Genomic DNA, 72,089 nt, shown 5'->3' on the forward strand with positions numbered 1-72,089 from the left:
TCAATGAATAATAATGACAATATAAAAATCGGACACATTGGAGTGAAGTTTAGTGGAATTTTTTCTTTACTTCTTTACTTGCTAGTATGAGTGCCTTGTCTTACAACAGACATCTGAGTTTCAAATTCATCTACATATGTAGATTTTACTATAGTAAAACAGTAAGCATGTCTCTGCGTGAGACAAACACCCTTGAGCTATTCTGGAACAAAATATGAAACAGATAAGCGTACACTAATAGCTAGAGGATTGAAATGGAAATTAGCTGAAACATTTGCCCATCTCTTATTTTTATGGATGAAATTCTTATCATACTCATGTTTGATTCCTGGATCTCAGTATCCTCAGTCCATCCATCTATCTCTATACCTAGCTATCAAAATGAATTGGCACCATCTGCCTGGAATATCATTGCAGCCCACATAGCTCTTGGGATGTGCTATGTAGCACACTCTGTATACACATTTAAGAGTATGAATATGAAGTTTTGTTTCAATCTCAAAGAAAGCTAGTTAATGACAAGGATGTTCTAATTTCCATGTAAATGGTAACATGGAGAGTTTGAAATAAAATAGTATTCATCTAAGGAAGGTTTAAAATGTTTCCAGTGGCAGATGGCTTAATTCCATGCAAAAAAAAATAAAAAAATGAGACTATCAATCTCTTGTTGGAAAAAACGATTTATAACTGCATATGCTGGAATCATGATTACTTCTAATTGTTTAACATATGGATATATTTCATCTACTGGTAAAATAATACATGAAGTTAAAGCGCACTATCTACTCCTCTCTGATGCTGGCTAAAATATTGGGATTAAAGTATCAATGCTATTTGTGCACATATATTAATAATAATGTATATTGGACCTATGATCTTGGGGAAGGTAGAAAGAATTGTGCCCTGAATTGTGTCTAATTAACCCTAACCCCACATTGTAATGCCTGTAGGTAGGGAAAGAGAAGGACAGTGAGCCCTAACCTAGAACCCAGCATGCTTTTCCTGCCTATTAGCAGTATAAGCCCTACTTTGCAGAACCGTAACTGGACGATGATCTCTCAAATAAATGCAGAGACGGACAAACACCAACAGACAACAAACAGTTGTGCAGAGATTAGGCAGAACCAGATGGGCTACACAGTACCAATTGAGAGACAGAGAGTGGACAGGAGATAAGCCGAGGTCAGAAGCAGATGGGCTGCATGGTACCAAACACATGAGACAGAGAGTGGTCAGAAGACAAGCTGGGGTCAGAAGCACAGAGGAATCAATGGGCAAAATGCAGGGAACAAGGAACCTAGCTAGTGAGCCAAACAAGACTATTACTGGTACTGGTGTATGGCCAGGAAGGGTTTTAAATAGAGCGCTGAGTTCCTGGATCAGAACTTGATAGGTCCATGACTCGGTGCTCCATCAGTCAGAAACACTAGCACACATAAATAAAGCAGCTGAGCAATCAGCCCCCGGCCAATCTGCCCCAGCAAACGCCTGCTGTGTGTAGAAACAGCGCATTGTATCCTGTTACTAAGGATGCGGTCGTGTCACCAGGGTGTGTGGCTCAACAGCGTGTCTCTCCCGAAGCAGCCGTGCAGAGGCTGAGGTTCAAGCCGCTGGGGCCCGGACAGGTAAGTTTATTATAAACATCCTTTATGTACTGTGGATGCCAGGTCTTAACTCTACAAGTTAACATAACCCTGCAGATAGATACAGTATATGGACCTATGTAAAACTATAGATTAAACATTGTTATTTTAACCTCTTCTTGTTATCCACCATACATGAATGACAGATGTCGGGTAGTAAAATCTATATAAATTTGGTTTCACTGTAATCATACTGACTTGCAGAATAACGTAACATGTCATTGTTACTTGCCAGTGAATTCCATAAATACGGAAACTGTAATACTATGGTGCGATTACATTCTTTTTACAGTTCAATCCATTAATATTTTTCCCTAGCTTCCCACTACATTGAATGGAATATTAAATGGTGCCATTAGGAAGCATAACTTGTTCCAAACTAACAAGCCCTCATACAGCAGGTTAAAGGCTATGGAAACCTTTGTGCATGCAAAATCAATAAACTCATATGTTACTAAAATGCAGCAGAAAGTAAAATTTAACTTGTTTGTTTTTTGGATTCAGCTTCTCTTCTTATGCACTCAGCAATGCTGGTACCTGGTTTTCCAGCACTTCTCTCTTCGCAGTTCAGGCTCTGTGCGCCTGCCCTGAGCACTGGTCACATGGCCTCTCCCCTGACTGTTTTGTTTTTCACATGCACCAGCACAGCTCTGCTCCCCTCTGTTTTCAATACCCTGCACCCCACACTGTGACACATCACAATCTCCATTCTCTCTGTGGGCATCCCCCTTCATACTGACTGCTGGAAGCTGCTGTCACAATAGATATGTAAGCGGGGAAATAAACAAACACAGGAAAACAAACAGAACAGACGACTAGGCCCAAAAGCTAATGAGAAAAGGGTCACCTCCTAGCGATCCCTAAAAGCTTTCCCTAGACTGCTGTGCCCATGTGCATACCCTTATGGTGGATATGCACATGCCCTCATGCCTAAACCTAAACAAACCCTAAGCAGCAGGAAAAAGGGAAGAGGCAACCTGCTTTTTCAAACCAGGAGGAAGCAAGCGTCTCCCTAGAGGCCTAGATAAATACACAAAGGGAAATAAAGGAGAGGACTTATCTTGAGCAGAGCTGGAGCAGACAATCCACCACAAAGCAAGAGCTCCCAGGAAAGAACTATAACCCGCACAGGCCACTGGGGAAGGGAGGGATAAATAGCCTCACTAACAATGAAACCCAGTGCACCTGAGGGAAGGTGCATCCAGCTCAAACCCAAAACAAAACAAACAGAGAAGTCAGACATGTGCAGCCAGTCTGACAGACCTCCTCCATGTTCTGTTAGTGGTTTTTACAGACACACTGACTTCAATGGGTCATTTGGTCTGTATCACATCACAGACCATAGTAGTACATGACTCCATTCTTTTATCAATTACAAATTCCCCATGAAGAAGCAAGGATGTGCGAATAAATATATTATCGTCACTAAGGGTGAATTCACACTACCATATATATTTTGTGGTCTGCAAAACAAGGATTCGCAAAAAATACAAATGATGTCTGTGTGATGTCCATGTTGAATCCGTTTTTTTTATTTTGCAGACTTATTGTAACAATGCCCATTCTTGTTTGCAAAACAGACAAGAATATGAAATGTTATATCTTTTGTCTGGTACTTTAGAACGGACATTCAGATGCGGACATCCCATGGTGAGCCGTCTGTATTTTTTGCGTCCCCCTTGAAATAAATGGGTCTGAATCCAATCCGTAAAAAATCCAAATCTGATTTGAACCATATGGTCGTGTGAATGGGGCCAAAGAATGTGTGCTGTCTGTGGACAACACCCAGATCACATGTCCAAGATTCACTGATATGTGAAAGAAGCTTCGAAGGAGTTGACTATACCGCACTCATAAATATCTACAAGCAGTGACTATACCGCACTTATAAATATCTACAAGCAGTGACTATATCAAACACATAACTATCTAACAGCAGTGACTATACTGTACAGATAAATATCTACCAGCAGTGACTATACCGCACACATAAATATCTACAAGCAGTGACTATACCGCACTTATAAATATCTACAAGCAGTGACTATATCAAACACATAACTATCTAACAGCAGTGACTATACTGTACAGATAAATATCTACAAGCAGTGACTATACCGCACACATAAATATCTACAAGCAGTGACTATATCAAACACATAAATATCTAACAGCAGTGACTATACTGTACACATAAATATCTACCAGCAGTGACTATACCGCACACATAAATATCTACAAGCAGTGACTATATCACACACATAAATATCTAACAGCAGTGACTATACTGTACACATAAATATCTACCAGCAGTGACTATACTGCACACATAAATATCTACAAGCAGTGACTATATCACACACATAAATATCTAACAGCAGTGACTATACTGTACACATAAATATCTACCAGCAGTGACTATACCGCACACATAAATATCTACAAGCAGTGACTATATCACACACATAAATATCTAACAGCAGTGACTATACTGTACACATAAATATCTACCAGCAGTGACTATACCGCACACATAAATATCTACAAGCAGTGACTATATCACACACATAAATATCTAACAGCAGTGACTATACTGTACACATAAATATCTACCAGCAGTGACTATACCGCACACATAAATATCTACAAGCAGTGACTATATCACACACATAAATATCTAACAGCAGTGACTATACCGCACACATAAATATCTAAAAGCAGTGACCAGTGTTCCCTGTAAGCTACGCGGGTGCGCGGCTGTGCAGCTTCATTTATGCCTCCGTTCAGGACCTCTGCAAGCCCGCTCACCGCCGCACACAAGCAAAAAAAATATAATAATAACATTATGTGGCATCAGGGAGTTATATTGTAGATTTTTAGGTTTCATTCAAGAGGATTAACAAAAATATTGCATTAAAGTGTCCCTGTAGTTTAAAACTGCTGACATGTCATAAAAACATATCAAGGCCTTTGATCTACTGGATTCTGAAAGCTGAGACTCCCATGGATTTCTAGAATGAGGAGAAAGAAGTGCTTACGCAGAGTGCTCTCTCTCCTCACTGCAGGAGAATGGCTGAATAGAAAGTCTATGGGCCAGATTTATCATTAGCTCAGGTCAGAATAATGGAGTGAAAAAGTCCCCAAAAAAGTCCCAAATGCTAAAACTGTGCACAAATTTGCGACTTTTTTCTGCTCTGCACTATGCTCGCCAGTTTTCTGAAATTTCACTCCAGTGTGGACCATGCTTATCTTATGAGACTTTTTAATAGAACATGCGACTTTTTCATAAAAACGTGCGACTTTTTCGTAAAGATGTGCGACTTTTGTAAAGCTGCTTACTGAGGGATAAACTGCTACAGTCAAACCACATTTATTACAGTCTTAAAGGGCCGATCATAAATCTGACTTGGCTAAAACTGGCTTTAGCCATATGTTAAAGTGGAGTCAGCTGTCAGAGTCATGATAAATCTGGTGAAGATTAATTAGATATACCACCTCTACAGGTTTGTGTTCGTGGTATGTAATTACACCCAAATATAGCAGAAAAATATTGTAAACTGGGATTTAATAAAACGTAACCTTTACTAGGTAATTTAAAATAATGTATCACACTGGGTGAGAGACGACATTGACAACACTAACAACAATAAACTCCTCCACTGTATCAATTCATATATTATTAATAGAAATGAAATGAAAAAAAGGGTGGATCTCACCCCGTCTGGGCGGGGTCCACGACCATGGAGGACGGTCCTGGCGGTGATGTTACCTTTGACCGCTGTGACCGGATGCTGATGTGGTAATTGGCACGGTATTAACTCCTGACACACCCTATTATGGCTTTCCTGCCTGTCTAGGGGTCAAGGGGCTGTTCTTGTAGCCTACCTACCACAATGGAGCACCCGCCCCGACAGGGGCGACCCCACACCGAACCTTTCCCTCAGTATGGGTCTAAAGTTCTATCAAGCCCTAACTACAACGCCCTACATGCCATGTTTCTGTCTTTTCCAGACATCATCAGGGGACTTCACATGTATATTCCAGGGCAACTACAAATAGAAATTATAAACAAACACTAAATATCGGTCACAGATATCTGAGCGCCGCATGTATAGTGGCTTATCAGCAGCCTCAGTTTACTTACTGGAGATCAAGGTGATTTTAGCCTCGTATCCTTGGACAAGATGATAGGTAACTCTTGTCCTCACTGTTACAGGGGAAGTGTCCCATGTCAGTCCATGTCTCACCACAAAAAACAGTGATTTGGGTGAGCATTGAATGGTTGTTAGCCGCCTCCTAATATACCCCTACTCCGAGTATGTGTACGCCCCCCATGATTATTGATCTCACCTGTCCGAATCTCTCAGGATGCTTGTTATCCCATGTGGGACGCACGCCGCTCGCGTGCGTTCCACCGGATCGGAAGTCAATGTCACGTGATGCAGGCTAAACCGGAAGTGAGGTCAGGGCCTGAGTCAGAGCATTACCAGTTGCATAGCAACCTCTAGGCTCATGACACTCGGCCCTGTTTCAAGGCAAATGATAGCTTGCCTGCTTTTTGAATATATGCACAATCGCATTGCGGATTTCAATTGACAGGACAGCCACACACAGACCATCTTACTCCGAATACCGATCAGTACTTGGGCCAGGGAGCCTGATCTATGTCAGCTGGAGTACATACTTTGGAATATTACAATTCAAGATAAGTCCACAACATCGGGTCCGAGGGGGACTAAATCAGGTGACCGCATTACATTAGCAAATTGCCCTTATGAGTTTTCCGACCATGTCTACCATCACATCCCATGCGCTCATGATATGGGCACATGCGATACAAGGGGGGAAACGGTCGGATCACATCCATCCTAATTCGCCTTTTATTGCGACTCAGATCACAAGAAGCAGCAATAATTCTGTTGTTCATTTAAACCGGATGGATGGACCGTTTTAAGATAGAAGATCCATTTGGCTTCACATTGCAGGATCCTCTTATCAAAATCACCCCGTCTTATTCCTGGCTTGATTTTTTCAATTCCAGAGAAGGAAAGACAGTCCAATCTGCCTTCGTGTTCGGTGTTCACATGTCGTGCCACCGATGTGTCTCTGTCATTCCTTATGTCGCTCAAATGCTCTCCTATTCTTCTCCTCAACTCCCTACCAGCCTTCCCGACATATTCCTTTCCACATTCACATGTGATTTTGTAAACCAAACCAATGCTTCTGCAGTTAATAAAGTCCGTAATTGTATAGACTTTATCTGTATTGTTGCTCCTAAATGACTTTGCTTTGGCCATAAAGGGGCACGCCACGCATCTTCCACATTTATAGTTGCCACTGAGGCCTCTCTCCAGCCAAGTCTTTTGCTGGGGCCCTGGTGTATAGTGGCTGTGCACCAACGTATCACGAATGCTTCTGCCATGTCTATATGTGATGCTGGGGTGCCCCTTTATGGCCTTGCAAACGTCAGGATCCATTAAAAGCACATGCCAGTGTTTAGATATAATATCTCTGATTCCAGAGGAACAGCCATTGTATGTGCTGATAAAACGGATTTCCCTGTTCTCACTGGGGCTACTGTGCATGGGGGCGTCTACTCGCCATGATAAATCTGGCCCTATGAGTTCATCTCCAGTCTGTCTCCAGTAGTGAGTGCTTCTTTCTCCTCGTCTTAGTGATTGGTGGGAGTCTCAGTGCTCAGACCCCACTGTACTATTTTATAAGTTGAGTTGTTCAGATATATCTATTTTTTTCAGTACAGGTACACTTTAACTCTCTATGAATTATAACCATTTCCTACAGAGTTCCTTCATTTTCACAAGCTTAAGCATAATTGGACAAAGTTTAAGGCAAAATACAAGGGGACATCTACTATGTCTACATGAAAGAAAGTTGTATCATCCATGCAGGAAAGATGTGAATTGACTGTAGTCAGTTTTTTACACTTATTATTTTGTTGTAAGAAATCATCTTTTTTTTGAAGACATTAAAAGTTAAGCTGACCATACATATTAGATTTATATTGGCCAACCTCACCAATTTCAGCAAGTTTGGCCAACCATCTAATGTGTATAGGGGTCACCAGCAAGGGCGTATTAAGTGCATGATAGTCTCGAGGGTGTCTATCCAACTCTGGCCCCTCCCTTCATTTTAGTTTAATTTGTTTTCTGTATAAAGAAGCTGCGGTGCTCTGTGAGCGCCACAGTCTCTTCCTAGGCCATATGACATCACTTTCATCGTTCACGTGGCCTAGCTGCAGCTCAGTCCCATCTGAGTGATTGGGGCTGAGCTGCAATACCAAGCACAGTGCTATCAAATGGACAGCGCTTTTCTGTGAGCTCTCTGGGACATTGCGGTCTCCTCAAATAGATGATTGGTGGGGATGCCAGGAGTCTGACCCCATCATCTCATAACCCTCTGAGTACGGATGTCATAGATGTTACCTGCAGTCCTAGGTAACACCCCACATGACAGTGAATTATGTGTTTTCTGTGGTGTTACATAGGACTGCAGGTAACATCTACATTATCTGCAAACAGAAAGTTATCACTGTTATCTAGGCTGTGACATAGGACTGCAGGTGACATCTACAAATTAGAATTTTTGTTGCCAAATCTAAAATACATATGATTATGATAAAAAAGACTTGGAGGAGAAGATGAGACGCAGGTCACAGTGAGCTCTACATATAGGGGAACACAGCACCATATACCTCTTACATCCAGAGACATCTCCTGTCATGGATATCTTTTCTTTCCTCTTCTCCTCCATTTGCCCCAGCCATGACAAATTCTTTCAGTCGCATCTCGTCTCTACAGAGTTTGTTACAAAGACACGTTAGATTTCTCTTAATTGGGGTAATTTATCAAACTGGTGTAAATTAGAACTGCATTACTTGCCCACAGCACCCAATCAGATTCCACCTTTCATTTTCCAAAGGAGCTGTAAAAAATGAAAGGTGGAATCTGATTGGTTGCTATGGGCAACTAAGCCAGTTTTACTTTACACCAGTTTGAAAAATTATCCCAAAGGTCCCTATAGTGTCTACAGCAATTATAATGCCCCATAGAGTGCCCCCAATAATAATAACACCCTATATTGTGCTCCAGGTAATAAACGCTGTGTAGTGTCCCCAAAAATAATGTTCCCTAATATGTCCCTATAATAGAAATGCCCCTACAGTGCCCCCCAATAGCCCCCATACTATGCCCAATAGTTATTTCCTCCACACTGCCCCATATAGTATTTTCCCCCACACCCGCTCTATATAGTATTTTCCCCCACACCACTCCATATAGTAATTTACCCCACACTGCTCCATATAGTAATTTCCCACACACTGTCCCTACATAGTAATCCCCCAAAGTAGTTTCCTCCACACTGCCCCATATATTAATTTTCCTCACACTGCCCCATGAAGTAATTTGCCCCACACTGCCCTCATTAAGTAGTTTGCCCCATGAAGTAGTTTGCCCCCACATTGCCCCCATGAGGTAATTTGCCCCTATGATTAATTTGCCCCCACACTGTCCCATGAAGTAATTTGCCCCCACACTCCCCACTACAAAATAATTTGCCCCCACATTGTCCCCATGAAGTAATTTGCCCCCACATTGTCCCCATGAAGTAATTTGCCCCCACTCTGCCCTATGAAGAAATTTGCCCTCACAATGCCATCATTAAGTAATTTGCCCCCACACTGCCCCATGAAGTAATTTGTCCCACACTGCCCCCATGAAGTAATTTCCCCATGTAATAATCTGCCCCCACACTGCCCTCCATGAAGTGATTTGGCCCATGTAATAATCTCCCCCCACACTGCCCCCATGAAGTGATTTGCCCCCACCCTGCCCCCATGTAAATAATTGTCCCCCACACTGCCCCATGAAGTAATTTGCCCCCACACTGCCCCATGAAGTAATTTGCCCCCACACTGCCCCCATGAAATAATTTTCCCCCACACTGCCCCATGAAGTAATTTGCCCCCACACTGCCCTATAAAGTAATTTAGCCCCACACTGCCCTATGAAGTAATTTAGCCCCACACTGCCCTTATGAAGTAATTTGCCCCCACACTGCCCCATGAAGTAATTTTCCCCACACTGCCCCTGAAGTAATTTCCCTCATTTAATAATCTGCCCCCACACCGCCCCCATGAAGTGATTTGCCCCATGTAATAATCTGCCCGCCACAGTAATATGTCCTCCTCTGCCCCCCAAAGTTGGCACACACAGAAAAACAAAACAAAACAAAAAAAAAATAAAAGATAATACTTACCTGTGTCCAGGAAGGTGAGGCAGGCGTGGATACTTCACTGTTCTGCGACCCGGCACAGGCGCGTGATGATGTCATCATGCATGCCTGCACCGAGATTTTACTACCACATAGGCCTCAGACCTACTAGGTCTGATGCCTATGGCGGTGGTTGGCTGCAGGGCAGGGAGCTATGCACTCCTGTGCCCCGCTGCTTTATGTGGGCGTTTGGGTCGGCGTTGGGCCCCCAGCGATGCCGGGCCTGGGGCTGCCAACCCGAACGCCCCTATTATAATCCGCCATTGGCCACCAGACTCTCCCTGACAGCAAGGGAGATAGCTCCTCTCTCCCCATTCACTGCATATGCATGCTCGGCTGAAGAAGGAAATCATGATTCCCAGGCTCCTTGTGTGTCACTGATGCTAACGGGAGACCTAGTGAGATGGAAGACATTTCCTAACCGGCAGGTGAGGCATGAGCTCTTGGTGACCCAGGATCCCGGGTGTCAGTAGTAACTGTGGAATCAGAACCTCTGGAGCAGGGGGATGGGGGACAGCCACAGCCATGTTGGGCCCATTCTTTATTAAAAAGAAGTCCAGCTTACCCTGTGCTTTCAGGGATTTCTTGCCACTGGTCATCACAAGGCTTTGAGGATGACCTCACAGGGGTAGAAAGAGATGTTGCTAGACCAAAACGTTGGTATAGTCGATGCTGTTGTGCAGGAGGTCCACTATCAAGTGTCCATATTCCTCCGTCGGCAAACCACGCCCCCACCCAGGCCACTCTGCATAATCATATTCATCCCACTTGGTGGCCCAATCTCAGTGTGAAGGCTTAGAACTTAAACTGCAGGGAGAGTGCAGAGAGGGTGTATAGCTGCTTGCATTACGTTCTAGTGCACCCACATTCATAGTAAATCTGTTCTGTAGGTACTTGTAACGGACCGTTTCAGCAGACAAGGGGTTAAGATCCGTTTAGGCGATATGCCCCTTTCTGAGAGACAGGCACAGCTACTGCAGAACACCAACCTCCCGAACTGGATACAAAATAGCACTCCAAACTGGAACCTCGCAAATAGCTGTCAGCAGACGAACAGGAAAAGCGTACAGTCAGCTTACACTCCTGGCAATCAGTCTCCAACAGCATACAGGGAATCCCCCCAATAACGAGACAAGACTCCGTCTTGAGGGTCAGCAGTGGTCTGATGTGCTGGCACACCCAGCCTGGTTTTTATTACAGTTTTGCAAATACAGAACAGATACAACACATCCCCACAATGCATCATGGTTTCCTCCTCTCTGTCCCAGAGACAACCGAAGGCAATCCAATTATCTCTCAGGACAAAGGGAGATCACCAATACACATGCGGAGACAACAGGACAGACATCACCATTTAAACACACAATGGCACACCCCCACAGCAAACACAGACATTTAACATATCCCCAGATAGCTCAAGTCTGAGTGCATATAATTAGGTGAATGGCACTCAGAATACACGAATACAATAATATTAGCTATCTGGGTGCCCTCACATAACATACAATTTAACCGAACGCATAATAACATAAAATACAATTCTACAGACAGATTTAAGCTGTGCGGCCGGTCTGTCTTCTCCTTTAAAGTTACTATGGGCCATAATCCTGAGGCAAGAGGCTTTTAAACAGCCCTCTCCAAAACCCAGTGGCGAGCTTGGTTTCGCCACACATCTCCCCCCCCCCAGGGAAGACTAACCAGATACCTGACCTCACGCCGGTCAGTACCTGAGTTAGTCTGGCAGCCCACCCACAACCCAATATTGGACCTGTTGAATCTTAGGGCCTGGCTCTGTTCTGTATGTCCCCAGCTGTTGAGTGGGCATCTGCTACTCCTTGCTTTGTGGTTCTCCAGCTTGGAGCTGTAGGTACTTGGTGGGCAGAGGCCGACTGCGCTCTGCCCAGATGCCAGCTCTTCCACTGGGGATGCCTGTGGGAAGTCAGTCTCTGGACAAGAGGATAGGGGAGGGCAGAGGCCAACTGCGCTCTGCCCTGATGCCAGCTCTTCTGCTGGCGTGAGGGGGGAAGAAGCCAGTCCTGTAACAAGGGGGTCCGTGGAGCAGAGGCTAGCGGCTCTCTGCCCTGATGCCAGCTCTTCCGCTGGGAAGGGATCAGTGGTTATTGCAGGCTCATCCACTGCCCCCAGAACTCGGTTGGGAAGTAGCTGGGAAGGGGAGGGCTCGCTTACCTCCTCCTCCTGGTATCCCTGCGGAGATGGCTGGAGATCTGGTTGTTGGAGGGGGAAACCGACTGTCTCCTCTTTGGCTAAACAGCCCTGTTGCTGGGGGACAGGACCGACTGTCCCTACCCCCTGTGCTGTGAGTGCAGAGACCACGGTCCCATCTGCACAGTTGTGGGGCTTACTGTCTCCCCCTGGTGCGTCAAGCTGCCGCTGGGGAATGGAGACTAGGCTCCCAGTTCCCAACAAATCCTGCTGCTGCTGGGGGACAGGACCGACTGTCTCTGCCCCTGTAACTCCGCCTGCCGCTGGGGAATGGAGACTCGGCTCCCAATTCCCTGTACATCACACGGCCGCTGGGGAATGGAGACTAGGCTCCCAATTCCCAAAAAATCATGCTGCTGCTGGGGGGCAGGAACAACTACCTCTGCCCCCTGTAACTCAGCCTGCCGCTGGGGAGGGAGGCCGCTGCTCTCCCCTCCCTGCACTTCAAACTGCCGCTGGGGAATGGAGACTGGGCTGACTCTGTCCCGCAACTGTAACTTCCGATGGAGGTCCACCCAACGTGGCAGCTGACCGTCACCTTCTGCCCGGTATAGTAGGGTCTTGAACACTAGACTCCTCACGAACTTCACGTATTTCTCAGCTTTCTGGATTGGGTCCGAAGAAGTTCAGCCGCAACCACATCATACGGTCAAATTCCTCAACAGAGTATCTGTACTCCACTGCTGGTTCCATCCTGGTGCTTTTAGGGTCGCTGTACTGAGACATGCGTTGCCCTTAAATTGTAGAATCCACAGGAATGGTGTCTCCTGTAGCTGTCCTTCTGGCTGTAGGAACGATCCCGCTGCTTGCCACCAATGTAACGGACCGTTTCAGCAGACAAGGGGTTAAAATCCGTTTAGGCAACATGCCCCTTTCTGGGAGACAGGCACAGCTACTGCAGAACACCAACCTCCCGAACTGGATACAAAATAGCACTCCAAGCTGGAACCTCGCAAATAGCTGCCGGCAGACGAACAGGAAAAGCGTACAGTCAGCTTACACTCCTGGCAATCAGTCTCCAACAGCATACAGGGAACCCCCCCAATAACGAGACAAGGCTCCGTCTTGAGGGTCAGCAGTGGTCTGATGTGCTGGCACACCCAGCCTGGTTTTTATTACAGCTTTGCAAATGCAGAACAGATACAACACATCCCCACAATGCATCATGGTTTCCTCCTCTCTGTCCCAGAGACAGCCGAAGGCAATCCAATTATCTCTCAGGACAAAGGGAGATCACCAATACACATGCGGAGACAACAGGACAGACATCACCATTTAAACACACAATGGCACATCCCCACAGCAAACACAGACATTTTACATATCCCCAGATAGCTCAAGTCTGGGTGCATATCATTAGGTGAATGGCACTCAGAATACACAAATACAATAACATTAGCTATCTGGGTGCCCTCACATAACATACAATTTAACCGAACGCATAATAACATAAAATACAATTCTACAGACAGATTTAAGCTGTGCGGCCGGTCTGTCTTCTCCTTTAAAGTTACTATGGGCCATAATCCTGAGGCAAGAGGCTTTTAAACAGCCCTCTCCAAAACCCAGTGGCGAGGTTGGTTTCGCCACAGTACTGTATATACAAACTAAAAAGACAGGGTGGTATTAGCAGGAGGTGCTCAAACCCACATGCATATATACAGGGGAGCAAATCCTGCACTTGTGGCCCGTTGCTAATGGCGATCCCCAGCAAAATGCATACGGTGGAGGATGCCCGCGGCGAACCACAAGTACCACAATAGACATCTCACACAAGGTAACAAGTGCGGATGTCATAATCAATATAACAATATAACAAAACAATAGCAAAGACAGGTGCACTCTGCAGTCTCACTAAACCCTCAAACTGATTTTAAAATTGAGAGATTAGTCAACATGTCCTACGGTGTAGAACATGTCTAAGCCCGGGCACCACGCCAAGGTTTCTCAAGTAGCCCGGGACCTAACACTCTCCTACCTGAGCCGTATGGGCAATACCAGGAGCCAGTGGGCAAATTACAGGAGCATGAGGCCGACTCACAAACAGCTCACCAGTTACCTCCAGCATGTAGCCATGCTTGCAATGGGAGGAGGGAGGAGTCTGCGAGTCCCACTCAAGACTGGCTGATATGGCCCAGGCCTCACAGGTGCACCTAAATGTGGCCTGTAGATGGAAAACAGGCACATTTAAATTGGAGTTTAGTCTGTAGGTACTGTGCCATCAATATTACGCAGAATTCAAACTTCAGTTATTTGGTCAGTTATTTCCGTCAGTTATTGTGAGCCAAAACTAGGTGGGGGTCAAAAACACAGAACAGGTGCAGATCTTTCCATTATACCTTTCCTGTAAATAGACTTCACTAAAGGTTTTGGCTCAAAATAACTGATTGAAAAATCTGATCAAATAACTGAAGTGTGAAGTCAGCCTTACATGTGCAATGTATCGCCATCTGCATCACTGTGCAGTGCACAGTGCAAGATTTATAGTTAATCCCTTCTGTTAAACAAAAGGAAAAGCATACAGCACCCTTCAGTAGCGCAAATAAAAAACTATGCGCACACCTCCAAGAGCTGTGTTCAAATGGCTCCTTAGTGGAACAAAATAAAGAAATGGAGGCAGCGCCACTAAAGTAGTGGAGAAAAAAAATGTTCTTTTAATGCCTGTTGTGGCAGTCCAAGCACATGATTTGTAATCACTTCTGTTAGCTATAAATATACTGTACGTCAGTATTACAGGTTGCTGTAACTGTCAGGTCTAATTTATCACGTGGACTTAAAGGGGTTATCCCATGACTAATGTAAAAAATGAAAATCAGACATCATCTAGGACATTGCAATCTCCTTCTAAAAATTTCAGAACCAGCCCTGTACCTCAAATGGATCCCGAAATCTCCCCGGTAATTGTTCTGCTAGAGTTATATCAAGCTGAAAGCGCAAGGGGAGTGTATTTTCTGTTGCAGCTAAGGGGGCATGTCTTAGCTCTCCCTATCACAACTCAGGAGGCAGTTGAAGGTTGAAACTGAGCATGTGCAGCCTTCTAAGTTATCAGGTCAAAGAAATAAGAAAAAAACAAACAGCAGGTGGTGCTATACAGATACATGGGATACAAATGGCTGGGGGCACCTCCAACAATAGAAAAAGAGTGCCGACTCACGGTATGAAATAGACGATGCAAAAGGGAAGAAAAAGAATACCGAAACGGGAGCCGCACATCTAAAATATTACAAATTTATTGAAAAAGACAGACACAACACAGAATGATTAAAAATGTCGTATACAACAAATCAAGGCTATGTAAACCATGTATCAGTACATGCCATCCTGGCTCACCACAGACATATGGGCAAACCCCCACATCAATTAATAGATAACAGTAAAGTGCATGTAATCCATCAACAGGAATGAAAAAATCAAAATACTTATCATAAAAAGTATATCATGATGGGGGGCCTGCGTGGCGGTCAGGAGAAGAGCCCAACGCGTATCGCCAGACTTGCTAGCTTCCTCAGGAGTGCCTAGTCTCAAATACTCCATGACTATACACATATATACAAAATAATCAATTACTAATGATTTTTACCTGTGTGCCAGGTCGCCATGTGGAGGAAGGGGGCCGCAACCTCCTCATTAACATGGAATGGGAGAGGGGGAGGAAAGGAGAAGGGGGGGCGGGCGGAGACGTGCAGAGCGCCAGCGTGCAGGCATTGTAGCCTATATAATGAGCCATATGTATACAGCGTTCGGCTGTGTCGACCGCGCATGCGCCCAAAACGGCAGGCGCAGGCCGCGTTCCAAACACCGGATACGATCGGCCGCGCATGCCCATTGGACACCCGCTGCGTGTCAACAGCCGGAAGCTGGGACTCAGACCTGAATACAGGGCCAGGGATGTAAGAGGAGCCGCGGACTGCGCTCCAGGCACCGGATGTGGACAGCCGCGCATGCCCAATGGACATCCACTGCGTGTCAGCGGCCGGAGATTACCTCACAGACCTGAGTAAAGTGTCAAAGGTGTATGAGAAGCCGCGGGCGAGCGCACAGCTGCGAAAAAAAGGGATACAAACTAACAAAAGATAAAATGTAGAAGAGTATAGATGTGTAATACTGAAAATATGGCTATTGCAGATAGCCTAATACAAAATCTGCTACATTCAAGGAAAAATATATGAATTAATGCATATCAAACAACCACATTAAAGCCCTCAATTGGACTTATATTATTGTCATCTAGTTAATTCATGTGCAGAATTAACCATCGGTCAGTAAAGACTTGACGCGTTAATTCTACAACATGACCGATACCCACAGCAATGTAAAAATTGCACTTAACCTACTAATACGACTTGTCACAACCTTTCTTTGTTTAATTTATTCAGGTTAATTTTATCAATGATCTTACCAATATTTAAATTCTCTCCCTTTTGAGGAAATTTTCTGGGACAAGAGATTATTTAGAATTTTTTGGATTTTATATTTTATTTTTTATATTTTATTTTTTATTTTTTATATTTTTTGTTTTTTATTTTTTATATTCTTTAAATTAATTATATTATTATTATTTGTTTTTTTATATTTTTTTATGAATTAGTATATTCTCCTTTTATATATAAATATTTTTTACTATATTTTCAATTCTTAATATTATATATATACCATCGTTCTGCATATAATTGATGATTATTCTTTACATATACAATAATCTTTTTATATTTTATAGTACATTTTATTATTTTGTATATTATTTTATATAAAAGATTTTTGTCAATATTTTTCAGATTATAATTTCAAAGTAGTTGTCAAAATTGACCATTTTTTATATACTCTTCAGAAAAAAAAAAAAAAAAAAGGGGATTCTTCGCTCTGTGCTATCGCCCACAGCGCCCCATACACGGGCCACATAAACAAGGAGACCTTCCACAGGATGTGGTGATCAATTAGGTGCTGCACCAAGATGTGGACAGAAACATGTGAAAAAATAAAAAAAAGAGAATGAAAATATAAATGATAACAATCTAGTGCATCAAATATATCAGATAGATCATCTAGTAAATGTCCAATCTAAGGATGATCGTAGGTGAGCCTCTTCCATAGTGATTTGGTGAGATTCTTTCAAATAAGTGACAAGGAGGTCCCCTCCATGCCAAAGCGCAGAGAAGAGAATAATCCGTTGGATCCAAAATGAAAAACGAAGAACCAAATAATCGCGTGAGAAACCATGTGTGTATCTAAAAGAAACAAACGAACAAAGAGAAAGTGAGAAATGCAGAACATTATCTAGCATAAAAACCTGTGAATAAAAGTTCCTCGTTAAGGCCCTGCGGGGACAAACAATCCAGATTGTAAATCCAACGGGATTCCGCTTTAAGCAGACACTGTGTCATCCGTGTACCCCTGATGCTATAATGTATTTTCTCCAAGCCCACTACCTGTAAACCATTGTACTTACCACCGTGATGGTCCAAGAAGTGTGCAGCCACAGAAGTAAGTATTTTCTCCTCATCGGCTTGATCCCGAGCGGCCAAATTGATATTGGACATATGCTGCTGCATCCGTTTGCGCAGTTCTTGTGAAGTTTGGCCCACATACAATTTCTTACACGGGCAAATGATCCCATAAACGACATTTCTAGTGCGGCAGTTTATATAATGGTGCAAACGTACACATTCCTTGCCATTCACAAAGTTATCTCTTCCCAACATGAATGGGCAGACGTTGCATTGGCCACAGGGATGTGTGCCCTTCAGTTTGGTGCCCCTGCTCAGTCCCCGTGTGGGACGCTGAAAATGGCTGCACACAAGTTGGTCCTTGAGGGAGGGCGCCTTGCGGGCAATAATCTTCGGCTTGTCATCCAAAAGGGGCGTCAATCTACGATCTGAAGTGAGCAGGAACCAATGGTTCTCCAAGATTTTATATAACGCGGACCACTGATTGTTATAGCGTGTGATTAAATGTATCCTGCCATCCCTGATTTTTGGTTTCGGGGTGAACAATTCCATTCGCTCTGTGCTCTTCGCTTCTTCAAAGGCATGGGAGATAAGCTTCCTGGGGTATCCCCTTTTCTGGAACCGTGATGTCAAATCTGCCGAGGCTGTCCTGAAGTCGGTTAGGTTGGTACAATTGCGTCGCAATCTAAGAAACTGCCCTTTTGGTATTCCTCTCTTCATATGGGCTGGATGAAAGCTTTGATAATGTAACAAATTATTAGTGGCCGTACTCTTTCGAAAAAGGGATGTAACAATCCGTTCATTTTCCTTACGCAGTCTCAGATCCAAAAATTCCACCGTATCATTCGAGATGTTATATGTCAGATGAATATTCAAGTCATTTTGGTTTAGTGTTTCGATGAATTGGATACAGGTCTCCCTGGAGCCCTGCCAGAAGAACAAGACATCGTCAATGTAGCGGAACCAGCCCACCACGCCCTCTCGGAAGGACGTCGACGGGTACACGCAGGCCTCCTCCCACCAACCCAAAAAGAGGTTTGCGTAGGAGGGCGCACAGCGTGCCCCCATCGCCGTTCCGGACTCCTGCCTATAAAATGTCCGATCAAAAACAAAATAATTGTGATGTAACACAAAATGCAGGAGACTCACCAGAAAGGCGCGGTGGGCTGGCTCCCCCGAGGTTGACTTCTCCAAGAAATAGGTAGTGGCGCTGATGCCATCCTTATGCGCAATATTCGTGTACAAAGATTCGACATCACAGGTCACGAGCAATACATTGGAGGTAATTGACAATTGTTCCAACATTTCAATCAGATGGAGAGAATCCCGCACATATGAGGGTAATCCTAAAACCATGGGTTGGAGAAAGAAATCCAAATAAGTGCAGGCCTGTTCACACAAACCCCCAATGCCGGCCACAATGGGTCGACCTGGGGGGTTGTGGAGGTCTTTATGCACTTTCGGGAGCATATAAAACGTGGGAATAATCGGTTGACTCACCTCGAGAAATTGATGCTCCTTTTTAGTGATGATAAACATTTAAATTGGAGTTTAGTCTGTAGGTACTGTGCCATCAATATTACGCAGAATTCAAACTTCAGTTATTTGGTCAGTTATTTCCGTCAGTTATTGTGAGCCAAAACTAGGTGGGGGTCAAAAACACAGAACAGGTGCAGATCTTTCCATTATACCTTTCCTGTAAATAGACTTCACTAAAGGTTTTGGCTCAAAATAACTGATTGAAAAATCTGATCAAATAACTGAAGTGTGAAGTCAGCCTTACATGTGCAATGTATCGCCATGTGCATCACTGTGCAGTGCACAGTGCAAGATTTATAGTTAATCCCTTCTGTTAAACAAAAGGAAAAGCATACAGCACCCTTCAGTAGCGCAAATAAAAAACTATGCGCACACCTCCAAGAGCTGTGTTCAAATGGCTCCTTAGTGGAACAAAATAAAGAAATGGAGGCAGCGCCACTAAAGTAGTGGAGAAAAAAAATGTTCTTTTAATGCCTGTTGTGGCAGTCCAAGCACATGATTTGTAATCACTTCTGTTAGCTATAAATATACTGTACGTCAGTATTACAGGTTGCTGTAACTGTCAGGTCTAATTTATCACGTGGACTTAAAGGGGTTATCCCATGACTAATGTAAAAAATGAAAATCAGACATCATCTAGGACATTGCAATCTCCTTCTAAAAATTTCAGAACCAGCCCTGTACCTCAAATGGATCCCGAAATCTCCCCGGTAATTGTTCTGCTAGAGTTATATCAAGCTGAAAGCGCAAGGGGAGTGTATTTTCTGTTGCAGCTAAGGGGGCATGTCTTAGCTCTCCCTATCACAACTCAGGAGGCAGTTGAAGGTTGAAACTGAGCATGTGCAGCCTTCTAAGTTATCAGGTCAAAGAAATAAGAAAAAAACAAACAGCAGGTGGTGCTATACAGATACATGTTATTTAATAACTCAGTGGTTATGGAAAACTTTTAATTACATGCAATTACAAAAGAATTTAGATCCAGGTGCTGGGACAACCCCTTTAACCATGCAATGCCCCAAGATTCAAGTAGTGGCCCCGTGACTGAGTGGGGAGGGTGGCAGCAGCAGCAGTGGCAGTAACAATGACAATAGTGGCTCCATAACAGAGTGTGGATGGGGGCAGCAGCAGTGGCAGTAAGGCTGTGTTCACATCCCTGCTTATTTTTTTGTTTTTCTGATCCATTAGAAGAACAGAAAACTAATTTAAAAAAATCAATCCTGTATTTTGAGCATCCATAAAACCTCTTTCAGATGGTCAGATGGTTTTGGCCATTTACGTCTGAAATCTGTTTTCATTTACATCTTGTTGTGCATGTCGTGCATGCAGGACATTAATGGTCTCTTTCCCACGGTCAGTATTTGGTCAGTATTTTGCATCACTATTTGATTAGTATTAGTAGTATAAAGTCTAGTGTTCTCGTCAAAATAAAAGTGACAGTTTGACACGTCCCTTTCCCCACCCATAACCCCACCCACTCCGCCCAAAACCCCTCCCACTCCGCCCAAAACCCCTCCCAAAGCACCGTCCATCACTCACCCCAAACCACACCTAAACACCGGCCATTCAACGCCCCTTATTCTGTTAGATCTGATATCACGTCAGTAACTGAATTAAGTTTTAATATCTTTAAAAATTAAATATTAAGCTTGTATTAAAGGGGTATTCCCATCATAGACAATGGGGACATATCACTAGCATATTCCCCCATTGCCTGATATATTGAGAACGGAGCGGGGAGCGCTGTGGCTGGAGGACCCAAGATTTCCAGATGTCCGTACACCACGATACGCTAATCGCTGCCTCTCCCATGGAAGTGAATGGGAGCGTACCGTGCATGCACGGCCCATACTCCCATTCATTTCTATGAGGCCGCGGAAATAGCCTAGCCAGAGCTCGGCTATTTTCGGCGGCCCCATTGAAATGAATGGAGGGTGGCTGCGCATGCGCAGTGCGCCCTCCTTCACTTTCTGGGCTCCGTTCTCAATATAGGTGCAGGTCCCAGCGATATAGGTGCGGGACCCGCACCTATCAGACAATGGGGGCATTTCCTATCGATATGCCACCATTGTCTGAGATGGGAAAACCCCTTTAACTTCTTACTGAGCCATCATAAATATTGACAATGGCTAATTGATCCGTCTATCTTCAGAAAGCTAAAGTAGCTTTGGTGATGTCACCACAGGTCCTGGAAGGGAACGGATGCAGTCCCTTTGTTAGATCCTGCAGGACCTGCAATGTTGTAAATTTGCTTTAATTATATACGATCGTGTTTAATAAAATCAAAGGCGTGCGTGATTTAAGCAAAATATTTGATCACCGTATCTAACACAGATATGTATCATTTATAAATATTAACATTAGCTAATTGCGGCACCCAACTTTCCCAGGTGGCGACTATCTAGCTTCTAGTAGGAGACATGTGCAATGGCCAGTATACGTGTTGTCAATGTTCTGTATTTGTCGTGACGCCAATTGCAGCGTGCGCAGGGTACTACCCCAGGGCCCTTTCAAGGTGTTATAACGCACGTCCCAGATTACGAATGCCAGAGTGGTGTAATGGCTTATAATGTCTCTATAGGTGGTGGTAATGGTGTCAACGGTGTCCCCTACCTGGGTACAGCTGGACTCCTGGCTCACTTGCAATAAAATTGAGTGTAGTGATAGTAGGAGTAATAGAGGAATTTTGCAGCAGAAATGATGTCCAGACCTTTAGATGAAGTTCAAATGTTTTTCTACTGAAGGTAACTTGTATCCAAGCAGTATACTGCTTTGGTCTCTGGTCCCAGCAGGTTTTAGCAATGATTGGCAGGAAATGAATACTTCTGCTCTATAAATGTGACCTTGCAGGATAAATTGTCTGCTTAGTAGCTCTGTAATTGTGGCAGAAACTAATCTTCTGCACTTTTCTGTAACTTTTGCTGTATGGGGACAGACTAGCTGAGGAGGAATGGCTTCTCCTTGGTCTCTGGACTTAACTCACAGACGGTTTCTCAGGGGATGTTTTCTTCCTAGAACTCTGGAGGTTGTCTGTAGTTTTCTGCTTCTTCATCCAGCTGAGGCTGAAGGAGCTCAGACTGGGAATATGACTAAGGGTCCATTCACACGTCCGTTGTTTCTTTCCTGATCTGTTCCGTTTTTTGCTGAACAGATCTGGACCAGATCTGGACCCATTCATTTTCAATGGGTCCTGAAAAAAAATCTGACATTGTGCTGTGTTTTTTTTCAGGACCCATTGAAAATGAATGGGTCCAGATCTGGTCCAGATCTGTTCAGCAAAAAACTGAACAGATCAGGAAACAAACAACAGACGTGTGAATGGACCCTAAGTCTCAGACCGAGACTTGGTCCTTGCTGTCTTCCCTATGCAGGGGGTAACTCAACTGTCTCTAACAGTTTTTTCCCTCCCTTGCTGCAGGAAGATAGACTCCTCCGCTTCTCTTCAGCAGGGGGGCAGAATAGAACAGGATGGTTCCACTCTGAAGTGCCATAACATTAAAACTATCTCTACACAAACATAGAAAAGGATACTTTACGGTAAGAGCAGTGAGACTATGGAACTCTCTGCCTGAGGAGGTGGTGAGTACAATAAAAGAATTCAAGAGGGGCCTGGATGTATTTCTGGAGTGTAATAATATTACAGGCTATAGCTACTAGAGAGGGGTCATTGATCCAGGGAGTTATTCTGATTGCCTGATTGGAGTCGGGAAGGAATTTTTATTCCCCTGATTGGAGTCGGGAAGGTTTTTTTTTGGCCTTCCTCTGGATCAATTTACAGGATAACAGGCCGAACTGGATGGACAAATGTCTTTTTTCGGCCTTATGTACTATGTTACTATGTTGCTATGTTACCGATGCTGGTATAACAGGAAAATTACTTGAACAATTGCATTTAACATAGGTTTATGTACATTTGTGGATGACATAAGCAAAATCACATCAGATGACAATACAAAGGCTCTTAGGAAATAGTAGCGGGATAGAGGCGTGTAGTAACACAACTCTGGGGTGTTACACATGTCCAGACATGTCCTAAGACGTTATTTAACAGTGCCAAAATCATTACGTTTTATTATCTTTAAAAATAAAATGCTATTAAATTCTGTATAAATCTATTTAAAGCTGTATGAATCTATTAAAAACTGTATGAATCTATTAAAAGCTGTATAATTCGATTAAAACTGTATGAATCTATTAAAAGCTTATCAAACTCTTAGACCCCTTTCACATGGGCGAGTTTTCCGCACGGATGCAACGCTGCAATGCGTGAGGTCAACGCATTGCACCCGCACTGAATCCGGACCCATTCACTTCTATTGGGCTGTGCACATGAGCGGTGATTTTCACGAATCACTTGTGCGTTGCGTGAAAATCGCAGCAAGCTCTATAGTGTGCATTTTTCACGCAACGCCGGCCCCATAGAAGTGAATGGGGCTGCGAGAAAATCACAAGCATCTGCAAGCAAGTGATTTTCACGCACGGTTGCTAGGAGACGATCGGGATGGGGACCAGATCTTTATTATTTTCCCTTATAACATGGTTATAAGGAGAAATAATAGCATTCTTAATACAGAATGCTTAGTAAAATAGTAAAGGAGGGGTTAAAAAAATAAAAAATGAAATTAAACTCACCTTAATCCACTTGTTCGTGCAGCCCGGCTTCTCTTCTGTCTTCTTTTTTGATGATCTGTGAGCAAAAGGACCTGTGGTGACGGCACTGCGCTCATCACATGGTCCATCACATGACCCATCACCACGGTGATGGATCATGGGATGGACCATGTGATGAGCACAGTGACATCACCACAGGTCCTTTTCCTCAAGGAAGAAGACAGAAGAGAAGCCGGGCAGCGCGAACAAGTGGATTAAGGTGAGTTAAATTATTTTTTATTTTTTTTAACCCCTCCATCCCTATTTTACTAAGCATTCTGTATTAAGAATGCTATTATTTTCCCTTATAACCATGTTATAAGGGAAAATAATAAAATCTAGAGAATACCTAACCCAAACCCGAGCTTCTGTGAAGAAGTCCGGGTTCGGGTCTGGGTACCAAACATGGTGATTTTTCTCACACGCGTGCAAAATGCATTAAAACGCTTTGCACTCACGGGGAAAAATCGAGCATGTTCCTGCAACGCAACCGCATCTTTTCCCGCAACACACCCGTAACGCCCATGTGATACCAGCCTTAGAGTATTTAATAATAAAATCATTAAAAACAGACTATGACAAAATTAAAAAGGCACCCAACTTTCCCTGGTGCTGATAACACGTTGAAGCCATATTCGTCCTTAGCATCTTCATACAGATTTGTCTTTTGTCCTATCATAGACACAGCAGCTGCAGCAGAAACAACAGAAGATGTCAGGGTATGTTCGGACATGATGAAGGCATGTTTGGACATGTCCTAAGACATTATTTAGTGGCAAAATCAGTGGCATAAGAGTGGCAAAATCATTTTTTGTCTCATTAGGAAATTTGATTCGTTATGAAATTATGTTTAATAAAAATCAAGGGCATACATGATTTAAGCAAAATGTCTTTATTTACAACGCATCACAGTACATTTTTCAATAACTCAGTAGGGTAGGCACGTTTGTGCGTAATTACAGCAACGTATAAATAATTGTTTCATGCTCTTTGTTACAAAGGTACAGTACGTACAACACGGTCATTTTTTATACATTTTCAAAAGACATTCCTTTAGTGATGCAATGTAAGATATAGATGCAGACTGAACTAACGGAGTCCTGTATTTGTCTGTTAAATTCTGAAATTTCATCTCCATTTGCCAATAACTCTTGTGGAACATCTAAAGGGTTAACAACGTTTGTAAAATCTGTTTTGAATAGCTTGAGGGATGTAGTTTCCAAAAAGGGGGGGGAATCAAGTGCATCAGGGGGGCTTCAAATGGGACATGGTGTAAATAAACCAGTCCAGCAAAATCTGCCTTCCAGAAACCGTATGGCATTCCTTTCCTTCTGCGCCCTGCCGTGTGCCTGTACAGTAGTTTACAACGACATATGGGGTGTTTCTATAAACTACAGAATCAGGGCAATAAATATTGAGTTTTGTTTAGCTGTTAACCCTTGCTTTGTTACTGGGAAAAAAAGGATACATATGGAACATTTGCCAATAAATTGAAATTCTGAAATTTTATCTCCATTTGCCAATAACTCTTGTGGAACATCTAAAGGGTTAACAAAGTTTGTAAAATCAGTTTTTAATACCTTGAGGGGTGTAGTTTCTTAGATGGGGGTCACTTGTATGGAGCGTCTACTCTAGGGGTGCATCAGGGGGGCTTCAAATGGGATATGGTGTCAAAAAACCAGTCCAGCAAAATCTGCCTTCCAAAAACCATATGGTGCTCCTTTCCTTGTGCGCCCTGCCGTTTGGCCATACAGCATTTTACGACCACATATGGGGTTTTTCTGTAAACTATAGATTTAGGGCAATAAATATAGAGTTTTGTTTGCCTCTTAACCCTTGCTTTGTTAACTGAAAAAATTTATTAAAATTGAAAATTTGGCAAAAAATAGCTGTTTGGCACAGTTTTTATTTAATTTTTTTCACTGTGTTCATTTGAGGGGTTAGGTCATGTGTTATTTTTATAGATCAGATTCTTACAGACGCGGCAATACCTACTTTTTAAATTTATTTAGGTTTTACACTATAATATCCTTTTTTAAACAAAAAAAAACATTTTAGTATCTCCATAGTCTGACAGTCAGTTTTTTTTTTTGTTTTTAGCCGATTGTCTTAGGTAGGAGCCCATCTTTTGTGGGATGAGAGGATGGTTTTATTGGCACTATTTTGGGGTGCATATGACTTTTTGATCGCTTGCTATTACACTTTTTGTGACCAAAAAAAAGCTTTTTTTACACTGTTTTTATTTAAAAAAAATTGACTGTGTTCATCTGAGGGGTTAAGTCATGTGGTATTTTTATAGTTCAGGTTCTTAAGGACTCGCGATACCTAATATGTATACTTTTTTTTATTTATTTTAGTTTTACAAAATAATATTTAAAAAATATATAATAATAATAATTGTTTTAGTGTCTCCAAAGTCTGAGAGCCATATTTTTGTCTGTGGCCAAATAGAATTAAAATTGGGGAAGGGGATTATAAATGTAGTACTCCATGGAAGTGTGGTACTCCCTGAAGCAACCGTCAATGCAGAGGCCCGGATGATTGGGGAATGTGTCACACTGAGTGGTGGTATCCTTCCGTATCCCCCTCCTGTGACACACTCTGCGCATTTTTTTGTGACCGTCCCTTCTTTCCAGTATGGGGGACCACACCTGGAAAGTGTTGGCCATGGACGATCCGGGAGCCTCCAGTTCCTGAGGTACTCAGGCCTGCTATTTCTCGGTCAGAAAAGATCAGGGCCTGAGGACTGCCGCTTAGAACTGCAGGAATTTCCCTGTGTTGCCAGCGCTCTGAGACAGCACAAAAGAGTTGTACAAGGCAACCTGCACCAAGTAGACCGCAACATTTTTGTACCATGCCCGGGTTTTGTGCATGGCGTTATATGGCTTAAGGACTTGATCAGAGAGCTCAACTCCTCCCATATACCGATTGTAGTCCACAATACAATTGTACTTGAGGACCGTTGCTGCGGTAGCTCACTCAGGGACAGGGGTGATGCCATTACCATGAATTGTGGACAGTACAAGGACTTCCCTATTGTCCTTATATCTGACCAGCAAAAGGTTTCTACTGGTAAGGGCATGGGTCTCACCCGTGGGTATAGGTACCTGGAGGAGGTGGGTAGGGAGGCTGCGTTGATTTTTCCGCAAGGTCCCACAAGCGGACGTGGGTCTGGTGGCGAGGGACTGGAACAAGGGGATACTAGTGTAAAAGTTATCCACGTACAGGTGGTAACCCTTATCTAGCAGTGAGTGCATAAGGTCCCACACAAGTTTCCCGCTAACACCCAGAGTGGGGGGACATTCTGGGGGTTCAATACGGAAATCTCTCCCCTCATACACACGAAACTTGTAAGTGTCCCTGAGGTGCTCTCACAAAGTTTGTACAGCTTCAATCCATACCTTGCCCGCTTAGAGGGAACATACTGGCGGAAAATGAGTCTCCCCTTGAAAGTAATGAGAGACTCATCAACAGCAACCTCCCTTCCAGGTACATAGGCCTCCAAAAATTTGCCCCTGAAGTGATCGATGACTGGCCTGATTTTGTACAGGCGGTCATAGGCAGAATCATCTCGGGGGGGACATGCTGCATTATCGAATGGCCTCAAAATGGGAATGTGTCATGGCCATACAGTAGGGTGGGGTCTGGTAGAGGACGTCCCCACTCCAGTACTGCCTGACACTGGGTTTTTTGACTAGGCCCATGTGCAACACGAGGCCCCAAAACGTCCTCATCTCAGCTGCACTGACCGGAGTCCAGCCACCGGACCTAGCCAAAAAGGAGCCTGGGTGTTGAGCAATGAACTGTTGCAAAGTTCATTTGCTCCACATCAGATTCACAAAGTGGTCACTGAAAAGTCATATTCAGTGAAGCCCACTGTGGGAATCTGGATGCCTGGTTGGCCAACAAAGTCAGGAACCATGGGCTGAAAATCCTCTGAGGTACACCATGCAAGTTCACCGGTAGGGGGCTCAGGTGGACTTATCTGGTGGGCTGGAAAACTAGTACGAGCCCAGGGATGCTCATACTAGTGTGAGCCACAGGGTCTCTGGCATGGGGGCCCCCTGGCTTCGCCTGGCGGCGTCTTTGCCGCCTTGGGGGCTCATCATCATCCCTAGATGATGAGGAGGACGCGGATGACAAGAGCAAAGTGGGGTCATCCTCGTCCTCACTGGGGCTCTCGGAGTCGGAGACAAGCAGGGCGTATCTCTCCTCGGCCGAGAACGTCCGGCGGGCCATAGAGGAGTGTGTGTGCGTGTGTGTAAAACCTTATTTAGTGTGCGTGTGTGTGGGGGGACGGGTGTTCACGTTCACTTATACCCTACCCTAACCCACCCTAAACCTAACAGAAAAAAAAAAAAAAATGAAATAAAAAAAATTAAAGCCCCAAAAATTTGAAAAAAACTAAAAACTATTCAAACTCGCTGATCAACGGTCCGAAGCTGATCAGCGGTGGGGTGGGCGATGCGCTAACAGTGGCCGGATGCTAAGAGTTGCGGCCACAGTCAGCTCACAGGGGTCTAAGCTGCAGCACCCCTGGGGGGTCTAGGGTCGCACAGCTGAGTGTGTGCTGTGGACCCCAGACACCCGATCAGGGTGAAGCACAAAAAAACAACATTTTTTCCCCCTAAACTATCCCTCAGTCTCCCTGCCTAATCTAACCTTTCCCTAAACCTGTCCCTAATAACTTTTGAGTGCCAGATGGCACATGGGGGTGCTGTGCTCAGACGGGCTCCTCTCTCCTGGCTCCACGGAAGCAGTGTGGAGGAGGAGAGAAGAGCTGGGGGAAGTTAACCCCCGCACGTCCAGCCAATAGGATGCGATCCTGAGAGGTGATGTCACCGCCACCTCTCAGGATCTAAGGATGGTGATTGGTGGTGTATTATCACACCACCGGTCACCATACTATTCCGGGTATCAGGTCACCGGAGACCCGAATGACCCGGAAATGCAGCAAACTGCAGGTCTGAATTGACCTGAGGTTTTCTGCGATTGCCGATATGGGGGGTTCACAGGACCCCCCTCGGCATTGTCACAGAGTGCCTGCTGAATGATTTCAGCAGGCACTCTTTTCCCATCACTACCCGCTCGGCGGTGATCGGAAATACACAGGCCGTACATGTACGCCCTGTGTCCTTAAGGACTTGGACATCAGGGCGTACCTGTACCCTCTGTGTCCGTAAGAGGTTAAAGGCAGATGTTATGGTAGACCTTACAAAGCTACAGGACCTGTCCGTTTGGTAGTATAAAGGACCTTTAATGATGTCATGATCACGTGTGTAGGAGGAGTTAGCACTGCACTTGGTCAGAAGAACTGTCTGTATAAACTGCTGCAGAGCAGTGTATGTAATGTGTATGGTGGTGCTGTGTGTGAATGTGTGTGCAGCAGAGCTGTATGTGTAATGTGTACATCAGAGCTGTGTGTGGGTAATGTATGGAGGCTGCAGCAGAGCTGTATATACACTGCCTATCCAAAAAAAAAGTCGCCACCTAGATTTAACTAAGCAAATAGATATGAGCCTCCTATTGGATAATTACTGCATGGGCGATTATCTTTCAGCTGGCAATAAGTTATTTATCCCCAGCTGGTGCAATGAGTTGCTACTCATTTCTTAAACAACCATGTCGAAAGACACATGTCGTGGAAAAGATGTTAGTCTGTTTGAGAAGGGTCAAATCATTGGCATGCATCAAGCAGAGAAAACATCTAAGGAGATTGCAGAAACTACTAAAATTGGGTAAGAACTGTCCAACGCATTATTAAAAACTGGAAGGATAGTGGCGACCCATCGTATTAGAGGAAGAAATGCGGCGGGAAAAAAATCCTGAATGATCGTGATCGGCGATCACTTAAACGTTTGGTGAAATCAAATCGAAGAAAAACAACAGTAGAACTCAGGGCTATGTTTTATAGTGAAAGTAAGAGCATTTCCACACGCACAATGCGAAGGGAACTCAAGGGATTGGGACTGAACAGCTGTGTAGCTGTAAGAAAACCACTAATTAGTGAGGCAAACCAGAAAAAAGGCTTCAATTTGCTAGTGAGCATAAAGATTGGACTCTGGAGCAATGGAAGAAGGTTGTGTGGTCTGATGAGTCCAGATTTACCCTGTTCCAGAGTGATGATCTTATCAGGGTAAGAAGAGAGGCAGATGAAGTGATGCACCCATCATGCCTAGTGCCTACTGTACAAGCCTGTGGGGGCAATGCTATGATCTGGGGTTGCTGCAGTTGGTCAGGTCTAGGTTCAGCAACAGTATGTGCTCCAAGAATGAGGTCAGCTGACTACCTGAACATACTAAATGACCAGGTTATTCCATCAATGGATTTTTTCTTCCATGATGGCACGGACATATTCCAAGATGACAATGCCAGGATTCATCGGGCTCAAATTGTGAAAGAGTGGTTCAGGGAGCATAAGACATCATTTTCACACATGGATTGGCCACCACAGAGTCCAGACCTTAACCCCATTGAGAATCTTTGGGATGTGCTGGAGAAGGCTTTGTGCAGCAGTCAGACTCTACCATCATCAATGCAAGATCTTGGTGAAAAATTAATGCAACACTGGATGGAACTAAATCTTGTGACATTGCAGAAGCTTATCGAAACAATGCCACAGTGAACGTGTGCTGTAATCAAAGCTAAAGGCGGTCCAACGAAATATTAGAGTGTGTGACCTTTTTTTTTTGGGTGGTGACTTTTTTTTGGGACAGGCAGTGTATAATGTGTACAGTGGAGCTGTGTGTGAATGTTTGTGCAGCAGGGCCATATGTGTAATGTGTACAACAGGGCTGAGTGTGGGAAATGTGCATGCAGCAGAGCTGTGTGTAAATGTGCGTGCAGCAGAGCTAGATATGTAATGGGTATGGTGAAGCTGTGTGTGGGTAAGGTGCATGCCGCAGAGTTATACTGCATATGTAATGAGTACAGCGGGGCTCTGTGTGTGTGTGTGTGTGAGTAGTTGCATGCAGCAGAACTACGTATACTGTATTACAATTACAATTATTACTATAATAAAAGAGCAATAAAAATTCACCCCCTTTCCTAAAACTTAAAATAAAAATACATAAATATAAAAATTAACATTAATGGTTTCGCCACATGCGAAAACACCTGTACTATTAAAATATAAAAATATTTATCCCCTATAAAAGGCAAGATGGAAGAGAACTGTTAAAATGGCTGATTCTACAATTTTTGGTCTCTTCACTTGAACAAAAAGTGATCAAAAAGTCATACACCCCCCCAAAATGGTATCAATGAAAAGTACAGGTCGCCGGCAAAAAATGAGCCCTGACACAGCTCCATACACATAAAAATAAAAAGTTATGGGGGTCAGAATATAAAATGTATTGGTGAGATTTTATCTCTGCCGTTGGGCGGGCGGGCATGGGAGCACAGGGATCTGGTTGTGTTAGAAAGGGGTATTGAGGGTAGGGGGGCCCAAGATGAACTCTTGCCCCAGGGCCCAAGAGCATTTAGCTATGCCCCTGGGGCCTCTATATGCTCTATACGTATAAAGATTGTCGCTTCTTGAAATCAATGTGTCGCTGAGCGTTGAGTTGATTAAAATGGCTGGCAATAGGGTTGTTAATAAGGGAGACGAGGGATCCGTTGGGTATGAGTGTGCTATCCGGGCTAACAATTCTGCAAACGATGTGTAACAGAGTTATTTAGCTCGTGATAATATTCACTGCTGGCGAGGTGAAAAACTACAAAGGCGTGTTGTCGGAAATGGCCGCTATCGGTTGTACCTCTACATAAAATGATTTTTCAATACTTGTTTTCGTGGGCGGAATTTGAAAGATATACAACTCTGATTTTGCGTACTCAGGAAATGCGTCATGTACAAAAGCCATAGCTGTTAATTAGAAGATGTCGCTCAGGGAACGGCTTCTTATTTTCTGGCGACGACGACTTTTAGTCGGCTCTACTTTATTCATAAAAGGTTGTAGGACGCTGCTGTCCCGACCACGTTTTCTTTTCAGCGTTCTCTCCGAATTTGCACAACACAAGAGCCTTCCTGCCCATGTGTAGGTTTATTTATTCGATCCATAACGGCGGTCGATGCTGTAGCAACAACATCTTTAGCGATTTATTCCTGGCAGCTGTTTTTATGTGCAGTTTTACAAGTTCCACACCTTTCTTGAATAGGGGAACGACTCGCCGGAACAACGCACGAAATAACCCGGCGAGACCAGAACCGTGCATGAATTCTGTGCCGGGAAAGCTGTTCAAACTGGCTTGTGCTATGTAATAATGTGTATATGCATCCGGGTCATCGTACACTTTCTGGGACAACATTTTAATGCGTAGTCACAGCGCAAGGTCTAAAGTGTAATCGCACAATAGTTTTCCCGTATTTGAATTTAACAGGTTTAGCTTGATCCGTGAGTATCAAAGTGTTGTTTACAGAGAGGTATATAGTCCGGCCTGTTATACTTTTGCGTGACTATTTCGCCATTTTTACTGCTTAACTCCACAGTTCTTAAAAGCTGTACGTAACTGACGCCAATAAGTTGATGCTGAATGATATCGGTATAAACAAACATTGTATAAATAAAATCCTGCTTTTATATCAGGGTAAATTTTTCTCTTTATAGGTAAATAATCGTTCTCTTTTGTTAAAACTAAATCAGTATCCGCGAAATGTTCTAAAACTGACAAACCAGATTTGTTGTAGCGCAAAACGATGTGCTCCACGCCTACATTCTTGCGCGAATACCCCTGAAGACCCAATATATCACCTAACTTTTCACCAGGCATGAACTCGTATAAGGGCGATTTTGTTACATAACCGGTTCTGTCAATATCGTCGTATCTTAGGCACAATTGATCAGGTGGAATTTTTATAGAATCGAGTTTGTCATTAATGGTTTTGATCAGTTTGTTTATATTAGGGTAATGCCCTGATTTAACAAAAAACTCTCTGTTCGGATCATCACGATGGGCAATGCAAAATACACCATCCCCGGGCCCAAAGGTTTCCCACGTATGAGGGTACTGAATCTCTACTAACGCCGCTTCATAAGACCCGCGAAGATGAAAGGCTTTTACTAATTTAGTGGTGTAATTGGCGATGATATTTTCAGGGTAAAATTTGGAGGAGGTGTCTTCCATAGTTTACACACTCACCAACTGCTTTTCCAGTACCATAGAGTTAAACTTTTCGGGGTAACCAACCCACTTTACAAAATACAGCTTTGTGTTAACACTGGTGTTGTTGTTATGAACGGCTGCTGACTAAAAGGGGTACGAACCGCTTCAAAAGATTCACCGGGTGACCCCCTTTTTAAATGATTGTAAAGTTCTCTTGTTCTTGTGTTACCGATCACAGTTGATGGCATGTTAAGTTCAGTGATGGTTTGCATGAAGAAGTCACACCCGCAAGGCGTTTTAGCCTTAAGCAAACCGGGACTCTGCTTCGTGGTGCGAATCAGGTTGATGATGTTGGATCCTGGTTTAACTTGATCTTTGTAAATGAATTCACCCCTAGCGTTCCAGTACGGCTTGTTACCCGATCATCGCAGTTTGTTCAACAAAAGTTTTGCATTTTTCCTATACCTCATATTAACATTGTCAAGTATCTCTTTAACATCGTCTACGCTAGAAGCGTCATTTGTCAATCGTTGTTGATCGGGTTACGGCTGCGTAATCAAAGTTAGGGTTGACATTTCTTTATCGGTCTGTTTTTTGAGCATCAAGTATCTCTGTAACACATTACCTCTTAATTTTTTCATCATCTGTGTATTATTTCACTAATTTCGTTGTCTAAAAGCTGAGTAGTGTTTTGGCATATGTCTGGTGTTTCTACAGATGTTTTTTTTAGGCGGTCCAACTCGTGTTTGGAAACCAGGAACATTTTCTCCACATACTCCATTATGAGCCGCCGACTCTATTACCTATCAAGCTAGTGATTAAAGGTATTGCAAAGCCGAGCAGCGAACCTATAAAACCACCGCTCTGGTTCACAATGCGCTTCTTGTCTTTAATGGGGTGGCTTTTATCTCTTAATTTCTTTATAGCCTTGCGCCCTCTTTAGTATATTTTTTGTCTCTCTCTAAGAGGTATCTTTCCTTTAAGTATGTTGAGAGAGATCTCGCCAATAGCAGATATCAAATCATTACTGGCGCTGCGTAATATTGATTTTAGGACCGTCGGTTTTGTTTTGACGCTTTTAAAAGAACACAATTACGTCGGATACTGTTCGACATCTTTACAGGAGCTGCGAAGCTACCAAGTATGACCATTGAGATGCAAAATATCACATTTTAGAGCTTCTTTTTGCACACATAAGCCGCCTTAACAAGCCACGGAAACAAACCGGTTCTTAGCTGTAGTTCCTTGGGCGTGTCAGATCTTAAATCTACGAGTAAATAGCCAGAAGGCTTGTGTGTAGCATCTTCAAAAGCTTCTAAAAAGAAACGTGTTTTACCGGGGTAATAACTTGTAATTTATCATGCGGGTTCTTAAAATTGACCATATATTTAGTGTTTAAATTTATGATCCGGCTTTTCTTACCCTGACAAAAAACATTTTAAACGAGATACATGATGCTCAAATTTCTGTGGTGCACATATTTGGTGAAAGAGTTTTGTATTTCAAGATTTTCGCAAGCCGCCTCCATAAGATCATCAACAACTGCCAAATTTACCTTGTCCTGCAGGAACAGGTCATCGTCTGAAAAATTTGGCGGTATTCCCTCGATAAACCTAATATTTGTAATCAGATGGGTTAGCTCGTCGTACAATTTCTGCCAACATGCTTAAAACCAAATTACATTGTCAGGTTTGAGCGACATTAGGGTATCCGCTTGTATTAACAACCGTTTTACAAAATAACTCTTTCTGGAATTTGAGGGTCCTGGTAAAATACAAGAAAACGGGTGTTGAAATTGCACGGCCATGTTTAATAGCCGAAAGGTAACATTGTAAAGTTCGTCGTCAGTTGTCTCTTTGTGTAGACGCACTTTTGTGTTTTACGTACCGGTCTTGTCTCTATAGCCCAACGCTTCCTATTTCTGAAAATGCTGTTTTTCTCTATAGCTAGGGATCGGGATTGCATGAGTAATCCAAGACAAGGTCTTTTAAGCTGCCAAAATGAACAAGTTGAGTGTTAGCGCCATATTCAGTTATACCCTTAACCTTTAATACGTTTTTCACGTTGTTGAGTTTGTACCCTCAGATACAAACTCGGTAATGTACGTGTCAGCGGGCATTTCACTAGTTAGTTCGCTGAGAAAATCGCTCAATGACTACGGCTGAAAAATAGATAGTTACGATAGAACCTTAATATCATTTTATTTTTAAAGATATTAGGAAGTGTCAGGGCATGTTTTGACAACTGTTTGCTATTGTCACAGCTGCTCGTACATTAGGCTGAATATGTCTCGTAACACGTATAAATATTGTGGACTTCTAAATTTGGTAGGTGTTTGTACAAATTGCTGGACAGATGGCGTATTAAAAGATAGATACGTATTATCAGCAGCCGGCAAAGTTGGGTGCCTCAATTAACTATTGTTAATATTTATAAATGCTACATATCTGTGTTAAATAGATATGTTGAATATCTGTGATAGATGCGGCTATGAAATAGGACAAAATGGGAAGACAGAATCGGCACCTGGGAAAGTTGGGTGCCTTTTTAATTTTGTCATAGTCTGTTTTTAATGATTGTATTATTAAATATTCTAAGAGTTTTAATAAATTCATACACTTTTTAATAGATTCATATAACTTTTAATAGATTCATACAGTTTTTAATAGATTCATACAGCTTTTAATAGATTCATACAGCATTGATTAGCATTTTATTTTTAAAGTTAATAAAACATAATGATTTTGGCACTGTTAAATAACATCTCAGGCCATGTACGCTACGTCTTAGGACATGTCTGGACATGTCTCCAACTAGAAGCTAGATAGTCGCCACCCAGGAAAGCTGGGTGCCGCTATTAGCTATTGTTAATATTTATAAAGGATACATATCTGCGTTAGCTGTGGTGATCAAATAATTTGCTTAAATCACGCACGCCTTCGATTTATTAAACATGATCGTATATAATTGAAGCAAATTTCCATCATCGCAGATCCTGCAGGATCTAACAAAGGGACTGCAACAGTTCCCTCCCAGGACCTTTGGTGACATCATCAAAGCTACTTTAGCTTTAGGAAGATAGACGGATCAATTCTGTTGTCAATATTTATAAAGGCTTAGTAAGAGGTTAATACAAGCTTAATATCATTTTATTTTTAAAGATATTAAAACTTAATTAAATGACGCATTATCCGATCTAGCAGAATAAAAGGGGTGTTGAATGGGCGGTATGACATCATCAAAGGACCTTTAGCTTTAGGAAGCCGGCAACCTGGAAAGTTGAGTGCCGCAATTAGCCATTGTCAATATTTATAATGGCTTTGTAAGAGGTTAATACAAGCTTAATATCATTTTAGGTGGCTAATAGCTATATATATATATATATATATATATATATAATACCGGCGCTGGCATACAGAGAGGGTAGGGGAGGGTAAGGATTATTATATGTATATGCACAGGACGCTAATTACAAGATCTCTACCTGTTATCTGATGAATAGTCGTTCGTGATGTGGTGTGATCCCGTTTGTTCCAGGAAGCGCTGTATAGATCTGATGAGATGCTTCTTGCTCTAACTCTCACCTAGCACGCTGCCCCGGCCGGTAGCTAGCGCACACGTGGAGGAGCCTGCAGGGATGAGTTCAGGAGCGTCTTTGTGTGACGTCACAACTTTGCTCTGGGTGCCTCCAAAGGACAAATTTCAGCATCTCTTAGGGACTACTAGGGTTTCTGTCCCCACAGGGACAGGCATCCGGACGGGGACGCTCCTTGCGGGGTAAGTCCCCGTGTAGATAGGTAGGGCATACTAGCCCCTGCCCCCCTTCTTAGGGTTGCCTAGGGCTAACCACCTCGCCTCCAACCATCTTTGAAGGGGCTCATCCATCTTTTTTGTGTGTGAATGAGAAGCATCCAAGGACCGTTCTTCACCCCCAGTCTTCTCCATGAGACATCCTGATCAACAACCGGGTGAGAACGTTCCTGCTTTTATTCAAACCTCTGGTCACACTGTTTTTGTATGTATTACTTTGCCCGCTGGGCTGTCTTGTTATATTTGTTGTGTATAGAGGCTCCTCCTCTGTTGTCCATAATTTTAGATTGACCGAAAATAAATGCTAAGTTTTATCCCTCTGTCCTACGGGATCAGTACTTACTGTTAATGAACTGCCATGATATTCTGTATAGTGTTTGGATAATGGGTGTCCATCAAATTTTTTATTTATATTCCTGATGTGCTCCTGTATTCTAATTTTCATTTGGCGTTTAGTTCTGCCAACATAGATTTTCTGACAGGGGCATTTGATGAAATATATTACCCCTTTGGTGTCGCAGGTGATATAATTTTTTATTTTGTAGGTGGTTGGATCATCTCCTATTTCCAAAATGGGGTTATATTGTCTAGTCGCCCTACAATTTCTGCACATTTTACAGGGGGAGAAACCTATTTTTGTGTGTTATTTTTCTTTAGAATAGTTTTGACAGATGGGGCTATTAGGTATGCTAAGTTTTGCACTTTCCTAAAGATGAAAGTGGTTGCTTTTAGGATTCTTTCACCTATCAGTTTATCCTGTTTCAGGATATCCCAATGTCTCCCAACGATCCGTTTGAGGACCCTATTTCCTTCACTGTACTTGGATATGATTGGGATTTTGAGTAAGGTGTCTCCATTTTTGTTTATATATTTATTTTTATTTTTGTTTGTATTTGTATCCTTTCCGTTCCCAATTGTTGGTACTAGGGATTCTTGTTCCCTATTCATTGGTATATTTTTTTATTAATTCACTACAGTCAAATTTTTTCACTACCTCTACTATTGGTTCTAGATCAGTTAATCTATAACCTTTTTCGATGAATTTTCTGTTGAGCTCTGCTGTTTCCTCCTCAAAGTGTGTTATATTGCTACAGTTTCTACGGGTCCTGATGAATTGACTCCTGGGGATATTCTTCAACCAGGTTAACAGGTGGCAGCTTTCCAATGGTATGAAGCTATTACAATCTGTTGGTTTGTGGAATGTTCTTGTTTGTATTTTACCCTTCTCTATAAAAATTGTTAGATCCAGAAAATGATCTGTTCTCGGCTCCAGGTTGATGTGAAGTGCAAATAAAATTCATTTTTATTTAAGTTATCTAAAAATTAATATCATTTTATTTTAAAAGATATTACAACTTAAATTACTAACATAATATCAGATATAACAGAATAAGGGGCGTTGAATGGGTAGTATTTAAGCGTGGTTTTGGGCGGGCGATGGGCGGCACTTTGGGAAGGACTGGGAGGGGTTGTGGGCGGAATAGGTGTGTTATGGGCAGAGAAAGAGGCGTGTCGACCTGTCACTTTTATTTGGACAAGAACACTAGAGGTTATACTACTAGCATTTGTAAGCCAAAAACAGGAGTGGGTCCAAAACAGAGATAAAATGTAATAAAAACATTTGCATCTCATCTGTATTTTGGACCCACTACTGCTTTTTGCTTACAAATACTGACCAAATACTGATTGTGTGAAAGAGGCCTAATGAATGTTCAAAATACAGGATCCTTTAAAAAAATTATAATTCTGTTCTTCTGATGGATTAGAAGAATGGAAAAATAAACAGTGATGTTAACACGGACAAACAGGGACAATAGTGGCACCATAACAGAGTGAGGATAAAAGCCAACAGAAGTGGCAGTAACAGGGACAATAGTGGCACCATAACAGAGTGGGGATAAAAGCCAACAGAAGTGGCAGTAACAGGGACAATAGTGGAACCATAACAGAGTGGGGATGGGGCCAGCAGCAGTCGCAGTAACAGGGACAATAGTAGCCCCATGACAGAGTAGGGAGGGGGCACCAGCAGTGAACAAAATGTCCCCATTTATGTCCTGTAGTGAGGGTCTAACAATGTGGATAGCCAGTAGTCAAACCTCTTTCGAATCCTGACAATGCTGTTACTACACAAACATGACTGATTGTATCTGGCCATTTGCGCAAGGGCCTCCCTGCCTCCATCTCCACTGCAAACTGCCATGGTCTGTCCGGGACATCTGTGTCGTCTTCATCGTCGCCCCGCAGTTCCTCCTGCTCCTCCTGCTCCTCTCCTGTGACTTTGGCAGATAAACCACCTAGTTGTATATAAAATTCCTGGGAGTTTATGTCCTCATCCCTCTCATCTGCTAGTTCATCCTCCTCAGGGCTCAGGTGGCTGTGAAATGTAGGTGCCACATCATCTGTCCCCTCACCAATCAAATTTGTTACCATCTCCTCCAGGACTTGAATGAGTGGAATGACATAATTCATCCTGTGGTTCTGCCGACTGACAAATAAAGTGGCCTCCTGAAAGGGCCTGAGCAAATGGCACATGTCACGCATGAGCTGCCACTGGCTAATGTGCAAGTTACATCGGGGAGTAGATCTGTCTATCTGCTGGATTAAGAAATTGTTGACCGCCTTCTTCTGCTTATACAGGTGGTATAACATATGGGGCATGGCATTCCAATGGGTGGAAACGTTGCATATCAGGCGATGTTGGGGAAGAACATTTTGCTTTTGCAGTTCAGGGAGGGCATGTTTTGCGCGGTGAGAATGGCTGAAGTGCATGCACAGTTTTCTGGGCATTTTTAACAGCTCTTGCAGTTCAGTGGAAGACTTGAGGAATCGGGTGACAATGAGACTAAAGACATACACAATGCAGGATGCATGGGTCAGCCCTCCCTGACACAGCGCAGACAAAATGTTCTTCCTGTTATCAGTAACCATGGTTCCTATCTCCAGTTGGCGAAGAAACACCCAGGATTCGATTTCTTTATTGGTGTTGTGGTGCAGTTCCTCCCCAGTGTAGCACCTGACAAGGAGCAGAACTGCGTGACAAGGCTCAGCTCTGCATAGGTAATATGCTGGAGGACCACTGTGGACTATTCCTAGAGGAGAGGGTGAGGACAAGGTGGAGGATGAGGAGGACATTGGTGCAGAAGTCCCACGATTATAATGCAGAGGCGGCATTGCCATCACCTGGCAAAGTTGCTGGTGTGCCTGGTCCAGAACAACATTACCCAGTGGGCCTAAGGACGGGCCCACCTTCTGCTGGTCTGGTATAGCTTTTTTGGAAAAGTAATGTTAGCTTGGGACTCTCCACCTTGGGTGAGCACAAGCCATCAGTTGTCTGAAATGTACAGAGTCAACTACATGGAAAGGGAGGGATTGTAGTACTCAACTTCTGTGCCATTGGATGAGTGCATGCATACTATTGTCTTTTTGCAATCGCCTCGGTGATAGATTGCTGTCAAAAGAAGTGATGAGGAATAGACAGAGGAGGAGGATCAGGGGCAATAGATGACATTGAAGTCGATTGGAAGGAAGGACAGCTTCCTTCTGTGTCACGATACCCCCTTGACAGAGGTTAGAAGATCTGAGAGACTGGCTGCACGTGAGGTTATCTTACAGCCTCTCTGTTTTCACTTGTGGCAGTGTTGTTGGTAATGATCACACCTCTTGTCTCAGGTGTAGCTTGTGGTCATTACTGCTCCTCTATTTAGTCTGGACTCACACTTCTTACCATGTGGTTGATATTCTCGGCCTTTAGTTGGAACAGCTTGTGTGTGGTCCTCATCCGAGTTCCTGCTCATCCATTTTATATTAAAGATAAGTGTACTTCTCCTTGTATTTTTTGTTCCCATTTGCTTGTTGTTTACTGGACCTCAGGGAGACACTGGTTCGTTCATCTGGGAAGGAACCAGTAGTCTCAGACCCTGTCACTATTCCTAGGTCTATTCAGAGTTACTAGGGCCCAGGTTTATGGTGTATGAATATTCCCACCTTCAGGGTCTATTCATACTGACAGGAGTCAGGGCTAGATTTAGGGTTTCCTTAGAGTGTTACCGTTTCACTTTCCCTAGCCTTGAGACCTAGTTCCTGGTCATTTTCCTTTTGTTGTCATTCTGGTGTTCCTCCCCTTTCCTTACATCATGACAATCTGTTGACGTTGTCAAGCTCTGACTCCTGGAGAGGGGGTGAGGGCCAGTGGGAGATGCAGAAGTTGCTGCATCAGGCTGAAACACTAAACAAGTGGCATAGTTTTCCCACATCACTTTATGGTTACGATCCATGTTTTGTCACAGGGCCATCATGCCAACATTAGCACCCTGGCCATGCCTCACCTTCTGCCCACACATCCTGCATACCACCACGCTGACATCACCCAGTGACTTGGTGAAAAATTCTCACACTTAATAGTATGCCATTTTTCCTCCACCACTGATGCCTGCCTGCCGCTGCTTTTGTGAATCTGTGCAATGCTAGTGTGTTTCTCACTTGTTTGGCTGCAGATATGCTTCTGTCCTGCAGTCTCACGGGCACGCTTCCACCCTGCTGCCTTACGGGCATGCTTCCACCCTGCTGTCTCAGAAGCACACTGCCACCCTCGCCCCAGATTATGACAATGCCCCCTCTTTAATCGGCTTCCATGTGCAATCATCTACATCATTGTCTACATCTGTTTAGTTGTCACTTGTGTCACCCTCACCCATCTCTTGCACACGTCCGCAACATCTCTCCCCACCCGACTGTCATCATCGGTAGTTGCACGCCTAGAGGACTCCACAGCGGACCTCTCCTCCTAGTCTGTGCTGGCCTGTAACTGCTGATTTTCCTCACCAAACTCATCCTCTCTGAAAAGTAGAGCAGAGCTGGCGCATACGTTATTTGGCTATCAGAAGGATCAGCAGAAGCAGGAGGTAGGTTTTGGACAAGTGAGTATACAGAGGCAGTTCCTGGGTCATGCCAACTAAGCATGGTGTCAGAGGAACCCACTGATTCTTGGCTGTGTGTATCTGTTGTAACTTGACATGATGTTGAAGAGTGAGTGAACCATTTCAGTACAGCTGCACAGCATGATGGGTGATCTCGCATTCCGAGGCATCTTATTTTCACTTTGTAACACATGCAGCTGACATTTTAGAAAAAAAAAGGATTTGTTACCGTGCAGCACTAGGAAATTCAGCTTTGTGGTGAATCAAATTTTTCCTAAACTTCCGATCAAATTCCAGTTTGGATGCTTCCATTCGCTCAACCATAGAAAGTACCCATATTAATGGCCGTGTCCATTGGTAATATATGCAAACAAATTACTTCCTCAGTTAAAGGGAACCTGTCACCGGGATTTTGTGTATAGAGCTGAGGATATGGGTTGCTAGATGGCCGCAAGCACATCCGCAATACCCAGTCCCCATAGCTCTGTGTGCTTTTATTGTGTAAAAAAAATGATTTGATACATATGCAAATTAACCTGAGATGAGTCCTGTCCCTGAGTTGAGTCCAGGACAGGACTCATCTCAGGTTAATTTGCATATGTATCAAATCAGTTTTTTTTACACAATAAAAGCGCACAGAGCCATGGGGACTGGATGTTGCAGATGTGCTAGCGGCCATCTAGCAACCCATATCCTCAGCTCTATACACAAAATCCCAGTGACAGGTTCCCTTTAAAAGGTCAGGTAGATATTTTTTTTACTCTGCAGCATTTTTTGATTATTTATATTGCAAAAATATTTAACTTTCATTGGATACAAATGTAAATTGTATACGTATGATTATGTTCACAGGAATACCCCATTAAAGGGGTATTCCGGTTACCATAAATATAACTGAAGTTTTAGACTAATTCATCATTAATAATCACCTAATATAATGAAAATTTTTACATATTTACCGTTTAGTAGTTCTTAAAGTAGTTTTCTTCCACTGCTTCCCACTGTGTTTCCTCATAAATTACCATGGCATCGACCTGTAGTTCTGAGCCTTTGTTAGGTCGAGCATGCTCAGTGTGTTGCAATCAGTTCTCTAGCTAAATGTCTTGTGAAACTGTAACAATACAGCCTGGACCGCAGCGGCTCCCTGTGACGATACGCTGGCTTGCGCTCCAGCGTGGAACGCACCGGCCGTCTGCGATGATACGCTGGCTTGCGTTCCAGCGTGGAACGCAGCGACCGCCTGTGTTGTTACGCTGGCTTGCGCTCCAGCGTGGAACGCAGTGGCCGCCGGGCCTTCTGTGACTCCGCCCACTTACCGCCCGGGCCTTAAATAGTAGACAGGTGCTAAGCAGGGTGTTCCACTAATGGAGTGCGCACCCTGCTAGCTCCATTGCATCTGAGGACTCTGTCCACATATCCAAACCTGGATACCTAACAACATCGTGAAGGACTGTCTACCTTCTAGCCACAGGCTTCTAGTCAGGACCAACTAACCACAAGTATATGCCTGTTACCTGCTCTGATTAATGTCCTGGAACTCAGAGTGGGGTGGTTACTGCTGGTGTGAGGCGATACTCCCAATTCAACTCTAAACCGTGGACATGCTATACTAACTCTGAACCTACTGCATAGTATATACTAAACTGTGGACATGCTACACTAACCCTGAACCTACTGCATAGTATATACTAAACTGTGGACATGCTATACTAACCCTGAACCTACTGCATAGTATATACTAAACTGTGGACATGCTATACTAACCCTGAACCTACTGCATAGTATATACCAAACTGTGGACATGCTATACTAACCCTGAACCTACTGCATAGTATATACCAAACTGTGGACATGCTATACTAACTCTGAACCTATAGCATACTATATACTAAACTGAGGACATGCTATATACTAATTATGAAGCTATTGCATACTAGATGCTAATTCTGAACTCTGCACTAGCTTATACTAACTTGTGACTCCTGTAATTCTGGGAGTCCCTCCTTGCCATCAGTAAAACTAATTGGATGGATAGCGGTAAATGATTTTGTTACCCCAAACTCTCCGCCTAAGACTGAGAGTGACGCCTGGGGTACATACTGAGTAACCGCGAATCCCACAGCCAAACACAAGGGTGGTGGGATAATAGTGGATGTCCATTGCTTCCGCAGTTGAGATCCTAACTGATCAACTAGGTGCGTTACAAACAAAGGGTGTGTTAGTGTGCTGCTGATTACTGAGTAGAGGGGGCGTGATTGGACTGTATATCAGGCAACTAATCATCAACACTCACAGCAGGAAAGCTAGGGATTGTGGGGATTGTAGTCTTTGGGGGATTGTAGCTGGTGTGAGGCGATACTCCCAATTCAACTCTAAACCGTGGACATGCTATACTAACTCTGAACCTACTGCATAGTATATACTAAACTGTGGACATGCTACACTAACCCTGAACCTACTGCATAGTATATACTAAACTGTGGACATGCTATACTAACCCTGAACCTACTGCATAGTATATACTAAACTGTGGACATGCTATACTAACCCTGAACCTACTGCATAGTATATACCAAACTGTGGACATGCTACACTAACTCTGAACCTATGGCATACTATATACTAAACTGAGGACATGCTATACTAACCCTGAACCTACTGCATAGTATATACCAAACTGTGGACATGCTATACTAACCCTGAACCTACTGCATAGTATATACCAAACTGTGGACATGCTACACTAACTCTGAACCTATGGCATACTATATACTAAACTGTGGACATGCTATACTAACCCTGAACCTACTGCATAGTATATACCAAACTGTGGACATGCTACACTAACTCTGAACCTATGGCATACTATATACTAAACTGAGGACATGCTATACTAACCCTGAACCTACTGCATAGTATATACCAAACTGTGGACATGCTATACAAACTCTGAACCTACTGCATAGTGTATACTAAACTGTGGACATGCTATACTAACTCTGAACCTATGGCATACTATATACTAAACTGTGGACATGCTATACTAACCCTGAACCTACTGCATAGTATATACCAAACTGTGGACATGCTATACTAACTCTGAACCTATAGCATACTATATACTAAACTGAGGACATGCTATATACTAATTATGAAGCTATTGCATACTAGATGCTAATTCTGAACTCTGCACTAGCTTATACTAACTTGTGACTCCTGTAATTCTGGGAGTCCCTCCTTGCCATCAGTAAAACTAATTGGATGGATAGCGGTAAATGATTTTGTTACCCCAAACTCTCCGCCTAAGACTGAGAGTGACGCCTGGGGTACATACTGAGTAACCGCGAATCCCACAGCCAAACACAAGGGTGGTGGGATAATAGTGGATGTCCATTGCTTCCGCAGTTGAGATCCTAACTGATCAACTAGGTGCGTTACAAACAAAGGGTGTGTTAGTGTGCTGCTGATTACTGAGTAGAGGGGGCGTGATTGGACTGTATATCAGGCAACTAATCATCAACACTCACAGCAGGAAAGCTAGGGATTGTGGGGATTGTAGTCTTTGAAGTTCTGTGAGGGAAGATCAGGCGCCATGATACTCTGTGTGTTGCAGGCTCACATAGGAGCTAGACAAATGGATTGCAAGGTAAATTGAAATTCTGTTTATATGTATAGGTATGGTTTCTGGTTGGGTCACAGCTTGCAGCCTTAATCCAGTTTTTCAAAAAAGTGATAACAGCAAGGACCACTGCAGGTGGCTTTTATGCTGCTTTAGCCAGACTGTGGAGAACTTGTTTTGCTAAAGTTCACTTACCTTAAGGAAAATACATTTTCTTAAAAAAATAAAAAAAATAAAGCTTCTTGTAAATATGGATTTTGCAGAAACTCTTGGTTATTGGCTTCCTGCTGATAATTCAACTACTTTGACTCCTGTCAGTTTCTTTTTTTAACAATGTACGCCTTTTACTTATTTTGTATGTCAATGTTCTCCTAAGTGTCAACGTTTTCAGAATCTAGTTCTATTTTGTGAACAGGAATTCAATCCTAAGTTTAGTCATCTTACACTCACAAATATGGTTCACAAATATACAGACGTGGACAAAATTGTTGGTACCCTTTGGTCAATGAAAGAAAAAGTCACAATGGTCACAGAAATAACTTTAATCTGACAAAAGTAATAATAAATTAAAATTCTATAAATGTTAACCAATGAAAGTCAGACATTGTTTTTCAACCATGCTTCAACAGAATTATGTAAAAAAATAAACTCATGAAACAGGCATGGACAAAAATGATGGTACCCCTAGAAAACACAGAACATAATGTGACCAAAGGGACATGTTAATTCAAGGTGTGTCCACTAATTAGCATCACAGGTGTCTACAACCTTGTAATCAGCCATTGGGCCTATATATATGGCTCCAGGTAATCACTGTGTTGTTTGGTGATATGGTGTGTACCACACTCGACATGGACCAGAGGAAGCAAAGGAAAGAGCTGTCTCAAGAGATCAGAAAGAAAATTATAGACAAGCATGTTAAAGGTAAAGGCTATAAGACCATCTCCAAGCAACTAGATGTTCCTGTGAGTACAGTTGCACATATTATTCATAAGTTTAAGATCCATGGGACTGTAGCCAACCTCCCTGGACGTGGCCGCAGGAGGAAAATTGATGACAAATCTAAGAGACGGATAATCCGAATGGTAACAAAAGAGCCTAGAAAGACTTCTAAAGAGATTCAAGGTGAACTTCATGCTCAAGGAACATCAGTGTCAGATCGCACCATCCGTCGTTGTTTGAGCCAAAGTGGACTACATGGGAGACGACCAAGGAGGACACCATTGTTGAAAACGAATCATAAAAAAGCAAGACTGGAATATGCCAAACTACATGTTGACAAGCCACAAAGCTTCTGGGAGAATGTCCTGTGGACAGATGAGACAAAAATCGAAGTTTTTGCCAAGGCACATCAGCTGTATGTTCACAGACGAAAAAATGAAGCATATCAAGAAAAGAACACTGTCCCTACTGTGAAACATGGAGGAGGCTCTGTTATGTTCTGGGGCTGCTTTGCTGCGTCTGGCACAGGGTGTCTTGAATCTGTGCAGGGTACAATGAAATCTCAAGACTATCAAGGAATTCTAGAGAGAAATGTACTAGCCAGTGTCAGAAAGCTTGGTCTCAGTCGCAGGTCATGGGTCTTGCAACAGGACAATGACCCAAAACACACCGCTAAAAACACCCAAGAATGGCTAAGAGGAAAAAATTGGACTATTCTAAAGTGGCCTTCTATGAGCCCTGACCTCAATCCTATTGAGCATCTTTGGAAGGAGCTGAAACATGCAGTCTGGAAAAGGCACCCTTCAAACCGGACACAACTGGAGCAGTTTGCTCATGAGGAGTGGGCCAAAATACCTGCTGAGAGGTGCAGATGTCTCATTGACAGTTACAGGAAGCGTTTGATTGCAGTGATTGCCTCAAAAGGTTGCGCAACAAAATATTAAGTTAGGGGTACCATCATTTTTGTCCATGCCTGTTTCATGAGTTTATTTTTTTACATAATTCTGTTGAAGCATGGTTGAAAAACAATGTCTGACTTTCATTGGTTAACATTTATAGAATTTTAATTTATTATTACTTTTGTCAGATTAAAGTTATTTCTGTGACCATTGTGACTTTTTCTTTCATTGACCAAAGGGTACCAACAATTTTGTCCACGTCTGTAACTTTTAATTACTTTATAGGGCATCTGTAACCAGGAAATTCACTGTAATAGCAGGCAGAATGTCTTGTAGGGCTAGCTGGAGTGAATGCAATGATGCCTTTCAATTACTGATCTGTTCATTCTGTAGAAAAACTACTTTTAATTCATATGTAAGTGAACAATTAAGTGCACTCAGGGCTGGACGAAGTAGCTGTGTGCACTGCTCCTCCTGCTTTCTCTGACAGCCATCCCTTCTTGTCGATTGGCAGTACCAGGTTGACAAGGCAATGTACTTCTTTATCTAAGTTCACCTAAGTGTCAGGGTTTTCAATGGTCAACATGTAAATGGTGAGTTAAATGTGAACAGGAATTCCGTCCTCTTAGAAGCACAAATTAAGTATTTTAAAAAAATCACTAGTTTTGCAATTTATTTGAAAGAATAATTAAAGAAGACCTCTTGCAGAAACAAAGCTTTCCAGGATATCACTCCCATCCATGTACCACACTTGTGATATGTTTTATGTACATTGTACTCGTTCTCTACAATTCAGCTTCTTGTCTGCTTTTGATTAGACAGTATCTTGACATTTGGATTTCGCCCTATCTACCCTTCCTTTGCGCTATGCAATCGTATAATGGTGTTTTAAGGAATTACCTATTTAGCAATTGCACCTCCACAGTCAGGCATTACACTGGTCAATCTGGTTAGCAGAGTCTAAGGGACTGAGGTTATCCACCCTTGCCCCCATGAGGAGGGTTGGACTTGGCCGCTGCATATCACAAGTTTCTTTGGCAGAGTGGCATCTGACTGGTGATGCCAACAGGTGTAAGTGGAATCAGATAAACCAGAGGTCAATGCAGGATAGTCAAAGAGGAACATCAGAGTCTGAGACAAAGGGAATCCAAAGACAGAGTCAGGGTCAGAGTCGGGTCTAAGAAAGACTAAAAGTGTCAGAACAGCAAGGAAATGAGAATTTGAGAAGAGACAAGCTGGGTCAGAGTAAATCAAGGACACCAGAATGAAGAGTGAATATCTGGCACTATCTGGCAGCTGAACACATTTGAATAAGGAGCCAAGCTGCCTGAGAGGGCCAGGTTTACCAGGGTACTTAGATTAGAATTTCTTAATTGGTCAGCATTAAGAGTACAAACAGAGACACAAGATCTTTCTTCTGGTACATAGTCTCACCAATGATGATGGCCTTTAACTAGAACTGGAGGCAATGGAGATTTTAAAGGGAATCTGTCACCCTGATTTTGGACTGTTATCGATAGCAATACCTGGGAAGTACTTCAGATAAGGAGTGCAGTTAACCATATTTTATATTCCTACTTCCCCCTTTCCCCTGCTAGCAGCGCTCAAAGCTGCACTGAAACACATTGTCCGAACTGCTATGCAGTTCTAACATAATAGAGAGGACTCCTGAGCGCATGCATGGCTGTTCTGACAATGTATTTTGGCACAGCTTTGAGTCTTGAAAGGAAGGGAATAGGGGGCAGTAGGAAAATAAAAAATTGTGATCTGACTCCTTATCTGCAGTATTACTCATGTATTTCTATAGATATTGGTCCAAAATAAGCAACAGATTTCTTTTAATGGATGTATTGGTGACCAATATTGCTTAAGAAAAGATTTATGAAATATATGAGATATCTTGAAGTACAAAATCATCATAATAACAGTAGACATAGAACTGAGATGGCAATATGACAGCTATATTGTTCTCTTGGTAGACCTAGATAAAGATACCCAGAGAACAGCATTTAACAGTTCTCAGTGTAATGATTGGTGCAGTGAGTCACTTACCCTTCCTTCTATGGTCACAGTAATGGTCTAGCTAAAGTAGTTAAAGGGGTTCTCTGGGAAAATATTGAACAAAACATGTTAATAGGATTAAATTCCTAAATGCCTTTAATAATTTATAATGGCTCTTTTTGTCAGTAGAGAGATTAAAGTGGCTGCTGTCAGATGATTCCTTCATAAAGAATCAATCCTAATGACATCAGGGCGGTCTGAGTTAAGATGCCTGTATAGAGCAGGAGCTTTATGGAAGCTCGTTCTCTGCCTTATCAGTCCTTCAAAACACTATATGATCTACAGATCACAGCTGTCATCTGTGCCTGCCTTAGAGCGCTCCACTCGTGCTCACTGGAATGAAGGACAAGACACATGCTGAGAAATGTTTGCTAATGACACCTTCCCACAGCAGCGTGTGTGTTTGGTCCTTCATTCCAGTGAGTACAGTGAGAGGTGAGCGCCGAAGCAAGCTGGGACTGATAGCGACCATTTTAAAGGATGTGTTTCACCAAAATGTTTTCTGCTATTTAAAACCAGATAGTAACACATATCCTTTTTCTCTAATCTTGTAATTTTCTGATTACAGATTTTTCCCTTCTATTTCCTGAGCATAATTATGGGGACGGCCATCTTGCCTGAGCTTTTCTCAACAGCATTTAGAAAGCGTTTAAAAAAAATTGCTCTACGGCAGCCTCATGGGTCATAGACACAATGGTATGGAGATGACCTCATTGACTTCTATGGGCAGAGATCATTGTACAAGGAAAAAATAGATAAGCTTTGTCAATCATCTACTGTGATTAGTGCATGGAGTGACTTAAAAAATTATTTACAAAAAGCCATCCACCTATTTTAATAAAAAAATAAATAAAAAATAGAATATTCACATATAGGTTGTTGATATATGATGTCCCCTGAAAACGGATGTCTCACTTCAGTAAATGGCAAATATAACGTAGAGAAAGTAAATACAATACACTATTGTGGTTGTCCATATATTGCCCCCTTTGATGGTTGTATACATTTTTCCATCGCATTACACAGTGCTCGTTTCCATGGTTATGACCATGCTACAATCCAGCAGCAGTGGCCGTGCTTACCCACTAAAGGAAAAAGCGCCTTCCTGTTTGCACTCCCAAGGTCCCAGCCCCCAGAGAGGCCGGCGCTTTTTCCTATAATGTGCAAGCATGGCCACCACTACTGGATTGTAGGGTGGTCATAACCATGATCAGTGTACAGTGTGATGGGAAAATGAATCAAGCCAGCAAAGGAGGTAATATGGACAATCACAATACATTAGTAAGTGCCTTGTATTAACTTACTCTACATGATAAATGTAATTTGCTGAAGCGAGACAAACTCCTTTAAGTTTGATATTCTTAGATTACAACTAGGGATGAGCGAATCTACTTCTGATGAAACACTCCGTACAGTATTAGAATGTATTGGCTCCGAAACCACTTGGAACCAAACCTGAGTTCGGAATTTCTTTTTTACAGTATAAATCTATTTCTGAAGTTATTATGCGAAGCCTTGCGAGACTTTGCAAAGCAAAAACTTTGGCTCATCGGAGCCAATACATTCTAATACTGTATGGAGCGCTCGGATGTTTCATCGGAAATCGATTCGCTCATCCCTAATTTCAACCATCTTTTATCCTACACACACAAATAAGGGCCATGTGGATAGCAAGGTGGTTCTATTAAGGGGCAGTCACAATTACATTAGGCCTGTGTCCACAACCCCAAACAATTAACAGTTATAACTTCCTACTCTGTGGCCCAACACACACTTTACCTCTGCTGAGAACTTTGCCTCATATGTCTAACAAAAGATGGACAACATCAGAAAATTTTCAACTAAAAGTCCCCGCAACCTCTCTACACAACTGCTGAGTGCTCTTTCCACATATCCTGCTTCTTCACTATTACTCAAAAAAAAAATGCTTTCTACCCAACTCTCAATAGCTTGTTAATTAGGTGAAAGCATCAATGATGCAGTCAGGTAACCTAAATCATTGTTTCTGGGCAGCAGATCGTGCTATGTCAGAAATCGTGCTGGCCAGAAACTATTATCTATGGGGGTAAGCTATCATAGCAGTGATCTCTCATCCCCACACAGTGGAGATGATTGCTGTAAGAGCACCTCTTACATCATTTTATAGCAGGTAGAGACACCTGGATGTTCGGGTTCGATGTTCGGGACCCGAAGTCAATGGGGACTCGAACTTTGGAGCACTAAAATGGCTCTAAAAAAGTCATGGAAAGGGCTAGAGGGCTGCAAATGGCAGAAAAATGTGGTTAAGAGTATGGCAAGTGCTCTGCAAACAAATGTGGATAGGGAAATGACTTAAAAAAAACATAAAACACGTAAAAATAAAAAATAATAATCTTGATCTAGGAGGACGAGGTCCAAATGGAGTAGAAGGTGGAGGAGGCGGTGGATGTGGTGGTGTAGGTGGAAGCGGCGGTGGAGGAGGAGGAGGTAGCCAATATTGCTTTTTGTTTTTGTTTTTTTAATAGTTTTTTATATTTTTTTATTTGTGTAGACCCCAAAACATTGGGAAATATAACCTGTGATAACCCCTCCAGCCGTGCTAAACAAACGTTCAGACAATACACTGGCTGCAGGGGGCAGACCCATCAGTCAGTACGTGTAAGCATGTTCACACATACTGCTCCACCATGTTGCACGTCCCCGTGATGTCCACGATCCAATTGGATATCTTCTCTATCAACTTTCGATGTTCTTTTCTGCACCTACCATGTTGAGCATGATTGAGCTTGACTCACGGAGGTAGTGGCGATAAATAACAATACAGGACTCTTAAGATGCCCTGTTATTGAAATAATTAATGAAAAATGATAGGGAATGTCACTGGGGTATTTTGGATTTGGAAACTTTAGACAGGAGAGGCCCTGCTGCCGCTTTGCTGACTCTAGATAACTTCTGCCTGATTGAACGTCCTCGTGACGTCCACAATCCATTTGGATATCTTCTCTATCAACTTTCGATGTTATTTTCTGCACCTACCATGTTGATCACGGGTAGCGGTGAATCAGTGTTCCAAGCCAGAGAGGGAGCGTGAGAAAGGGATACCACATCCAAGAGAGGTCAATGGCTGCAATGTGATCGAGCTGAAATGTGGGACAAGTTGTTAAAGTGGAAGGTTCGAATGAAAGGGCCAATTAAAGATGAATTTTAGAAATTTAAGTCCCTGTCACCTATGCAGAGCAGGGGTTTGTCATCTATTTATTCACAGGAAAACTATGTTCATGTCACCCATCAATTGAACAGATGCTTTTAAAAAAATTTGGTCCCTGTCACCTATGCAGAGCTGGGGTTTGTATACGGCAAAATTGGTAAAATGTCACATGACAATGTAACAGAAGATTTTTGAAATTTAGGTCACCTGTCACCTATGCAGAGCAGGGGTTTCTTCATGGCAAAAATGGTAAAATGTCATCCAAGAATGTAACAGACGCTTTTGTACCCTGCTCCCTCTTTTGCTGTGCAGGTGCCTCTGTGCGACCACCGCCTCTTCCTCCGAAATAGACAGGTCACTTGCATGACCTTGATTTCACGTGGGGTCTAGTATCTCATCATCCTCTACATCAGGGGTGCACCACCTTTTCTGGTTGGGGGCCAAGTTGTGAGCCTGAACCAATTCCAAGGGCCGAAAATAAAACTTAAAGGGGTATTACCAACTGAAATACTATTTTTATGGCATATTGAACATATCATAAATGTCTAGTTACACTTCTAGTACTCCCATCTAATGGAAAAATACATGAAAGATACATGTGAGCAGCCACGAGACATAGATATACATGTCTGTTACTAGATGATTGGGGGCCACACAGAATGGTATCAAGGGCCGCATGTGGCCCCTGGGCCGCAGGTTGTGCATCCCTGCTCTACATCATCTTTCACCCACTCTTTATCCCTGCCCTCCTTATCGGTCTGCATACTGCAGAAAGCCGCAGAAGTTGGCATCTGTGTTTTGTCATCATCAGAGATGTGCTGCGGTGGGCTTTCAATGTCCTCATCCTGAATCATAAGTGGTTTTGGCATCAGTGCACTCAATCTCTTCCACTTCTGGGGACGGCTATGGGGATTGCCCTGGGAAACCCTGCTAGCAGAATCATCAAAAAGCAGAAGAAACTGCTCCATGACTTGGGGCTCAGACTTCATGGCTGATTTGCAACGGGGTGAGGTGAAGGACTGATGGACGTGGGCTTCAGGTGCCAACTCTGATCTTTCAGCAGGAGACTGGGTGGGAGACAATGTGAAGGAACTGGAGGCACTGTCAGCCACCAAACCTACTATAGCCTGTACTTGTTCTGGCCTCACCATGCGTAGAGCCGCATTTGGCCCTACCAAATAACGCTGAAGGTTCTGTCGCCTACTCGCACCTGAGGAAGGTGTTTCACTTGTGCGTGCAGCTGGCACAGATCGATCATGTCCCTTATTTGACGCTGTCCTTATTCTTTGCATTCACCAACCAAACTAACAGATGTTTTTTGTTAGGCGACAATGCAACCGTCAATAGTCTACAATTAAGTTCACTGAGAGTATGGCAGTGCCGCTTTCATAAAGAGGAAAAATTTCACAGTGACAAATGCAGCAAAGGCCCCAGATGTAGGCTATTGCAAAAGAATGGGCGTTTTTTTAACCCAGAATATAATTGCAGTATTTAAAGCTTGTATTTCACTGTGACAAATGCAGCAAAGGTCCCAGATGTAGGGTATTGCAAAAAATGTGTGTCTTTTTTAAACCAGAATATATTTTCAGTATTTCAAACATGTATTTCACTGTGACAAATGCAGCAAAGGCCGCAAATTTTGTATCTTGCCTAAAATAGGTGTTTTTTTTTAAATAACAGAATATAACAGCACTATCTAATGCTTGTATTTCACTGTGACAAATGAAACAAAGGCAGCAAATGTATTAACTTGCCCAAAATGGGTGTTTTTTTAATAACAGAATACAACAGCAGTATCTAATGCTTGTACTTCACTGTGACAAATGCAGCAAATTTATTATCTTGCCCAAAATAGGTGTTTTTTAAATAACAGAATATAACAGCACTTTATAACGCTTGTATTTCACTGTGACAAATGCAGCAAAGGCCCCAGATGTAGGGTATTGCAAAAAATTTGTGTTTTTTTAAACCAAGAATATATTTTCAGTATTTCAAGCATGTATTTCACTGTGACAAATGCAGCAAAGGTTGCAAATTTTGTATCTTGCCCAAAATAGATGTTTTTTAATAACAGAATATAACAGCACTATCTAACGCTTGCATTTCACTGTGACAAATGCAGCAAAGGCCGAAAATTTATTAACTTGCCCAAAATGGGTGTTTTTTTAAACAACAGAATACAACAGCAGTATCTAATGCTTGTATTTCACTGTGACAAATGCAGCAAAGGCAGCAAATTTATTATCTTGCCCAAAATGGGTGTTTTTTTAAACAACAGAATATAACAGCACTATATAACGCTTGTATTTCACTGTGACAAATGCAGCAAAGGCCCCAGATGTAGGGTATTGCAAAAAAATTGTGTCTTTTTTGAACCAGAATATATTTTCAGTATTTCAAACATGTATTTCACTGTGACAAATGCAGCAAAGGCCGCAAATTTTGTATCTTGCCTAAAATAGGTGTTTTTTTTAAATAACAGAATATAACAGCACTATCTAACGCTTGTATTTCACTGTGACAAATGAAGCAAAGGCAGCAAATGTATTAACGTGCCCAAAATGGGTGTTTTTTTAACAACAGAATACAACAGCAGTATCTAATGCTTGTATTTCACTGTGACAAATGCAGCAAGGGCAGCAAATGTATTATCTTGCCCAAAATGGGTGTTTTTTTAATAACGGAATATAACAGCACTTTATAACGCTTGTATTTCACTGTGACAAATGCAGCAAAGACCCCAGATGTAGGATATTGCAAAACATTTGTGTTTTTTTAAACCAAGAATATATTTTCAGTATTTCAAGCATGTATTTCACTGTGACAAATGTAGCAAAGGCCGCAAATTTTGTATCTTGCCCAAAATAGGTGTTTTTAATAACAGAATACAACAGCAGTATCTAATGTTTGTATTTCACTGTGACAAATGCAGCAAAGGCAGCAAATGTATTATCTTGCCCAAAATGGGTGTTTTTTTTAATAACAGAATATAACAGCACTATAGAACGCTTGTATTTCACTGTGACAAATGCAGCAAAGGCCACAGATGTAGGGAATTGCAAATAATTTGTGTTTTTTTAAACACAGAATACAATTGCAGTATTTCAAGCTTGTATTTCACTGTGACAAATGCAACAACGGTCACAAATGTATTATCTTGCCCCAAATAGGTGTTTTAAGAATACCAGAATATAACAGCGGTATATCACGCTTGTATTGGACTGTCAGAAATGCAGCAAAGGCTGCAAATGTATTATCTTGCCCAAAATGGGTGTTTTTTTTTAAATACCAGAATATTAAAGCGCTAACGCTTGTATTTCACTATAACAAATGCATCAAAGGCACCAGATGTAAGGTATTGCAAAAAAAAAAATGTTTTTTTTAAACCCAGAATATAATTGCAGTATTTCAAGCTTGTATTTCACTGTGACAAATGCAGCAAAGGCTGCAAATTTAGTATTTTTATGCATCTTAAAGGGAAACTTTCAAAAACGTGCCCTGCTGGAGCCTAGAAAATGTTTATTTTAGGCCACGGGAGTACAGGCCCCAAAAATTAGGCATTCACCTGACAGAAAAGAACGTATGATTATGTGGCTGGAGGCAGGGCCGGCTCCAGGTTCATGTGGCCCCTTGGGCGATAAATCCCAGTGGGCCCTCTTGAGACATTTTTGTACATTTACATGTCTCTCTGTGGCTCCCACACAGTATAATGGCCACCAGTGGCCCCTATACAGTATAATTACCACTAGTGGCCCTTCACGCAGTATAATGACCCCCCAATGCCCCCAAACACAGTATAATGACCCCCAGTGGCCCCACACACAGTATAATGATCCCACAGTGGCCCTCCATTCAGAATAATAACCATCAGTCTCCCCCATTCAGAATAATGACCCCCAGTTACCCCCACACTGGGGGTTATACTGTAGGGAGGGCGCACTGGGGGTCATTATACTGTATGGTGATCACTGGAGTCATTATATTGAATGGGGGCTCTGGTGGTCATCATACTGAATGGAGGGTCATTGGGGATCATTATACTAAATGGGGGCACTGTGGGTCAATATACTGTGTAAGGGGCCCTCACAGTGTTATTACCCCCCCCCCCCCCCAGAGACCCCCTCACATACCTATCATTGCTGGAGCACAGTGGAGCCGGCGGTCCTGTCATTCACTAACCGCAGTTCCCTGCTCTCCTCTCCTCAGGCCCGCTGCAGCAGTGAGACACACGTCATAACCTCACTGCTGGGCCGGGCCTGGAGGAGTGAAGGAGCTGTGCAGTGATGTAGCTAGAACTGACTGGGCCCCACAGAAAATTTTAGTACGCCTCCCGCCCCCCCAGTGGGTTCACATCACGTTTTTACTATCGGTATACAAATATGCAGCACTCCACGTTTTTGTATCCTGCAGAGTCCAGTAAAAAAAATGCATACGTTAATGTAGATTTTTTTTTACAATGGAACTGTATGGTGAACGGACGCCACTGTATGAAATCAGTCTGAAGCATCTGTTAACGTATACATTTTTGGTATTCATTAAATGGATGGCAAAAATGGCATGTGAACCCAGCCTTAGTGTCAGAATAAGCACCAGTACACAGCGGAGCAGCGGGGCAGAGAAGGGAGGCAGCCATGTACTGACAGAGCGCTACTTGGTCCTGGTGGTCAGGGGTGAGGACTGTTTTTCCCAAGTATCATTTATCTACTGGGAAATACAGGGTGCAGTATAATACACTGGAATCTACAGTGGATATAAAAAGTCTACACACCCCTGTTAAAATGTCAGGTTTTTGTGATGTAAAAAAATGAGACAAAGATACAGCAAATCATTTCAGAACTTTTTCCACCTTTAATTTGACCTATAAACTGTACAACTCAATTGAAAAACAAACTAAAATCTTTTAGGTAAAGGGAAGAAAAAATATAAAAATTAAATAATATGGTTGCATACCCTTAAACTAATACTTTGTTGAAGCACCTTTTGATATTATTACAGCACTCAGTCTTTTTAAGTATCAAGTCTATCAGCATGGCACATTTTGACTTGGCAAGATTTGCCCACTCTTCTTTGCAAAAAACACTCCAAATCTGTCAGATTGTGAGAGCAGATCATATCACCCCACAGATTTTCAATCGGATTCAGGTCTGGGCTCTGGCTGGGCCATTGCAAAACTTTAATCTTCTTCTGGTGAAGCCATTCCTTTGTTGATTTGGATGTATGATTTGGGTCGTTGTCATGCTGAAAGATGAAGTTCCTCTTCATGTTCAGCTTTCTAGCAGAAGCCTGAAGGTTTCGTGCCAATATTGACTGGTATTTGGAACTGTTCATAATTCCCTCTAGCTTAACTAAGGCCCCAGTTACAGCTGAAGAAAAACAGCCCCAAAGCATGATGCTGCCACCACCAGGCTTCACTGTGGGTATGGTGTTCTTTTGGTGATGTGCAGTGTTGTTTTTGAGCCAAACATATATTTTGACATTATGGCCAAAAAGTTCAACCTTTGGTTTCATCAGACCATAACACCTTTTCCCACATGCTTTTGGGAGACTTTCAGATGGTGTTTTGCAAAATGTGCCTGGCTTGGATGTTTTTTTTTTTCCGCAAGAAAAGGCTTTCCTCTTGCCACTCTACCCTATAGCCCAGACATATGAAGAATACGGGAGATTGTTGTCACATGTACCACACAGCCAGTACTTGCCAGATATTCCTGCAGCTCCTTTAATGTTGCTGTAGGCCTCTTGATAGCCTCTAAGACCAGTTTTTCTTCTCGTCTTTTCATCAATTTTGGAGGGACGTCCAGTTCTTGGTAATGTCACTGTTGTGCCAGATTTTCTCCACTTGATGATGACTGTCTTCACTGCGTTCCATAGTACAGTATATCTAATGCCTTGGAAATTCTTTTGTACCCTTCTCCTGACTGATACCTTTTAACAATGAGATCCCTCTGATGCTTTGGAAGCTCTCTGTGGACCATGTCTTTTGCTGTGGGATGCGACTAAGAAAATTTCAGGAAAGACCAACTAGAGCAGCTGAACTTTATTTGGGGTTAATCAGATGCACTTTAAAGGATGGCAGGTGTATGCTGACTCCTATTTAACATGATTTTGAATGTGATTGCTTAATTCTGAACACAGCTACATCCCCAGTTATAAGAGGGTGTGCACGCTTATGCAACCACATTATTTTTTGTTTTCTTCCCTCCACCTAAAAGATTTCAGATCTTTTTTCAATTGAGTGATACAGTTTGTAGGTCACATTAAAGGTGGAAAAAGTTGTGAAATTATTTATCTTTATCTCATTTTTTTACAGCACAGAAACCTGACATTTTAACCGGGGTGTGTAGACTTTTTATATCCACTGTATGTACTATAAAGACATTAGACCTACCCCCGAAAAATAATACAATTAGGGGGTCATTTATTATAAAGAAATGCGTCTATATTAGGAGTATTTGTAACACAGATTGTGGGCGTATCTGCATCTTTTTCCCGCTCATGTCAGGTCTAAAAAAGGTGGCGTGGGCAGGTAAAGGGATACAGTTATGGCCATACAGTTATCAGATACCCTCGCCATACAGTGACCGAATAACACCTCTGTACAATGACTGGATAACACCGCAATACAGTGGCGGATAAAAGGGTACAGGGTGTGGTAAGAGGGCACAATGCAGGGTATAAAGGGGCACAGTATGGGGTGAGGGGCACAGTACGGGGTGGGAGGCATAGTATGGGGGGGCACAGTCACATGACCCTGTGACGTTAGAAGGTCCTTATGATGAATGTGGTTCAGACGCCACCATAATGAGAGGCAGAGGAGTGAGACAGGGGCCCTGGATGGACAGGAGAGGTGAACAAAGCAAGTAGGTGGAAGGGGCTCTGAGCGGGATTCATACAAGAAGTAGTGGAAGGAGGTCTGTGCAGTGCAGCAACAGGAGATAGGAGGATGGAACAGGAGCTCTGGATACATGAGGGAGGAAAGGAGACAGAAGGGGATCCAAGAGGATGATATAGGACAGGTTATGGGGGGGGCAGGTGTCATGGAGGCAAATTGCTTAATGAAGCAGTAAAACAACTAAATAGTAGTGATGAGCGGCAGGTGCCATATTCGATTTCGACGAAATTCGCGAATATTCGATAGAATATTCGTTTTATATTCGTCGAAATCGAATATTCGTCATTATTCTTGTTATCGCGATTAATATGCGATTTAAATAATCGCATATTGCGATTTTAACTTAAAGGCTACTCTCCTATTGAAATAGCAATGCGATTATTTCAAGTTATAATAATCGAATTTCGATTTTAACTTAGCACTGCTATATTCCATATTCGTTAATTCTAGCCTAATATGGAATATAGCAGTGCTAAGTTAAAATCGAAATTCGATTATTATAACTTGAATTAATCGAATTGCGATTTCAACTTGGACCTGGTTTACTATGGTTGGCTTGGTAGAATTAGCGAATATGACGAATATATTCGTTATATTCCACAAAACGAATATGGCGAATGTATTCGTTATATTCCACAAAACGAAGATAACGAAATATTCTCCATCTTCGTTTTAGCTACCTATTCATCAACTTCGCTAATTCTAGCAATCATATAGGAAAGTTTACTATAGAGACAGCTAAGTTTAATTCGCTATGCGATTATATGACTGCTTTTTAAAAAAAAAAAAATAGAATAATTATAATACCTGATAATTATTATAATTATTCTATTTATAAAAAAAAGCAAAGTAATATAATCGCATAGCGAATTAAACTTAGCTGTCTCTATAGTAAACTTTCCTATATGATTGCTAGAATTAGCGAAGTTGATGAATAGGTAGCTAAAACGAAGATGCAGAATACTTCGTTATCTTCGTTTTGTGGAATATGACGAATACATTCGTTATCTTCGTTTTGTGGAATATAACGAATATATTCGTCATATTCGCTAATTCTACCAAGCCATTGAAGCCAACCATAGTAAACCAGGTCCAAGTTGAAATCGCCATGCGATTAATATAACTCGAAGTAATCGCATGGCGATTTCAACTAGGTAATTACATTCCTCCGCTCTCACACTCCTTCATCCAGCATAGGGCTGCTTCCCCAGGCTGTCAATCCAAGTCACCTCCCCCTCCTAACCCTACTATCCACAGCAAAGACAAAGACTTATATACTACCGGCACATACTGCAGCGCAGTGTCCGGCTTCACGTCTCACTCTGCCGATTCGGCTGTGTGCAGAGCAGTAGTTATGATTGCGATATTATGTCCCAGTTGTATATTCAGATTGTTACACCAGGGTGGAGGGGGGGGGGGGAGAGCTTGGACATAATATCGCTATCATAACTACTGCTCTGCACGCAGCCAAATCGGCAGAGTGAGACAAAAATTTGCATAGAAAGATAGCCTAATCCCTAATTAAATAAATAAAAATACATACAGTACAAATATATATTACTGCATATGGTGTTACTTTACTTTATGAATAAAAATGAATAATTTATATACATGTATATGTGCGTGTATATAAATATATATTATAATTATTATTTATATTATAATATAACTTGTAATATATTTTTATATTTGTAAAAAATGCATTGCTAGTTATCAATAATATCAGTATTTACATTTCTATGCAGTCACTGCATTGCGATTGGTAGTGGAACTATGTATATACACAATATACTGCTGCACTGGATATAAATATAACATAAAAAACTTCTGGGGACTTAAGCTTATATTAGCAAATGTATATCAAATGAACTTTACTGAGGCTCTGAATAAGGTTGCACCCCATCCCCCCTCCCCCTACAGGCAGTCTGTGAATGAGATCGCACGCTATCTTTCTACACACTGATGCCCTGCCCTCCCATTCACTGAAAGCCCGTAGACAAAAGGAACTCCCTGTTTGGGGGAAGGGGGGTATTGTCTGCAGGCTGAAAGTGCAGGTTATTTTCTGGCTGGAGACCCTTTCACTGCGCTTCTGGTGGAGTACGTGTTTATTAACTAAAATCAGGACAATAGCTAAAATAATGACCAGCAATAAAAAATAGCAATACATATAAATAAGTGATAGATCCAGGAGCATACACAAACAAATAAATTAATATCCCATAAATACTGTAGGTCCTTCACTAACTGCCTGCTGTCTCTGTTATATGGCAAATTCCATTAAAAGATCGAAGCGCTGACATTGATAGTTACTTACCAACTACTGACACCTTGTCTATACTGCAACAAATTGCTGTGAACTTTGATACATATATATATATATATATATATATATATATATATTCTCTATTCTCCTATTCTATGCTGCTACAATTATATTAGAATATGGAAGTGTCTTATTCCCCTCTGTGAATTGGAACACTATCTAACTCTGCTACATAAACTATGATATTTATGGGATATTAATTTATTTGTTTGTGTATGCTCCTGGATCTATCACTATTTTAAATTTATTGCTATTTTTTATTCATTGCTATATTTTATTGCTGGTCATTATTTTAGCTGCTATATTGATTTATTATATGTAAATATATTTTATATATTTATATTATATATACATTTACATATAGTATAATTAGTGTAATATTGTATAATTATTTTTTTAATACAGAGGTTATCTATATATGTCCATTATACTGTACAATACATTATATCTAAATCACCATACCTCATATGGATCATGGAATAAATAATTATACAATATTACACTAATTATACTATATGTAAATTTACATATAATATAAATACTGTATTAACATTCAGCCACTATAGGAACATAGCTAATAAATACACTGTATCCACTACTTCAGAGAAAAACAAATAAATAAAAATAAATATGGAAAACTCCATCAAGATACAAAACAATATACACTTAAAGGATAAAAAAAAACAGATGAATGCAATAATATTGATTGTGTATCTGACATACTTGAAGCAAACTATCTTATTACTTGAAATTGGGACATTCTCTAATAACTTTCTTATCCCCTAAACACTGAAGGTATTTACATGCAAATCGCGATTCATATGCTAATGCCGCCCTTCATTAAGGTTGCAAGTACATACAAAAGGATCGACTAATGGTGTACATTGCAGTATTATACCTCAGTATCGCTGACTACACTGCCTGCGCCTGACTGGAAGCAAACTATCTTATTACTTGAAATTGGGACATTCTCTAATAACTTTCCTACCCCCCACTCTCAGTATGGCTACAATAGGATCTAAGGCCCCTTTCACACGGGCGAGGAGGGGCTGGAAGGGTTAAAAATAGGGCTCGAGGGGTTAAGAATAAATAAAAAATAATAAACTACTGTACAATGGACTAACTATACATTCATATATTTATGTACTGAATCACAATTATGATTCAGTACATCTAGAATATTAGACTATATATTTGCATATGCAGCTCTATAATATATCTGTATACACCGCTCCATTATGTCTTTAGATCTGTGATACAAGTGGATTAGATTTGGATAACACCTGGTGATACATTGTACCGGATTTTGTGCGGTCTACTGCATACAGATATATAATAGAGCGGTGTGTACAGATATATAACGAAGTGTTGTATACAGATATGTAATGGAGCAGTGAACAGTATACAGATATATAATGTAGTGGATACAGAGTGTATTTATTAGCTATGTTCCTATAGTGGCTGAATGTTATTACAGTATCGAAAAACAACATGTACAGTATGGATACATTTGTATTTAGCAAAGCCTTTTGAACATTTCCTCCTTGACGGCAGCCCCCACCGACCCCCCCCCCCCCTTCTGCCAGGACAATTCCCACACCTATTCTTGCTATTCTTAATGTTGGATCTCTTTCTCCACAATTGCGTAATGGAAACCTAATATGAATTATGATGTTAACACTGACACCATTAAAACAAATAATATTGTTACATGAAAAACAAAAATAAATAAATTAATACAGCTCCAGCGCTGGGTAAGTTTTAAAATACACCAAAAGTTTACAGGCAAAAATAGACCAATATATACAGCGTTGCTGCTATATTGATTTATTATATATAAATATATTTTATATATTTATATTATATATAAATTTACATATAGTATAATTAGTGTAATATTGTATAATTATTTTTTAATACAGAGGTTATCTATCTTACTATCTATCTATATCTATATATGTCCATTATACTGTACAATACACTATATCTAAATCACCATACCTCATATGGATCATGGAATAAATAATTATACAATATTACACTAATTATACTATATGTAAATTTATATATAATATAAATACTGTATTAACATTCAGCCACTATAGGAACATAGCTAATAAATACACTCTGTATGCCACTACTTCAGAGGAAAACAAATAATAAATAAAAATAAATATGGAAAACTGCCATCAAGATACAAAACAATATACACTTAAAGGATAAAAAAAACAGATGAATGCAATAATATTGATTGTGTATCTGACATACTTGAAGCAAACTATCTCATTACTTGAAATTGGGACATTCTCTAATAACTTTCCTACCCCCCACTCTCAGTATGGCTACAATAGGATCTAAGGCCCCTTTCACATGGGTGAGCAGGGGCTGGAGGGGTTAAAAATAGGGCTGGAGGTATTAAAAATAGGGCTGGAGATGTTAATAAGGGGTATAATACTCAAGTATGTCAGATACACAATAAATATTATTGCATTCATCTGTTTCCTACCCCCCCCCCACTCTCAGTATGGCTACAATAGGATCTAAGGCCCCTTTCACATGGGTGAGAAGGGGCTGGAGGGTATTAAAAATAGGCTGGAGGGGTTAATAAGGGGTATAATACTCAAGTATGTCAGATACACAATAAATATTATTGCATTCATCTGTTTCCTACCCCCCCCCCCCCCACTCTCAGTATGGCTACAATAGGATCTAAGGCCCCTTTCACATGGGTGAGAAGGGGCTGGAGGGGTTAAAAATAGGCTGGAGGGGTTAATAAGGGGTATAATACTCAAGTATGTCTGATACACAATCAATATTATTGTATTCATCTGTTTCCTACTCCCCCCCCCCACTCTCAGTATGGCTACAATAGAATCTAAAGCCCCTTTCACACAGACGAGGAGGGGCTGGAGGGGTTACAAATTAATTTAAAAAAATAATTTAACTCACCTTAATCCACTTGTTCGCGCAGCCCGTCTTCTCTTCTGTCTTCAGGACCTGGGTGAAAGGCCTGATAATAATATTGATTGTGTATCTGACATACTTGAAGCAAACTATCTTATTATCTTACTATCTATTAAAAATAGGGCTGGAGGGTTAAAAATAGGGCTGGAGGGGTTAATAAGGGGTATAATACTCAAGTATGTCTGATACACAGCACGTCTTCTCTTCTGTCTTCTTTCTTCAGGACCTGGGTAAAAGACCAGTGGTGACATCACTACGCTCATCACATGGTCCGTCACATGATCCATCACCATGGTGATAAGCGCAGTGCCGTCACCACAGGTCTTTTACCCAGGTCCTGAAGAAAGAAGACAGAAGAGAAGACGGGCTGTGCGAACAAGTGGATTAAGGTGAGTTAAATTATTTTTTATTAATTTTTAACCCATCCAGCCCCTCCTCGCCGTGTGAAAGGGGCCTTAGATCCTATTGTAGCCATACTGAGAGTGGGGTTAGGAAAGTTATTAGAGAATGTCACAATTTCAAGTAATAAGATAGTTTGCTTCAAGTATGTCAGATACACAATCTATATTATTGCATTCATCAGTTTTTTTATCCTTTAAGTGTATATTGTTTTGTATCTTGATGGAGTTTTCCATATTTATTTGTATTTATTTGTTTTTCTCTGAAGTAGTGGATACAGAGTGTATTTATTAGCTATGTTCCTATAGTGGCTGAATGTTAATACAGTATTTATATTATATATAAATTTACATATAGTATAATTAGTGTAATATTGTATAATTATTTATTCCATGATCCATATGAGGTATGGTGATTTAGATATAATGTATTGTACAGTATAATGGACATATATAGATAACCTCTGTATTAAAAAAATAATTATACAATATTACACTAATTATACTATATGTAAATGTATATATAATATAAATATATAAAATATATTTACATATAATAAATCAATATAGCAGCTAAAATAATGACCAGCAATAAAATATAGCAATGAATAAAAAATAGCAATAAATTTAAAATAGTGATAGATCCAGGAGCATACACAAACAAATAAATTAATATCCCATAAATATCATAGTTTATGTAGCAGAGTTAGATAGTGTTCCAATTCACAGAGGGGAATAAGACACTTCCATATTCTAATATAATTGTAGCAGCATAGAATAGGAGAATAGAGAATATATATATATATATATATATATATATATATATATATATCAAAGTTCACAGCAATTTGTTGCAGTATAGACAAGGTGTCAGTAGTTGGTAAGTAACTATCAATGTCAGCGCTTCAACCTTTTAATGGAATTTGCCATATAACAGAGACAGCAGGCAGTTAGTGAAGGACCTACAGTATTTATGGGATATTAATTTATTTGTTTGTGTATGCTCCTGGATCTATCACTTATTTATATGTATTGCTATTTTTTATTGCTGGTCATTATTTTAGCTATTGTCCTGATTTTAGTTAATAAACACGTACTCCACCAGAAGCGCAGTGAAAAGGGTCTCCAGCCAGAAAATAACCTGCACTTTCAGCCTGCAGACAATACCCCCCTTCCCCCAAACAGGGAGTTCCTTTTGTCTACGGGCTTTCAGTGAATGGGAGGGCAGGGCATCAGTGTGTAGAGAGATAGCGTGCGATCTAATTCACAGACTGCCTGTAGGGGAGGGGGTATGGGGTGCAACCTTATTCAGAGCCTCAGTAAAGTTCATTTGATATACATTTGCTAATATAAGCTTAAGTCCCCAGAAGTTTTTTATGTTATATTTATATCCAGTGCAGCAGTATATTGTGTATATACATAGTTCCACTACCAATCGCAATGCGTGACTGCATAGAAATGTAAATACTGATATTATTGATAACTAGCAATGCATTTTTTACAAATATAAAAATATATTACAAGTTATATTATAATATAAATAATAATAATTATAATATATATTTATATACACGCACATATACATGTATATAAATTATTCATTTTTATTCATAAAGTAAAGTAACACCATATGCAGTAATATATATTTGTACTGTATGTATTTTTATTTATTTAATTAGGGATTAGGCTATCTTTCTATGCAAATTTTTGTCTCACTCTGCCGATTTGGCTGCGTGCAGAGCAGTAGTTATGATAGCGATATTATGTCCAAGCTCTCCCCCCCCCCCCTCCACCCTGGTGTAACAATCTGAATATACAACTGGGACATAATATCGCAATCATAACTACTGCTCTGCACACAGCCGAATCGGCAGAGTGAGACGTGGAGCCGGACACTGCGCTGCAGTATGTGCCGGTAGTATATAAGTCTTTGTCTTTCTGTGGATAGTAGGGTTAGGAGGGGGAGGTGACTTGGATTGACAGCCTGGGGAAGCAGCCCTATGCTGGATGAAGGAGTGTGAGAGCGGAGGAATGTAATTACCTAGTTTAGGTAGCGATGACACAACTGTATAGCATTACTAAGTTGAAATCGCCATGCGATTACTTCGAGTTATATTAATCGCATGGCGATTTCAACTTAGACCTGGTTTACTATGGTTGGCTTCAATGGCTTGGTAGAATTAGCGAATATGACGAATATATTCGTTATATTCCACAAAACGAAGATAACGAATGTATTCGTCATATTCCACAAAACGAAGATAACGAAGTATTCTGCATCTTCGTTTTAGCTACCAATTCATCAACTTCGCTAATTCTAACAATCATATAGGAAAGTTTACTATAGAGACAGCTAAGTTTTTTTTTTATAAATAGAATAATTATAATAATTATCAGGTATTATAATTATTCAATTTTTTTTTTTTAAAAAGCAGTCATATAATCGCATAGCGAATTAAACTTAGCTGTCTCTATAGTAAACTTTCCTATATGATTGCTAGAATTAGCGAAGTTGATGAATAGGTAGCTAAAACGAAGATGGAGAATATTTCGTTATCTTCGTTTTGTGGAATATAACGAATACATTCGCCATATTCGTTTTGTGGAATATAACGAATATATTCGTCATATTCCCTAATTCTACCAAGCCAACCATAGTAAACCAGGTCCAAGTTGAAATCGCAATTCGATTAATTCAAGTTATAATAATCGAATTTCGATTTTAACTTAGCACTACTATATTCCATATTAGGCTAGAATTAACGAATATGGAATATAGCAGTGCTAAGTTAAAATCGAAATTCGATTATTATAACTTGAAATAATCGCATTGCTATTTCAATAGGAGAGTAGCCTTTAAGTTAAAATCGAAATTCGATTATTATAACTTGAAATAATCGAATTGCGATTTCAACGTAATTCTCAAATCCGACAGTACATTCTAGTATATGGAGACGTTCCCATGGTGATGGGGACCCTCCATGAGCACGGAAGTCGGCAGAAGCGGCAACGGGCACTGACTGGAACAGCCAGGAAGCCAGGAATCCAAAAAACAGGTAAGAACAACTTTAGGGAAGTGGGAAAGAAAAAAAAAAACAAAAAAAAAACAAAAAAGAATATTCGAAATATCGAATTTATATCACTATATTCGAAATATTCGCGAATTAGCGAAGTGCCGATATTCGCGAAAAAATTCGATATTCGAATATTCGCCCTCAACACTACTAAATAGCATGAAGCAGCATCCCTTAGCAGCTCGAATAGTCCCCACCTCCTGTCCCACAGAGATGAGACAGTCACAGTGAAGTGAAATAACAGCGATGAGTGCTTCCATCTGGATTGATGGAAGTGCTCATAGCAGCTCAATGGGCCCCCTCAGGAACAGTGGGCCCCTGCATTTGCCCGGGTTTGCCGGGTGCTGACGCTGTCCCTGGCTGGAGGTATATTAGGTGGTCAGTGGATAAAATTTTACTGTAGGCCACTGGAGTAGAGGCCCCAAAAATTAGGCATTCACCTGACAGAAAAGGCCTTCTATGCCGCTGTATATACATAAGACAAGGGCCATTCTTTGTTCTGGGTGGTGGCGGATATGTATGGGCTGGCAAAAGGAAATTCAATTACACTTGGTGCTCACGGGTGTTGAATTCCTCAGAGATCCATGCCTCATTAATTTTTAGAAATGTGAGGTATTTCACACTTCCGTGAGCTAGGCGAATGCTCTTATCGGTCACGATCCCCACTGCTACACTGAACGTCCTTTCGTACAGGAAACTCAACGATGGGCAAGCCAAGAGTTCCATTGCAAATTGTGCCAGCCAAGGCCATAGGTCAAGCCTGCACACCCAGTAGTCCAGGGGTTCGTCGCTTCTCAGAGCGCCCACATTGGCCGTTAACCCGATGTAGTCGGACACCTGTCGGTTCCCTGAGGCTGGATTCAGAAGGCGGCTGTCGATGTGTTGGCTGCAAGAATGATCTCATATCTGAAGTGACCGACACATCTTCAAACCACCCTCTTCTTGCAGGCGCAGTAGGATTGGTACCTGCACCTGTTTCGATGTGGGTGGAAATTCCTCTGCCAGCACCCGCAACAGCAGAATGCAGCATCTCTCACAGCAAGGCCTGAAAATGCTGCATTCTGCCAGCCCTCTGTTGTCGGGCATATTTATATCTGCAAATTAAGGTCTGACAATATTAGAACCAAAATGGAGATTCACATTACCTTTAAGAGGCCAAACTCTCTGTTGGAATAAGCCAGAGAAGGAATGGTCACTGGCATACAATGTATATTATTTTAAAAGTTATTGCCAACAGATGTGGTATCTTGGAGATTGTAATGGGTCTCATATGAACTGTCTTAACTACCGGGGTCATAAGAGAGGTTATTGCTTAAAAACACTGGTTTCTCTAAACATATCAGTCTGAGGAACAATGGGTGTTGCATGGCTAAACCATGATCTGATAAGAGACGTCCATAAAACACATCTGGTGTGGAATAGATATCTATTCATATATTCATATATATATATATATATATATATATATTCCTGTATGCATTTATTTAGCGTTTGAACTTGTTAATGATTCATATATACTATGCAATATTAATGTATTATAACCAATTAATAATGTATCTTTTTGTATTGTATCTCACTGAGGGGATATAGAGAGCTAAGTTGTATGTTCTTAAAAGAAGGGTCTATTCAGAGGAGCTGATGGTATTTCAAACATCATTACTCAAATAGCTGTGACAATTAGGTGTATACAAACCAGGGCAAAAGCTAGAAGTTTATGGTTCTCTTATCTGACCATAAATAAGATGGTCTGTTAACTGTCAAAATGGATCCATGATGTCTGGGAAAGTGATCCTAAAGTGTCAGAAAGAATACCTCCTAATTGATTTAAGTTGGGAGAGACCAAAGGTTAAGAGGTGTAATAAAGCCAGATATATATGTTAATTCTTAAAATTGCTATATGATACAACAGTGCCATCAAATGGTAGATGGGCGGAAGTTTTTCAGGAATGGCAATAAAATGACATCATCCCCATGATTACCATACGTCACACCCACCTTATCTAATTGGAAATCCCTAATCCAAGAGGGGATGGGCATAGATAAGGATTAGGATATCTGATCCAGTTTTGGAAAAAAGAGAGCACTTGAAAAATCACTTGAGACAAAGAGGACTTGAGCCAAACATCACTTGGAACTTCTTCAGGGAAAACAGTTGGGAATTCATTCATCAGCATCACTTCACACGTCAGGAACGTACCACAGGACGGGATAGATCTGAATCTTGGAAAGCTGGGTCCCTTCTAAAAGCTCTTTATCCCAAAGCAAGGGGTAATGTATGATCTATTTTACTTGCAGTAATTATAAATTGCTCCAATTGGCATATAGTTGAGACCCCATTATTAGTGGGTCAATAGTGTTAAAACAATAATTTTATGGGAAATTTTAATGAACGTGTAATATTGCTATCAGAGTGGAATCTCTGATCGGATTTTATTATCCGTAGTTAGGTCAACGGGTGTATTTATAAGGTGTCTCTTACTGCCATATTCTCTGATTGAGCATAAGGGATTTTCCACAGATTCATTTCTATTGTTTTTTTTTGTTGTTGTTGCATTATAATATTCGGTAATAATTTGATAAAAGGAAAAAGTAGTATTGTATTGTACTTAAGTCAGCCTGTAAACGGTGGAGCACCATCTTATGGTCAATTTTGATATTATCTTTGTATTCACTTGTATGCCATTTATACTGCTTGTATTTATAATAAATTATATTTTGTATAATTAATTGCACCCTGTTTCATTAGCTGCACAAATTAACTTTAGATCTCATCAATAAAAGAACTGGCGTTTATATGTCCGCCAATTAAATTTTCCATTTTATTTTTTTATTTTTCATAAAAAATATGAAATCATAATTTTTATGATTTCATATCTTATATTAAATAAATACCCGACACTGTGATGCTGGTAACATGTCCACCATTTTGTGTTTGTACCTGGGTCTAAGTACGTTGCCACATAAATTTTAATAACAGTAGTAATAAACATAGTAATAACAGTAGTAACAAACACAGCAATATTGAAGTACACAATATACCCTATACTCCAGGCTCAGAGTCACTGTTCCTGTCCAACTGAGCAACCCTAACACTGCGGCACACACAGCAGAGCCTGCAAGTCGATACTGTGCCATAGGGAAACAGACCTAACCGAAGGCGCAGACGGCAGAGACTACAAGTCAATTCCATGCTGCTGAGTCACTGACCTGAGTATGTACTGTATCCGCTGGTTTCTCCAAACCGAACAGCAAGTCCCTGCCACAACATGTGATCCTGCAGGACCTTTAACTTTGGCCCTCTGTTCTGACAGCTTCCTGACACCGATGATCATTCCTAGGAACAGAATCTGTATCCACACGGTCCTCTCAGACAGCTCACAAAATGGCAGACTACTTCTTCTCCAGGCTGAGTAACTTACCTCTTATGGCAGCCCCAACCGTTCCAAGGCTCTTCAGCCTTCCGGGAACCGATCCTCTCTCTCCTGGACGCCATCTGGATCGCTGACAGCCATCATTCACTTTCAACAGTGACCCTGGCCACTCAAAGTCCCACTGACACAAGGAAGGCACACAATGCTGTCTTCCAGTCTCTGCCAAGACATGTCTGCTCAGCTCGCCATTTCCTGCTTCTTCACAGCAGCAGCAGCATGAGTCATCATCTCCACCTCTTATGCATATTCAAATACTTAGCAGTAGCTTAGCTGCGTGGGGAAACAGCAGCCTCTTGTGGCAAACTGCACAATGACAACTCTAAGAAGTAAATATTCACATCAACATTATTAGAAACCGTATTTAAGCAATGGTGGCTGTTCACCCTCTTACATTCATCGCACTATAAGTTGTCCTCCTCGGAAACTCCCCAAATCCACAGTCGTTCTGTGCCTAGCGCTGTGGGGGTACATCAGCGCTGCCCTGGGTAACGGTCAGCTTATTCCACTGCCTCCACAACTCGTGACCTTCTGGGTTCAGATGGGCCGACTCTTCTGGTCAGCCATTCGGGCTCCTCTCCCAATTCATCCAGCGACATCGACCTCTCAGACGCCACCCCACTGAAATGTGCCACGTAACGGGGCTGTTTGCATACAGGTCATGCAATGGGGATCAGCAACTGTACTAC

Source organism: Bufo gargarizans, chromosome 3, assembly GCF_014858855.1.
Source record: "Bufo gargarizans isolate SCDJY-AF-19 chromosome 3, ASM1485885v1, whole genome shotgun sequence".
Lineage (NCBI taxonomy): Eukaryota > Metazoa > Chordata > Amphibia > Anura > Bufonidae > Bufo > Bufo gargarizans.